Source organism: Homarus americanus, unplaced genomic scaffold, assembly GCF_018991925.1.
Source record: "Homarus americanus isolate GMGI-L3 unplaced genomic scaffold, GMGI_Hamer_2.0 scaffold28968, whole genome shotgun sequence".
NCBI classification, from domain to species: Eukaryota; Metazoa; Arthropoda; class Malacostraca; order Decapoda; family Nephropidae; genus Homarus; species Homarus americanus.
This window is the reverse complement of record NW_024713470.1, coordinates 1-70,000: the sequence shown is the minus strand read 5'-3', so window position 1 is coordinate 70,000 and position 70,000 is coordinate 1. Positions and strand designations below refer to the sequence as shown.

General features: G+C 39.3%; 3 protein-coding genes and 1 long non-coding RNA gene across 6 annotated transcripts; 3 read left to right on the top strand and 1 right to left on the bottom strand.

Moving 5' to 3' along the window:
- The first annotated feature begins 31,006 nt into the window (after positions 1-31,006).
- LOC121872142 lies at positions 31,007-44,073 on the top strand. The gene is made up of 8 exons (XM_042374820.1): positions 31,007-31,057; positions 32,671-33,709; positions 34,099-34,231; positions 34,737-34,883; positions 35,291-35,447; positions 36,393-36,558; positions 36,852-37,016; positions 37,770-44,073. The coding sequence occupies exons 2-8, from the start codon at positions 32,683-32,685 to the stop codon at positions 41,042-41,044; spliced, it is 5,070 nt and encodes a 1,689-aa protein (XP_042230754.1). The 5' UTR covers positions 31,007-31,057; positions 32,671-32,682; the 3' UTR covers positions 41,045-44,073.
- Positions 44,074-47,934: 3,861 nt separating this feature from the next.
- LOC121872130 lies at positions 47,935-52,673 on the top strand. Its single transcript, XM_042374801.1, has 5 exons — positions 47,935-47,999; positions 48,458-48,521; positions 48,693-48,764; positions 48,966-49,094; positions 49,243-52,673. The coding sequence occupies exons 2-5, from the start codon at positions 48,462-48,464 to the stop codon at positions 50,119-50,121; spliced, it is 1,140 nt and encodes a 379-aa protein (XP_042230735.1). The 5' UTR covers positions 47,935-47,999; positions 48,458-48,461; the 3' UTR covers positions 50,122-52,673.
- On the top strand, positions 50,145-66,621 carry LOC121872100 (MPN domain-containing protein-like). Of its 3 annotated transcripts, XM_042374788.1 has the most exons (12): positions 50,145-50,268; positions 50,424-50,540; positions 54,511-54,791; positions 56,745-56,891; positions 58,246-58,336; positions 58,850-58,940; positions 59,663-59,832; positions 61,609-61,732; positions 62,166-62,293; positions 62,541-62,698; positions 63,097-63,189; positions 65,287-66,621. In XM_042374788.1, exons 3-12 carry the CDS (start codon positions 54,549-54,551, stop codon positions 66,265-66,267), a joined length of 2,226 nt encoding a protein of 741 aa, XP_042230722.1. In that variant the 5' UTR covers positions 50,145-50,268; positions 50,424-50,540; positions 54,511-54,548; the 3' UTR covers positions 66,268-66,621. The 3 variants fall into 3 exon arrangements, with proteins under 3 accessions (XP_042230722.1, XP_042230728.1, XP_042230721.1); XM_042374794.1 differs by having other exon boundaries at positions 50,145-50,540; positions 61,612-61,732; XM_042374787.1 differs by having other exon boundaries at positions 50,145-50,540.
- Positions 66,622-66,735: 114 nt separating this feature from the next.
- On the bottom strand, positions 66,736-67,548 carry LOC121872140. Its single transcript, XR_006090044.1, has 3 exons — positions 67,445-67,548; positions 67,225-67,262; positions 66,736-67,147 (listed from the first exon to the last, which is right to left on the bottom strand). It is a non-coding gene; the product is annotated as an uncharacterized LOC121872140 (long non-coding RNA).
- Between the last annotated feature and the right edge of the window lie 2,452 nt (positions 67,549-70,000).

Genomic DNA, 70,000 nt, shown 5'->3' with positions numbered 1-70,000 from the left:
TATTGGGGTTTGTGTGTTTGTGTAAGATATTGCTGGGGTTTGTGTGTTTGTGTAAGATATTGCTGGGGTTTGTGTGTTTGTGTAAGATATTGCTGGGGTTTGTGTGTTTGTGTAAGATATTGCCGGGGTTTGTGTGTTTGTGTAAGATATTGCCGGGGTTTGTGTGTTTGTGTAGGAGACATTGTGTGGGAATTTTCTCTTCTATTTTTTATGGGAAAGGAAGGAAGGATTTGGTGTTTGTTTTCCAAGGTCACTCGATGTTCACTACAGTTATACAAAACACATATAAAAAAACATTGACATTTTCTCTGAACATTAAAGGAATCTCCAAAGCTTTCTAAAAAAAAAAAAAAAAAAAACTCCCAAGGCTTTTCGGTTTATTTCACGGCATATTAAATTCCTTATATACTGTTTAAAAATTCTTCACTACCGTCTATTAATCTGTTAAATAACATCGTTTTTAATAAACGTTTGGACAGATATACAGTAGGTCAAGGCAACGTTCTTAATTAGTATTTTTTTTATTTGTCCATTTTTTTCGAATTTCTGTACTAAGGAGCAATTCATTTCAACCTAACCTAACCTAACCTAACCAATTCCTTTTGATGGTATTATCTTTTTTTTTTCCTCTGGGAAGTGGTGTGGCTTCTGGATTATATGTCCTTGTGGTCTGGAAGCTATATGAGTGCTCTGGCATTTATACCCTTCTCATCCCCACGTAATACGGCTCTCGTGACGTATGCCCTTATTGCTTTAAACTCCCCAGTACTTAACCATTGAGAGGGCTATTGTGACGTATGTCTTTAATATGTCTGTCTGTCTATCTGTCTGTCTGTCTGTCTGTCTTTTCAAGCCATAGCTCCAAACAGGAAGTAATTAGAGATGGGGTGGAGGGGCGAGGATGGGTGGAGGGGTGAAAGATGGGGTGGAGGGGTGAAGGATGGGTGGAGGGGTGAAAGATGGGGTGGAGGGGCGAGGATGGGTGGAGGGGTGAAAGATGGGGTGGAGGGGCGAGGATGGGTGGAGGGGCGAGGATGGGTTGAGGGGCGAGGATGGGTGGAGAGGTAAGATGGAGGACAGGTGTACAACAGAGCCGAAAATCAGTCAACATTCCTATATACCTGTTACCTTATACCTGTGACACCAAGTACACCTGAGCGAGAGATATTAATGGGCTTATAGTTTGATTTTGAATTTATATTTTATGAATCTGTGAAGGTAAAGCTAATAAAGGCATCATTATCTCACCTCTACACAGGTAATTATCCAACATGGCATCATTATCTCACCTCTACACAGGTAATTATCCAACATGGCATCATTATCTCACCTCTACACAGGTAATTGAAGAACAGGAGGTGGAGGAAGAAGATGAAGAGGAAGAAGAGGAGGAAGAAGAGGAGGAAGAAGAAGAGGAGGAAAGAACTCATTACTCCTACAGAGGAAACTTCAAATTGTCTCATTAATTATCAAATCCTTTATTGATCATTTTTTTTTTTTTTAGATATTAATAAAATTTGATATTTCCTCACCATCATTGTGGGGAAAAATACAGTAAATTTGATCGTGTACGTACTAGATAACGCACACACGCACATACAATACACATACACACATATATACAGTACACACACACGTGAAAATAATTACACTGATTTAAAGAGCGCCCTATCTTCCTCCTCCTGCTCCTCCTCTTCTTCCTCCTCCTCCTCCTCCTCTTCCTGCTCCTCCTCTCCTTCTTCTCCTCCTCCTCCAAAAAACAAAGAGACTCAGATTCTGTTCATAGTAGGGAGTTGATCGTCAGCCACTTGACCAAGACCTGACAGCCTCTATGTTAAGTCACTCGTCTCTATTTCTGTTACCTGAAATTACCCGCAATACTTTACACTTTCTCAGGTTAGGTTAGGTTACGTTAGATTAGGTTAGGCTTAGGTTAGGTGGAAAGGTTACCCTGCCAAGCTTGAAGAACAACCTTAAGCTGTACCTCGACAAGCTTTCTAACATCAGCTTCAGATAACCCAAGTGTCACCTCCTTTTACCACTGGTTAATGGCGGCCTTTAGTCAGTCCTCCTCCACGTTCTGATGAAAGATTTAAACATGAATGGCTTTTGATAATTTTTTCTTCACTTTTATTTGGATGGAAATGAAAGACTGAATGGTGGAACGGATGATAGGGGTAGTGGAGGGGGTGGTGGGAGGGTATGTGGTGGCATTCCTCTCTCTCTCATCATTAACCTAGAGACTAGACATAATATATACCATCACCAACAGAGTCTCTCACCCTCTCATTCATTATAAACACGTCATCATTATCATCTCTTTTGTCCCGCGTCTCATCATAAACAGTTGACGTCATCATTACAAAACTCCTTTCCCTCCAGCCTCCTTCATTAAAACAGATGACGTCACCAACATAAAACTCTTCATTAGCAACAAGAAGGGAAACTCCTAACAACATCCCTGGTCCAAGAGTTAACATAAGAGGACTGCCAGATACCTCAATACAGCCTTAGGGGAGGTTGTGGCTGGTCCAGTAGTTGCCTCACACACATCCTTGTTTATTTACCTCTGGGCGACGCGACTATACAAAATTTGGTAAAAAAGAACACACAAAAATATCACTACTTCAGGGCTCAGTGTTATACTTTACGGTATTGATTCATATATGTAGGTTATGTAACATATATCGTTTATGTAAGTTGGATTTTGTGTCATATTTAGATTATAATATTACCATGTGGTCATCAGGGGGATCTGTCAGCCTATACGACCTGGATATAATGCCTAAGAATAAAAACGTATATTATTAGTAATAGTGGGATGGGACCAAGTGCAAGATGTTTCTACGCCAGACTCGCAGAGTTGATCTCCGAACAGAAGCAGCAGCCCAGAAGTTATGTTACAGCCTGGATGAGATGTCGACTGTCTTTCTCTCTCCTTCGGTCGGCTTTGCTCTGCCTCAGGGGAACGAGAACTTCTGCCCCAATGCCGACAACTGCTGCAGATATTGACTATGAGGCTACAGTCACTGAATGCCGCATAGATCTGCGGCTCAACTAATTCAACACAGATAGGATAGCTTATTATGTATTAGGATATTTAATATTAAGGTAATAAAATGGCGGCGAAGGTGTGGCTATTGGGGGAGGCTGGAGGCCACGAAAAAAAAAGTAGTAGTAGTAGTAGTAGTAGTAGTGGTGGTGGTAGTAGTAGTAGTAGTAGTAGTAGTAGTAGTAGTAGTAGTAGTAGTAGTAGTAATAATAGTAGTAGCAGCCTTCCTTCAACAAGTGTACAGTTATTTCCAGGTAGATTCGGTTAAATTAGGTTAGATTACGATAGGTTAAGTTGCTTTAGATTTAGATTAGATTAAGATATTTAATCATAACGTAAACTAATCTAGGGGGCCTAATCTTCACTACATCCCAGCCCTCAGGTGCAGTCCACAGTGTTGGTCGATATTAACGTTTACTGGTATAATCTTTGTGGTTTGTTTAACACGTGTTTTATAACCCTATTAATGGTGTTTGGTTCATCAAGAGAAAAAAATTGTTTAATGGCGCCGGAGGAAGAAGAGGATGGAGTTGGTGGTGGTGGTGGTGATGGTGGTGATGGTGTGTTGGAGTTGGAGGTGGTGGTGGTGCTGTGTTGGAGGTGGTGATTGAGTGTTGGAGGTGGTATAGAGTGAAGACATATCCAATGAAATTACAATCTCTTTAACACTGTAATCACCAAACAGACAGACAGACAGACAGACAGACAGACAGACAGACAGACAGACTCAACTCTCAACCTTAAGTCAACAGAACACAAGACCCCCCCCCCACACCCACTCCCCCACCAGGCATAATAAACACACAATAATAATATCCTGAAGACTTTTAACAACTTGACGAAGCTCCTGACGCGGTAAAGTAAATAAAATAAGTAAATAATTTATTGCCCTCCTTTTCTTTCCTCCTTCTCGACTTTGGTCCTCCTACGAACGCTGTCTGAAGACTTGTTTGTCCTGAATGGTGTTTGTTGACAGTGTACATTCATTGCCTTCTCTCGGTGTGGACTCAGTTAAATTAAAACCAGGAATGTTATTATTTTTATCTTTTTACATTGAACCTAACCTAACCTAACCTAACCTAACCTAACCTAACCTAACCTAACCTAACCTAACCCAAACCAACCCAACCTAACTCCAACTCCAACCTAACTCCAACCTAACCCCCAACCTAACCCAACCTAACCTAACGTTCTTCATCTCCCTGACCTGTTCTCTACTACTTCCTATTGTTCTAAGTGGATCACAAAGGAGTTATCATCTACATTCTGCCTGCCCTGTTCTCACACCTACAGCTACACCTACAGCTGCCACCTACACCTACACCTACACCTACACCTACACCTACACCTACACCTACACCTACACCTACACCTACACCTACACCTACACCTACACCTACACCTACAGCTACACCTACACCTACACCTACACCCAGAAGTGGATGGTGATGAACACTGTAATTTTAAGAGGACTTCACTATACTGTTTATATATCTTTGATGGATTTAGACTTTAATAATATATAAATTTGAATATGCCTTTAAGTCAGCCCCCCCCCTCCCCCGTGTTATCTGTGTGTGTTTCCTGCCAGGTATCAGTTGCTGCCACCGTTCTGTCAACACTAAGACCAGGTGCAGTCAGGTGGTATCCGGTGTTGATATTTATAACTAAACAAACATATAATGACTCTTGATAGGATGGGGCTTGATATATAAGGAGCCAGGGAGCCAGGCGAGGGTAATACTCAACCTCGCCTGGAGCCAGTAACTATGGCTGATGTCTTGGAAAGAAGACTGGAGGTGGAGTGAGAGAAACCCAAGTCTCGTTCTCCACTGTTCATTATATCACCTACACCTGTTCTGTCTCGTTCTCTTCACCTACACCTGTTCTGTCTCGTTCTCTTCACCTCCACACCTGCTCCCATTCCTGCCTTCACCCCACACCTGTTCTATTCCTGTCTCTACCCCAACATCTCTCTGCTGCTCCTCTTACTGTTCTCCACTGTTCATTATATCACCTACACCTGTTCTGGTCTCTGCCTCTTCATCTACACCTTGTTCTATTCCTAATTTCTACCTACTAATTTGTCTTGTCTTGCCTTTCTACTCTACACTTGTCTTTGTCTTGCCTTTCTAATGGCACCTGTTCTGTCTCGTTCTCTTCACCTACATCTCTTCTCTGCCGTTCTTTACTGTTCTCCACTGTTCTTCGTTTGTTAAATATTAGAAAACAGATAAAACAATGTATATATTCTCATGTAATTTATAAATATTAATTAACTCATATAATTACCACTTATGTTATGAGTATTAAAGGTCTTAGCTTCTGTAAGGCAAGTAATTACATTATAAAGTCGAGTGGATTAATGAATAGAGATGGATAAGGGCTGAGTGTTATACCTTGTGGATGTAGGTTCCATACAGTACACCTGGTAGGTTAATTAAGGTAGTACAGGTGAAGGTTACAGGGCAGATGGTATTAATGGATTCGGTACTGCACTTGATTGCTTTTATATCGTCATCTGTATAGTTAAGTACCTATACTTAACCTAACCTAATCTAACCTAACCAAACCACTAAAAGTATGCAAGGAAACCTACCTTGATGAGAGGGTCCCAACCACTGGGATGTTCAAGAGTACCATCAGCTCCCAACAAAGGCTCACAAGTACTCCAGCTGAGATAATCCCATCATGGAAAAATATTTCCAGGGTGTTGCCTGAGGAAGCTTCCCAGGAGTAAAGCCCCCACCAGGAATCCCGTTTGACCATCCCTCGTTCCCTACTGTGTGACTGCCTCCACGCTCAAGCCTTCATTCACTCTTCCCTTCACCACTACAGAACCAAACTGAAATATAAGTCCAGTTGACGAATAATAACCAACCAATGTTCCTCCATTATTTGACTTACTAAAATATTAACGGGGTAGATGGTATAACTAAGAGGATTGTGTCTCGTGTTTCCACCTGGCGGAGTAACTACTTGTGCTCGTAAAAAAAATAGATGTGTTTCTAACTAGATGTCGTCTCTTACTACTGACAGCCCCCTCTCCCCCCCCCCCTCTCCCCTCCGTGTAACCTCCCGCTGTGAAATGGTTAAGTGTATTTAGATCACCTGCTCACAATATCACTTGTTAACTCTGGGAAATTACCTGAGGAACCACTAATTACAAACCCTTCACTCCTAGAGGTCAATTACCCTTAACAGGAACCCCCAAAAAACAACACATACTTAGCTCACCATGCTCTCACACACCTGCTCCCACACACCTGCTCTCACACACCTGCCTATACATGTGTTGGAAAGTTTTTTTTTTAATATATTTTATCACTTGGGGATTTTTTGTCCTCCCCCTGATGGCTCTCGTCGCTACATAACACTGATGAAATAAACAGTTGAGGGGTATACTAGACCAGGTGGAAGATGTGGTAATGGAAGCGTCTCCTTAGAGGTGAATATTATATACTTATTGTGAATCCTCTTTCCTGAGTAACAGATGCGGATTAAAATTTCGTTACTAATGGTTGGTGTAGTGTGTGTGTGTGTGTGTGTGTGTGTGTGTGTGTGTGTGTGTGTGTGTGTGTGTGTGTGTGTGTGTGTGTGTGTGTGTGTGTAGTGTGTGTGTGTGTGTGTGTGTGTGTGTGTGTGTGTGTGTGTGTGTGTGTGCGCAGGTCACCATTAACCTTGCCTCACCAAACACACCCCCATGTTTGTTAACACCAGCAGGGGGTATAGGAGGAGGTACTCAAGCCAGGTGTGAATAACAATAACACCGGCTCACAAACTCCCCCTTGTTCTCTCTGCTGTTGATTATCTGTGTAATTTGTTATCAGTTTTTACCCTTATGTCTCAAATCGTCTTTCTCCTTGCCCTAGGTGGCGTGGCAGTGTTACCAGCTCACCAAGAGAACAGGTGAGACAGGTAAGAGTCAGTAGATCTTTTTTGATATAAATGAATTTTTCTCACTATGGGAAAGTCTCGTATAATATTGACGCTTCTACTAAATCAAGATAAATTTAGTTTGATTTAATTTAGATAAACCAAGTTATCAATGATTCCCTGAAGGAGGTAAACTTTATCAACGTGGGAATATTAAACACACACACACACACACACACACATAAACTTTATCAACGTGGGAATATTAAACACACACACACACACACACACACACACACACACACACACACACACACCACCGAGTTATGCACACAGGCCGAACTAGTGTTCCTTTCTCTAATACGTATAGGTGTGATATATGCCCGTGTGTGTGTGTGTGTGTGTGTGTGTGTGTGTGCGTATGTCTGTGTGAACACCGTGCTCGAGGGATGGAAATGACCATGACTTACATTGCAAAAATTTTATAATCCTGAAGAAGGAAATGAGAGAGAGAGAGAGAGAGAGAGAGAGAGAGAGAGAGAGAGAGAGAGAGAGAGAGAATCGTCAACAAAATGGAATATCGATACCTAGATAACCCCTACCCCCCAATACTTCTTCACGATGCTCATCTCTCACATCTTATCTTCTCTCACTCTCCTTTATCTTCTTCTTCCATTCCATTTCTTATATTGAGTCTCCATTTATCACCTTTTTTATCTTGAGTGTCTTCTCATTTGTCTTTAATCTTTCATTTTTCTCTTCTCTTTCCTTATCGTATCTTATCTCTTATCTCCTCTTCTTCTTGTCTCTCCTTTATGCCTATTTTGCTTTTCTTTTATTCGTTCTCTGTCTTATTACCTTTCATTTTTCTTCTCTCCCTCCTCTCTTCTTCTCTCTCTCTATTATTTTTGTTTATTTAGCATCTCTCTCTCTCTCTCTCTCTCTCTCTCTCTCTCTCTCTCTCTCTCTCTCTCTCTCTCTCTCTCTCTCTCTCTCTCTCTCTCTCTCTCTCTCTCTCTCTACAGCAAGTGTTGATCACGTCAAAATAAATCGTTTACTCAAATCATAACGCCTTGTCCCTTCGAATGATTAATCGTTTGTATCTGTTAACACCTGTAAACACCTGTAAACACCTGTAATCACCTGTAATCACCTGAATTCTCGTAAACAGGTAAATCCCCCCCCTTTTCTTACCTCTATTATTCATTATCTTTATTTTCTTCTCTGTTTTCCCTTTCATGTTTTTTTTTCCTTTCATCCAAATTTCAGTCTTTCATCAAAATTCTTATTGAAATTCAGATTAAGATTTGGTATTCAGTTTGTATTTCTGATTCGGTTTCAGAATTGTCTAGTGATTCGGAAATTCATACGTGGTCATATTCTTATTGAGACACACACACACACACACACACACACACACACACACACACACACACACACACACACACACACACACACACAGGCGAGCTCTGCAAACAAGAGAATAGAGACGAGTTGAAATATCCTACACCGTGTTGGGAGGGCGGAAAGTATAGCAGCCAGAGAGAGAGTGTGTGTATCGCACTTCACAGTATAAAGGTATATTGTCTCAACTCTGGCAGTCTATTTCGTGTGATATATATATACTGCTTGTATAACGAGGACACTGTGGTGGTGGAGATAGAGTCAGGGAAGGGACTGTGGTGGTGGAGATAGAGTCAGGGAAGAGACGGTGTGTGTGAGAGAGAGAGAGAGAGAGAGAGAGACCCTAATCTAACACAACCTAACCTAAGAATACAAGTGCGAATAATAATAATAAAAAAAATAATGAAAGAAGAAAGAAAAAGAAACTAATGAAATAAAGGAAAAAATAAAAGACGAATGAAAGAAATATAAAAATGAATGGAAGGAAACCAGAAAGAAATACAGCTGTTCACTTTCGTTCTTTGTGTGACTCAGGTGTTCAGGTATAATGACTTGTCTGGAAAAATTATATTACGATTTTTTAGGGGGTAATATAATGATACTTATAATGATACTAATAATTATGTTAATAATGATACTAAGCCATACCTGTTAAAAATGTTTATTGAACGTTACGAGTAAGATATATTAATAACTTTAGCTCTTCAAATGGATGAGAATCGGTAGAGGATAAGCATAAAATTCTGTATTGATTTTTATATAGGAAGATAAAGCACACAAAAAATAGTATAGTTTATAAGTGTTTTCATCATATAATTTAGCCGTAACTGACAAAAATAAGCCAATTCTTAACTACAACAGCCCAAACGAGTCGCTTTTAGGTTCTTGAAGTGTGTAAGGACAAAAAAATCCCTGGTTTTCCTTGAGTCTAATGTATTGGTCGGTTATCTCACGAACACATCCACTCAAACTGTCACACCCAACTGTTGTCTTGGCAATAATCAATGTTGAACTGTCATAAGAATCCGTTATCAGACGACCAAGCAGCTGTAACTGTCTCAAGAAACCCATTCACCTCATAACAAATTACCTTTAACTCTCAATATAATCTTTTACCTGGTCACTATCACAGCCCTCCCACTTTCCCACGAGTATTTTTTTTTATTTTTTTTTTATTTATCTCTTCGTGTTCAAAGACATAAGATGGCTGCTCCTCTGTGGTGTTTGATATTAAATTATTTCTACTTCCTATACGGCTATATATCTCATGTTCCGATATACAGGTTAGGTTAGGTTAGGTTAGGTTAGGTTAGGATGTGTCATAATTTTCGGGGTGTATTCCTGAGATAGGGGTAAGGATAACTGTTCTGATGATGATAGTGTGAGTACCCCATAGTTACGGTGTTATATCACATGAGATTTGGGTTAGAATGTTATATAATCTATGGAGTATAACTCAAATATCGAGTGTTGCTTGTATGATCTATTTACACTATATACCTTAACATATAGTGGATACGGTATATAATTTGCAGTATATTTCGTTATACTTGGCGTCTATATGTCATTTCACAAAGGCCACAGTCCGACTATGATCGTCTATGTTCCGGTAAACATAGACTTAATTCTCTATCTATACTACAATAATTCCCTTTTAGAATCTCACGAAGAAAACAGGAAGAATGACTCTATATTTTTACTCGTGTTGCAGGACGTCATCAACATAAGACGCCTCGTTAGCAGACTACATTTCCCGGGTAATGTTTCCATGATACCAGTCAACAAGTTTCCTGTTTTTACCAGAATAAGAAGTAAAATAAATTGTGTTTATCATGTGCCTCCTTCAATGATCATCAAACAACAGTAAGATTAAAAAAAAAAACACTAAACTATCGTTCTCATGTTTCCTCTCAAGTTGATTAAATTTTCTTTGTCGTATTTATTGAAAGTCATGTAAGAAAAATTGTTTTAAGGAATTCAGTCTTGAGATTTTGGTCGTAAAGTCGTTTTGAATATGTAGCGGAAGATGTGTAGAGACTCGGAACACTAGATTGTGTTTACTCTCTCTGCTTCATTTGGGAGACTAAAGAATTTATATATTTTTCTTCCTCGTGTTGGGTTGGAACTCTGGCGGGAAAATATTAAAAAGAAATGTTAAGCCTTTTTTTTTTTTTTTTACTCTGGTCCTCAAGAAGATTACTCGACAAATAGATGTTACTTCAGATAAACTCACATTAATAGTTATTACTAAATTGAATATATTAATTTGGTTATATCTTTAAAGTTGCGTCAGTCGTTTATATGGATACTACTCTTGACTGACTAACTGACTTACTGATTGACTGCCTCACTCCTTCCCTTGATCTAATGAGATAATGCTGGCCTCTGTCAGCCCCTCACTGTCGCAGTTCATAACAAATTCTTAGGTTAACATTGTCCGGTTCTGTCTGACTGGGGGACACAAGTAACACATCACCTCAGTGGCTGGAGTGGAGGGATGTGTTGACTTATTCTGTTGCTGGATAAGGGATGTGAATCGTCGTGTCACTGGTGATAGATGTTGTCTGAGATTAAAACTTCACAGAAACACCGCCTACATACGGTCGGGTGGTGTAGGTGGGTGGGGATGGGTGTAAGTGGGTAGGGGTGGGTGTAGGTGGGTGTAGGTAGGTGTAGGTAGGTAAGGAGAGGGACCGAGTGTGTTTCAGTGTGTAAATAAGTAAGTGAGGGGAAAACTGGGTGTGTGGGAAGATGAAGTTCAATAAGAGGGAGGTACTGTGTGTGTGTGTGTGTGTGTGTGTGTGTGTGTGTGTGTGTGTGTGTGTGAAAGATTGAGAAATATATTGTGTGTTTGAAAGGCTGTGTATATGTTAGATAGATAGATATATAGATAGAGCAACAAGCTGAACAATAGCTAACGCAATATAAGGCAAACCGGACGGACACAACCTATGACATTAGATGACATTTTACACTCAACTGTTTCTTCTCTGCTTGTGAAAACTTAATCCGGGGTCAGGCTGGGTCAATAAGAGGTTATAAAAGGTCACTGTGATGGTCGAGGTCAAAGTAAGGTCATAAGGTTAATTAGTGTGTGGAGGGATAGAGGATTATTGTTGTGATTAGAGTTATTCATTGGTCACGAGAGGTCATGAGAGGTCACGAGAGAGGGGGAGGAGGAGAGAGAGAAAGGGTGGAGGAGGGGAGAGAGAGTGAACGCGGAGAGAGGATAGAGAGACAGGGGGAGGAGGGAATGAGAAGGGAAGGTAAAGAGACAGAGAGGGAGAGAGAGAAAAGAGAGATTGAGTGAGAGAAGGAGAAAGAAAGAAAGAGGAGGGAATAAGACAGAGAGAGAAGAAAAGAGACAGTGACAGAACGAAAGAGAAAAGGGGAGGGAAAGAGAGAGATAATAGAGAAGAAGAGAGGAAAAATAAAGAGAGAAGGAGTGGGGAGGGAGAGAAAAAGAAAGAGAGAAAGTAAAAATAAAAGAAAAAAGGCGAGAAAATAAGAAAAATAAGATATGCCACAACACACAGCCGGAGCTTCTTGTTGACCCTTTGACCTGAAGCCTGACAAATCATAGCAGATGGAACTCATAGGTTAGGTTAGGTTAGGTTAGGTTTTTTTACTGTATTATTTTGTTTGGGGGTAGGTTAGGTTATGTCAGGTCAGGTTAGGGTAGGTCAGGTCAGGTCAGGTCAGGTTAGGTTAGGTCAGGTCAGGTTAGGTTAGGTTAAGTTACGTTAGGTTAAGTATTTTACTGTAATATTTTGTTTGAAGTGTGAAGTAACATCAATATATCCGGGTTATATATTTGGCTCTGCTTTAAGATGTTATCGAGAAATATTTCTCACTGGTAAAAGAAGTGTCTCAAGAAGGTGAAATAAGGTGTGGAAATGGACCAACTCTCAATACTCGGAGGTCGGAGGAATATTTTCACAATTTTACTTTCTGTAGTTTTTTTACGGCTATTTTTGTTAGTTTTTTCCTTTGTTTTGGTGTTTTCTTTCGTTGATGAGGGAGATATTTATTGTTTTTTCTTTCTTTCTTTAATTTGAAAGTCGAGGCTCTCTCTCTCTCTCTCTCTCTCTCTCTCTCTCTCTCTCTCTCTCTCTCTCTCTCTCTCTCTCTCTCTCTCTCTCCTATACCTCTTCCCGACCTAGGGGTGTACAGTGTTACCAGCACCCGGTGTTGACGTGTCTTATGGTGTGTAGTAGCTGGTAACACTTTTTTTTTAAGCCAGGAGTAGCGGGAGGGGAGGAGGGAGGAAGAGGTTAGATAAAGAGGGTAGGAGGGAAGGAGTGAGCGAGGGAGGGAGAGATTAGAGAGAAGAGAGAGAGATTAGAGAAAGAAAGTAGAAGGGAAAGATGAATAAAAGACAGAAAGAAGATGCGAAATAAAGATAAAAATATAGAGACAAATAAACAAACATAAGTGAATTAAATCCCTAAACTATAAAAAAAAATTAATAATTAAACCCCATCTACCTACAATCGACCCAAGATACACCTACAACACTTCTACCTCGCCGAGTCAGCCTTGCAACCGTCTGTCACGCCACGGCACACCCAGATATATATTCTCAAAGCTTCACTCTAAATAAATCCCAACTTTCAATAACAGATTAAATATATAAATCACGCTTTCACAACTGACGTCCATACCTTTAACTTTAACCTAACCTAACCAAGCCTAACCTAACCTACCCCTCCCCCCTTCAAAAAACAAAAACATTCTTACGTGAAGCTGAATTTAGTTCCAGTTTATTCCTCTTTGATATATATTTTTTTTACTATTTTTTAAATCCGGTAAATGTGTTTAGAATTGTTTAGTGTCTCTATAATACTGACATGTTTAAGAGATTAATGTTTGTAGTAATGTTTTACGTCAGTGTGGAGAAATTTCTGTTTATCTGTCTGTCTGGTTATTATTCTTTCTTTGTCTCTCTGTCTCTTACCATTATTATCGTATTGTCTGTCCTTCTTTATTTGGGCTAATTTCTTATTCTTATTCTTATTATTCTGATTATTTTTTGTTATTATTATTTTATTTATTTATTTATTTTGTTTCTATTTTCAATATTTCTTGTATAATTGGATCAAAACATCTCCTCCTATCGTTACAGAGGAAAGAATCCAATTTCATAAACCTCAAAGAAAAAATATTCCATCAGAAGCTTTAAAGGATTTCAAGAGAATTTCCGAGTTTTCAAGAATTGCAAGATGAAAACCCCAACTGAATTTTTCTTGGATTTTCGGGGGGCTGATCTTCATGTGATCCAAATTGTACAACACACACACACACACACACACACACCATCTCAAGTAGGAAGGACGCGGTTCTCAAGGAATGGCGAACAGATTGAATCTCAAAGCAGGAAGGTGATGTGTGTATGTATAGAACTGTGTAGGTAGGTGTAAGTGAGGTGGGGGGGGAGGTGGGGGTGAGGGGGGGTGAGGGGTGAGGGGGGTGAGGGGGTGAGGGGGTAGGGATGACGAGGAAAGGGTGAGATAGAGAGAGGAAGCAAGACACTGAAGAGGAGTGATGGGTGAGAAATGAAGAGGGAAGGAGGGAGGGGGAGAGGGCAGGGGAAAGAGGGAAGAACGAGAGAAGCAAAAAATTGGGATGATAAAAGGAAAGAATAGATAGAAAAGGAGGAGTTAAAAGCAACGCGAAAAATCAGATCTTGTGGCAAGGGAGGAAGGGTGAAAATCAGGATTAAAGACGGGAAAAGGGATGGATGAGAAGAAGAGAGAGAAGGAGTTAGTGATAAAGGGAGGAGGAAATGAGAACAAAAATATAGTCGGGAGAGTAGGGAGGGTAAGGAATGGATGGGGGAGAGGGGAGGGAAGGGAAGGAAGGGAAGGGAAGGAAGGGAAGGGAAGGAAGGAAGGAAGGAAGGAAGCATCACAAATGTAGAAATTATGAATCTTCATTTTTATTATTTTACTTTTATACCAAAATAGTGTGGGGGGTGGGGGGTGGGGGGGTGAGATTAAACTGAGGAGAAAATATTTTTGAGAAAGCAAAGTTGTGAAAAAAAGTTACAATTTTGTGATATAAAACGTTTTGTATATTTAATTATAAGGATCACATGAAGATCAGCCCCCCCCCCCAGGCTAGTTTCTCTTAAATTCAAACACCACCAATGATAATATACCACTAAAATTATTAAACTAAACTAAACTAAGATAATAACTGATTGAAAAATGTTTTAAAGTGTCTCGAAAAATATTGCAGCTTTTTTTTTTTCTTTGTGTGTGTGTGTGTGTGTGTGTGTGTGTGTGTGTGTGTGTGTGTGTGTGTGTGTGTGTGTGTGTGTGTGTGTATGTAACGCTATCAAATCGTTTAGAAAGTAAATTAAACTAAAACTACTGAAATCATAGAAACATCGTTTGGGTGATGGCAGCCCAGGTGGGACAGGCCAGTGTTCCTGCCTCCACCTGCCTCAGTGTAAACACCAGATCTGACGTCACTTTTAAGCCAACACAGACGACACCTCCTCCTACACCCATGGCTACCCTTAACCTACGTGAACAAGAATATTTATTTTAAAGTTTTCTCCTAAAAATGCGGGATAGTGTGTGTGTGTGTGTGTGTGTGTGTGTGTGTCCCCGCTGGTAAGCCTCTAAACGTGTAGGAGTTATGAAGGATCTTTTAACGTTTATGATGATTATATCCTTTAATGTCCACCTTGAAGGATCTTATAGGGACATTAAGGAACCCTGATGCCGTTACGTAACACAGTAACTCCTCAAGTAGTCGACTAATAAACCTATAAACAACGCAATAAAACACACAGGTCAAAATTTTCGTCTTTAAAACCCGGGGAGAATAATTATTTAACATGTTCGGGGATATTTCGTGTGTTCGACTTGTGGTAACTAAGGCGCATCATCTCTTTATTTGTTTGTTTATCTTCCTCACACTACAAACAACAACAAGGGCCATCATCACTATCTCCCTTAGTCTTCCTCTTCACCAGCTGGGGGAGGGGAAGTTGCCAGTTGCCTTGTAAAATATTGCTCTCGTAAATCTGTGAAAATGACGACAAGTTAATGCTTATACCGACATACCTCCCCCTACCCCCTACCCCCCAACACCCCCCTCTACCCCCAACACCCCTACCCACCCCCCTACCCCCTGGGCCTCTAACATACCTCTACTCCCCCCTACCCCCCCAACACTATCTTCCTCCCGTAGTACAATTAGTCCCAGTGGGGGGGGGGGCGAGAAGGGGCTACATACTCAACAAATCTAACCTTTTCTTACTAAAAATAAACAAATAACAACAAAGAGGACTGACGTGTTGTTGTTGTTGTTGTTGTTGTTGTTGTTGTTGTTGTTTGTTATTGTTATTATTGTCATTGTTGTTATTGTTGTTGTTGTTATTGTTGTTGTTGTAAGAATGACCACAACAACATGATAGAGATGATGGTTTTTCTGTCTCTGAGGAAACCAAATCCCACTGAGTCATAAGTAAACAAACACATGATATAATGAGATTTACCTATTACGACGATCACCTGTTCACACCTGTACACCTTAGTAAATATAACCATATGACAAGAACAACTAATTTTAAATACCTGTGTTAAATTTATCTCAAAACTCAAAGAATTATAAGAGTAATCAGTTATTTATATTTACTCTAAGTGTACGAGCGCTTTTTATTTTCCAGCTAAGTTAACATTATAAAAAGCATAGATAAACAGTTCTATATTATATAAAACACCAAACATATATTATTCGAGTAGTTGTAAATGTTGATAAGTCTTATTATACTTTGTTTTATTTTTTTAACGAAAACTTTCAACATAGAAACATTGATAAGGGAATAAAAAATTATATTCTCTGATATGGGTACAGAAAACATATCGGGAATTCAACACATACTTTTCAGTGGTCCCTCGTGCGTCATCACATCTCCACGTTAATTACTGGAGACACGCGTTATTTGAGAAGGTAATGGCACTTCTACACACATATACACACACACACACACACACACACACACGCGCGAGGAAGAACTGCATAATACATTTGCAGTGAATGTATCTAAATCTCTCCCATAGGATGCTGTGGCGTCTCCTGGTGAATGGAACCTGTCTGAGTTGTTGTGATGTGACGCACCTGTACACACCTGACCCACACTCCTCACGCACCTGAACACACCTGACCCACACTCCTCACGCACCTTAACACACCTGACCCACACTCCTCACGCACCTGAACACACCTGACCCACACTCCTCACGCACCTGAACACACACACACACACACACACACACACACACACCATTGAAGTATATAAGCAGACTGAAAAGTTATGAAACAACTTTATAACTAAATTCAAATAAAAGAAATAATTAAACAAACAAAGAAACAAAACAAAAGTAAGAGGGAGAAGAGATGACAACAGACATTAAAGGAAAACGAAATATAAAGATAAAAAGAGAATTGGGAAAATATTCAGGGATATAAAACTGTGTTGGGCTGAGAATAGAGATATGGTATTCATGCTACGTGTTGAAAAATGAATAAAAAAAAAGAAAAAGAAACGGATTGATAGAGTCAGCCAGAGAGGATTGTTGTGTGTTACCCTGTGTTTTTTTATTTATATTTTAGGCCCGTAGTCCACCGTGGGAAAAAATAAAAATAAAAATAATATAATAAAATACTACAGTTGTTAGTATTTAAGTAAAGCGAAAGACAGAAATGAAGAGAAGAGATAAATAATTTTAAACTTTCTAAATGAATAAATGGAAGATGAAATGAAGATAATAAAATATGTAAATAAGAGTTTTATTGACTTATTACTCGTTGGATAAATCACAAAGGCGAAAGTGAATGAATAAGTAAGTAGGTGAGTGAGTCTAATAAGGCTATTGTATAAGACTTTAGAACCTTGTATAAGACTCGGTAGGAAGAGGAAGAGAGGGAGGAGGAAGAGAGGGTGGAGGAAGAGAGGGAGGAGGAAGAGAGGGTGAGAGGTTAGGTCAAATCAGATCCAAAAATCGACCTGAAGGAGATAAAAAGAGGTTATGAATCCCCCCCCCCCCAAAAAAAAAACTATCTCTATAATTTTATATAAAACAATATGACCCAACGAACGAAAGATTATGACAACCTTACCGAGACAACAGGAGTCACAGTGTTCATTCTGGCATTCATCGACCCCAAGTAGATATTTTTATTGGGGGTCATGTTACCTGATGCTAGTAGAGTACCCTTAGGGGATGACTTAACACTATGATGGTCTTTTCTTTAATGACACGTACAAAAGGTCTTCTGGTGCTACCCTCGAGAACCTACCTGACGAAGGGAGAGGGGTCGATATATGTATGGGTTCTTGCCTTCTTTGTGTCGACTGTAATTACAGATTTTAAGAAAGTAGGGGGGGAGAATTGATGTAATTTACTGTTTCTTTATTATGAGAGAATGAATTTACTCTCTCTCTCTCTCTCTCTCTCTCTCTCTCTCTCTCTCTCTCTCTCTCTCTCTCTTAATGTAAGTTTATAGCTGTGTTTATTGCCTAATTTGTTTCAATTGTCTAAATTCTCCTCTGTTTTTATTTTCTTCCTCTCTCTCTCTCTCTCTCGTTTATTCACCCCACCATCTTACCACCCTATTTCTTTTTCTCTCCTGCGTTTTCACTTCCTCCTTCTTCCCCTCTTCTATAATAACTTAATAATGATAATATGAAGAAGGTAAATTAGGTGGAAGAGTCCGGAGATTCCACACATAGTCTTATTAAGTAAAGTGAGTTGGAACCTTTTTTATAATCAGTATTTAAAGGAGGAGAATTAAACACCCAATCCCTTGATAATCCTGAGTCATTGGGAAGCATCATCTCATCTTCTTGAGTGTGTGTGTGTGTGTGTGTGTGTGTGTGTGTGTGTGTGTGTCAGTCAGATTATCCATGGATTTTCGTTTTAATTTCACGTCACAGTGTTTTCTGAGTGGCTTTACCTCCCCAAAGTTGATGTCATATGTGAAGTGAAGATAATAATTGTAATTTTATGGATTTAACCCTTTGATGATGACGATGATGATAATGACGATGATGATGATGATGATTTAACCCTTTAATTGTGGTTTAATCTTATGGTGATAATGATTTAACCCTTTGGCAGACAGATAGAGACAGACAGACAGACAGACAGACAGACAGAGGCTAGAACGCCAATAACAGGTGACCGTGGACTGGTTGAACAATTCACTCCATGTTACTCGAGCTTACTCCCGCAGCATCCAATCTTACTGCTAATTCTATTGATGCTGGGCTGAATCTGTCCCAAGGTGGGGAGAGGGAGAGGAGAGGGTGAGAGGGAGATGGAGAGGAGAGGGATATGGAGAGGAGAGGGGAAGGGAGAGGAGGGAGGAAGAGGGAAAGGAGGAGATGATGCTGGGGAAAGGAGACGAAAATGAGGTGATGTTTATGGTGAGGAGAGAATATGAATAAAAGCGAAAAATTAATAAATACAATATTAATCAAAGGATAAATTGATAAACTGAGGAAGAATAAAAGAACAAAACTAAGTAATGAATAATAATCCTTTATATTTTAACCAATAATTTGTGTTTTAAGAATACCGTACCATCATCACACAGCCATGTTTGTCGAGTGAGAATCTGATTGGAATCGTTTATGTTGCGGAAAACCTTTAACAAATGAAAGGGGATTAGCCACAAAGCACACTGTGTAAGGGGTAGAGAGGGTGTGTGTGTGTGTGTGTGTGTGTGTGTGTGTGTGTGTGTGTGTGTGTGTGTAAATTGAAAAGCAGAACTAGAGGGACTTTCTGCAATATCTTACAATAAACAAACAAAATACTCAACTTAGCCTTCAATATCACCATTGGCAGACATGTATATATCAATGAATAAAAAAATATACAATAAAATGAAGGAAAGATGAAAAAAAATCTTCCATTGCAATGTTGAAAAGGAGTTGCATGGAGAGAGAGAGATGGGTGTAGATACTCTCTCTCTCTCTCTCTCTAATTACATGGGTTAATTATTCTCTCAGTAGTGTTGAATTATTCCACTTTAAGACGCAGTTGACAATTTGGGTGAGGCAAAGAGGAGATAAAAGAACGAGGCAATTGAATAAGAATAAGGAGAGGGGGAAGAGAGAAAGAGAGAGAGAGAGAGATAGGGGAAACGATGGAAAGAGGTGGAAGGGAGAGAGTGAGAAAAAATGGAGACAAGAGAAAGGGAGCGGAATTAGAAAGCGCAAGGGTGAGTTTGGTGAAAGTGAAAGTGAGAGAGGTAGAGAGAAAGGGGGGAAAGAATGATAGAGGGAAGAGAAAGACACAGGGAAGAGACGGAAGAGAATGAGATAGATAGAGAGAAAGAAAGACAGAAAGTTAGTGAATTTCAAATGAACGAAAGCAATGATAAGAAAAACCAACAATAATAACTATGGAAAAATATAAACTGTAATATATTATTGACTGGTGACATTGACTGGTGACATAACAGAAGGTAACAACAGACTGGTGACATTGACTGGTGACATAACAGAAGGTAACAACAGACTGGTGACATTGACTGGTGACATAACAGAAGGTAACAACAGACTGGTGACATTGACTGGTGACATAACAGAAGGTAACAACAGACTGGTGACATTGACTGGTGACATAACAGAAGGTAACAACAGACTGGTGACATTGACTGGTGACATAACAGAGAAGGTAACAACAGACTGGTGACATTGACACTGGTGACATAACAGAGGCCAACAACAGACTGGTGACATTGACTGGTGACATAACAGAAGGTAACAACAGACTGGTGACATTGACTGGTGACATAACAGAAGGTAACAACAGACTGGTGACATTGACTGGTGACATAACAGAAGGTAACAACAGACTGGTGACATTGACTGGTGACATAACAGAAGGTAACAACAGACTGGTGACATTGACTGGTGACATATATAAGGAAATGGAACTGGAATTCACAGGGACACATTTACTCAGTTCTATTCCTGACCAAAGGCTGTTAATCAATTATGTAAGAGGGTCATTTTCTACACTTTTCTCTGACTTACTGACCTCACGCATGACCTAGTTTGTCGAGGGTATGTAATCTAAGGTCGTAACCCTCACTTTTTCGATTGTCAAAGCCCCGCAAAACTAGAGAGAGAGAGGGGGGAAGGGAGAGAGTGAGAGAGGGGGGAGAGAGGGAGGGAGAGAGAGAGATAGAAAGAGGGAGGAGGGAGAGAGGAGAATAATTCATGACGTTCAATTGCTTCCTACAGTATGTATAATCGTAAAGAAACGGATTTCAATTCACCTCATTCATGACCTTCGTATCATCCCAGGTCACGTGATGCTAGGTCAGGTCACGTCAGGTTCAGGTCATCATGTTCTATATTTATTGGAATTTTTTTTTGTGATGTGGGTGTTAGGAAACTTAACCAAAGGTGGAATTGTGAGCACGATTTACTCTCTCTCTCTCTCTCTCTCTCTCTCTCTCTCTCTCTCTCTCTCTCTCTCTCTCTCTCTCTCTCTCTCTCTCTCTCTCTCTCTCTCACACCAGCAACCTTCTAGAAAACACGCCACACAGTTGGGACAGTATCGACAACGCGTCTGACAATACTCTCACCAAAATATCGAGGAGCCGTCAGGGAGGTGTGTGTGATCAAGCCATCCACCCACTACCCTCGCCGGGCTCATACAAGTGAACAAAAGCAGCCGGGAACAAAAGCTTTTTCCCGGTAATACTCAACACCCATAAGTTTTCCCCGGTAATATAGCAAAGAACCGAGACTCAACACCCATAAGTTTTACCGGTAATATAGCAAAGTACCGAGACTCAACACCCATAAGTTTTACCGGTAATATAGCAAAGTACCGAGACTCAACACCCATAAGTTTTCCCCGGTAATATAGCAAAGAACCGAGACTCAACACCCATAAGTTTTACCGGTAATATAGCAAAGTACCGAGACTCAACACCCATAAGTTTTCCCCGGTAATATAGCAAAGGACCGAGATTCAACACCCATAAGTTTTCCCGGTAATATAGCAAAGAACCGAGACTCAACACCCATAAGTTTTCCCGGTAATATAGCAAAGAACCGAGACTCAACACATACAGGGGAAAACAATCCACTGAATTCTTGGTGTAGCCCGATAAAGGCGTCCTGACTGTGTACCATCGACACTCACACAGAGGTACACACTACACTTACACAGATGTACACCCCCTTACCTCACCACACACACACACACACACACACACCTACACTCACTACTGGAAACTCAAAGTAGAATGTAAATATTATAATGAATTATCTGAAATCCACAATCGATGTTTATTCAATAATTGTTACGATTTAAATATTCTGTAAAAACATAAGTGTAAATATGAAGAAATGTAAGTTTTATATTATAACAAAACACTTAACCAGTCGTAAGGTAAAATTGCCCTTTAATATAGAACTACAGGGTGTCCATAAATGATTACCCTAAAAACAGTATGCTCTCATGTTTTAATCAGGGTAATCATTTATGGACGCCCTGTAGTTCGGTATATAAGCAGTGGGCAGTATTCCACCGAGAGTCAGTGACGTGTAGAGGCAGCACCTACCACCGCGTCATGGTCTTGGTGTGCATATAAGGGGTGTATCCTAGCCTGGGGGTAAAACCTAACCTAACCTAACCTAGAAGGGTTTACTCTGTCCTAGGGGGTTTAAAACCTAACCTAACCTGTATAAGTAGATTAGTATTTTCAAGGACGGTGTTTAAGAGTGAAGGTAAGCTGACTATGGCTACTGTTTATCCTCTTCCTAAAGTAAACAAGAGTGATTGTAAACACACTCTGGCCTGTGATAGTACCGATGGAATATGACAAGTTAATTTGGAACAGTAAATGCGTTCAGCCATCCCCTGACAAGTGCAGTAGAAGAGAATTTGATTGATCTCTCCCACCTCCTACCCCCCCCTCCCCACCTCCTAATCCCCTCCTACCTCCCACCTCCTCTAACCTCCTAACCTCCTACCCCCGAAGACTAATTAATTATGAACAGGATAACTACCATGAATATTTTAACTTGACTGAAATAGAACGAGTGGATTAAAATTATCCTCTACAGGTTAAACTAAAAACCTTGTTAACATCGTAGGTTAAATAAACAAACCCACAAAACAGATTAATTCTCCTCTATTGTGTTAACTTTAACCATCACTAATCCTCTACGGTAACAGCAGCTCAATTAACATGTTATATTATTTGTTACTTTAAATTAACCACAAAGTTTCTTCCATCACAATAGGAAACACAATCATCACACGGGGTCAAGACAGAAACAGTCACTACCCCACTGACTCTATACCACACACCTACACTGACAGCTGGTGAGCAACGTGATGTGTCAAAGGTGGATGGGTCTCTCTCTCTCTCTCTCTCTCTCTCGTTTTCGTCACCATTCTCACCAAAACACTTACATTATTATATGAATGAAAACAAACTGACACATTCAAGCACACTTTCTTAATAACTTAACTTTAAATCATTGGAAACATTTAAAGCTATAATCTTTTGTGGATAATAATCAAATGTCTGAATTCTACATAACTTCTACGTGATTTAATTTTCCAAGTGATCACTACACGATAGGAATTTAATTAGTACATTACGTCAGCATGGGAGGTATAGTCAGTGAACCAGGAGTGTATCGTCGGTACGGTATAGGAGTTGAGGTATATGGTAATCATGCCCGTTACCGCCCGCACTGTGAGAGTAGTAGTTGTGGAATTGATGATAACATATGTGGGTGTTATGATAACGGTAGTTCGTAAAGATAGTGAAGGGAGGCGAGCAGTGTTGATGGTAGCAGTTCTGTTGAAACTTCACGATGATGCTTGTCATCTGTGCTCCATCTCTCGGATCCTGTCCTGGGCGGGGCAGTTCAGGACACACTGTACAGCTCTGTGAGCACTGTCACCTACAGACTAGTTAGAGGACCCGTCGATGCTCTATGAGGCTTTATTGTTCTAAACTGTTATGTATCGGGAGGTACTGTGTTTACGTCTTTGTAATATCCCCGTAAGTGTGTAGTAAATGCTGTTACCATTGTATACAACACGAAGCTGTTATTTGTCAGCTAACTTGTAATCCACAGATCATGAGTACTGTGTTAACATAAACACTATTGACAGGTTTTGACCATTGAACACCATTGACTCCACGTGCACGGGTCTTATCCAGACGTCGCGTACTTACTGCACCACTGGCGATGACAATGCCATTCTTATAAGCTTTTTCCTCCATATACTGTATTTTAACCTAATGGTGTTCAGCACGAAGATATATCTGTCTATTGATAAGTAAAATAAATGAAGTTAAGCTTTAAAGGTATGAAAAATTAGTTAAATTTAATATATATGAAAAGGTCGAGAATCTGTGTAGTTACTGATCCCTGAAGCGACTACTGTATAACCTTTGTGAGAGTAATATTCGCGTCTCTGACACTCCCAGATTATTACGTTTAATTTTCTCCTCAACTACAGAGGTGGAAGCGTGTCTAACTGGCCGAGTTAAGCTGCAACACAGATACCTACAGCGTGTACAGAACAGTATATTGGATAGGAAATGGTGTTGGAATTGCACTGGACACTCTTCACTAGTTATATCCTCCCTTCCATTTGTTTCCTGTTGTTTTATGGTATAGTGAACGATTACAGGGAGACTCAGGGACCAAAATATATAGAGTAGGTTTATGTTCTTTGAGAAGTGGTGGTGCAGTGGGTTGACGAGGGAGTAAATAATTTCATCTATTCTTTGGGTAAAAAAAAATCATCCCCCTTGCGACCAGTGTTCCAACTATAGACTCCAGTGCCTCCACCTAAACTTGCTTAGCTCTTGCCAGTCGTCTCACCGCCTTACAGCTCCTCACTACTCTCGTGTATGGCAAAGAAACAGGACAAAAGATATGGTTTTAATGAGGCAAGGAGAGGAGGGGTCATATTTGGCAATGTAGAGGCTTATCAATGGACCTAACCTACCCTAACCTGAGTCGAAACAAATTCTATAGGCCTAATAATGATGGCGTAATTAAATTCTCTCATGCATATAGGTTGAATTTACTTAACTTTTTATTAGTATTTTTTGTAAAGGTTAAAGGTGTATAATTATCTCAAAATGTTAACAATGTATAATGTCAATATTGTCTCTCATGAGGATTTCTCAGTGTTAAAGTGGCATTAAAATTTCCCATATATGTCTTAGCATTATATTACCTGTTTATATGACCTGTTTATATTATCTGTTTATATTATCTGTTTATATAACCTGTTTATATTACTTATTATATTACGTTTTACCTCCTCCTCCTCCTCCTCTCCCCTCCTGTCCCTCCTCTCTCACCCCTCTCCCTTCCACCTTTCGTCCTCTCCTCTCTTCATTTCTCGTCTTCCTCCTCTACTTCCTTCTTTTCCCTCAAACTCGCATCTTATATTTCGTCCTTTTTTCCCTTTCCTCCTTCTCCTCCTCCTCTCTCTCGTTCCTTCTCTCTCGGTCCTTTTTCTTTCTCTCTCTTTTTTTCATCTCTCTCTCTCTCTCTCTCTCTCTCTCTCTCTCTCTCTCTCTCTTTGAAAAAAAATCCACTTTTTTTTTACAATTCAAAATTAATCCCAGGATGAACAGAGTTAGTTGCACCTTTTAGCGTCAAACCTCCTGGGAAAAGAAAATATAATTTTTGTTTTTTAATATTGGGTTAGGTTAAGTTAGGTTAAGTTAGGTTAAGTTAGGTTAAGTTAGGTTAAGTTAGGTTAGGTTAGGTTAGGTTAGGTTAAGTTAGGTTTGTTTTGTTTTGTTACGTCACTGTGGCATAGCTAGGCGGATTTATTCCAATTAACTGTAAAGTGTTTCAAAGTCCATCTTGTTATTACTTGCTGTAAATATTCACAAATGTATTCTGTATTTCTTAAAAGAATTGTATTTTTGTCAATTTATTAAGACCTTGTGAACGATGTACTGGTTAGTGAGTGTGGTGTATTAACTAAACTAGAGGGGAGGAAAGATGGAAGGAAGAATGAGAATAAAGAAGGAGGAGCAGTAGGAAGGATAGTAGCGAAGAAGAAGAGAAAATCTACAATGATAATAATAACAATAAGAAAGTGAGACAAAATAAAATAAACGTTCCAAATCCGGGAGGAAAATAAGGCAGGGATATAAACACCATCTGGTCAGAGATGCCCAAAACGTGCCACTCGCTCTTCTTTCAGTGTGACCAATTAGGAGAGAGAACTCGCCTGAAATTCACTCCCACTAATTGGCGAAGGAGGAGGAGGGTGGGCGTGTCTTAACGGGGCCCCCCTGTGGACGCCTAGCCAATCAGGCACGTCTAAGATTCTCTAATTAGTCGGGGGGTCCCCATGAGCTGGTTGTTCCGCCCCTCCCCGTCACCCACCCCCATGGCTACCCCCCTCACCCGTCTATAGCTAAACCTCCCATGAAGACAAATTTTGACAACTGGTCGAGGGAAAATAAGTAAGAAGATCGGTTATAACACGAAATAAATACTAACCAATGAGAATATGAAACAGATACTGGCACGGTGACGCCATGAGAAGTTTGATGGTGTTAACAAACGATTTAAACAAAGAGCAAAAAATTTATCTATTTAACAGACTTATTAAACGTATTTATCTTCCTGTTTGGGTTTAATCCGTTATATATTATCATTAATCTCATGTTAAATAGAAACTCTTAATCTTGATGGCGTTTATAAGTCGTTCATTACATCGGGAGGATTTTCGTCTTTTTTCAACCCTTAGAGGACGAGTGGGTAAAGCTAAGCGTCTTCAAAGCCTTAAATCATCGTCCTCAAAAGGTTAAATCATCGTCCTTAAAAGGTTAAATCATCGTCCTGAAAGGGTTAACAATTATAATTATATGGAAATGTTCTCAGTCTCCCTCATTAAGTAATTCTAATCTGCCATTGTGTGTGTTTTAATGATTAGAAGGTCAAGTCCTGTAGATATTCCGAGAAACACCACTACCACCACTACCACCGTCACCCCCAAATAAATCCCATCCATCATAATCACAATCTACAACATGTTATTTATGCTACAACCACCAACTACAGCTCGAATTCCCCCCTGAGTAATAAGGGACGTGAAAGTTTTGATAATTTTTGTGCGTCTAGAAAGTCTTCCTCCCCCGCCGTGAGTGTCGTATCTCCTCCGCCATATATTGTAATTATGTTGAGGCTCTTACCATGGCAGGATATATATGGCGCCTTTTTTAAATGAGTGAAATTTTGCGTCTTGATACTGGAGGTCATATTTTCGACTAGAGTTTAGTAATGTGTGATATCTGATGCCTGAGGAAGACATAAAACGGAAGAGAAGGGGTGTGAGAGACAAAAAGGAATAGAGAACATTAAAAAAGATGGGAGATAGGGAGGGAAAGAAAGAGAAATGTTCAGAGAAAGACATTGCATATACTTATATAAAGGTTGTGTTCTAGACTGTAATTGTAACCCTTTATTGAATGAATCACTACCATCACCACTATTATCATCACCAGCCACTACTATAACCACCACCATCATCACCACTCACTACTACCACCAACGTCACCATTACCATCATCACCACCATCACCTCTCCCGCGCTTCACAGAGACGATCAGAAAACATAACTTGTAAATAATTTCTCTCAATCATATTCCTGACACTCGAGCCACACATAATAAACAAATCACCTTCACAATAACTAAAAATCACCATCAACAATGACTCAAAAAAACAACAAATCACATTCACAACGACTCAAAAATAAATAAAATAAAAAAATAAAAAAAAATGGTAACATTATCAGAGTTGGGGGTGGGTGGCAGAGGACGTGACTTGGGGGGGGAGGGGGGCGTGACTGGGGAGGGGGGGGCGTGACTGGGGAGGAGGGGTGGGGACTGGTGTGGGGGGGTGCAGAAAGGACGTGACACCCAGCTTTAATGTCAGCGTTGATTGGCCGTTCCTCTTCTCTGGAATCTGAGGATGTAAAAGCTCAAATTCCTGACAGATTCCAGAGAGCGAGGAAGAGGTGTTCTGGGGGCGTTACGATGACGCTACCTAGAGTGGGAGTAACACTTGTTGTATACGACCCCGTAGGACACTCACTGGGGAGGGGGCTGGAGGGTGGGGGATAGGGGTTCAGGGGCTCGGTGGGGTCAGGGTGGGTCAGGGTGTGATATTATTATTTATTTATTTTTAGTATATTTCAAACACTTCATTCATCCATCTTTAATGTTATATTCACTGTAGGATCTTTATAATGCTCGTAGTCTTATATTCGGGGCCCGTTGGTGGACTCAGAGCTGGTACGATGCATTATACTGTAACCTGTATAAGAGAGAGAGAGAGAGAGAGAGATAATAAACACATGGATGAGAAGAATGGAAGATTACTGTACGTATGTAATAGTTCCTGGGTTGAGAGTTGTCATGGTATAGTTTGTTGGAACACGGGAATATATTTTAAATCTAATATCGATTTTAAGGTTCGTAGCTGGTATAATACTGATTTTTAGGGTTTTTTTTATTGACACACACACACACACACACACACACACACACATATGTACACGCTAACGCCAAGGACCCATCGTGAATATTTACGCATCCAGCACATAATCCAAAATCGGCGCAACTTCAGGAGAGTTTGCCGTCCACTCCATCGCTCACACTCCACCGCCACGAAGGGGGGGGACACCACCAGCCGGAAAATGCTGCTCCATTATCCGAAAATGTGTAGAATCCGGAAGGCTTTCAACCGGCTTATCCAGGAGGAGGTGTGTAGGTAAGGAGAGAAAGAGAGAGAGAGAGAGGAAGACGGTAGAAAGAGAGAGAGGGAGGGGTAGATGGTTGGTGAGAGGGAGAGGAAACACTAGACAAATTAGAGACAAATGGGGAGGAAGTGAGAGGGATAGTTGCAGGGAGGGAGGGAAAGAAGGAGGGAGATGAGGAGAGAGAGAGAGAGAGAGAGAGAGAGTTAATATATAAATTTTACGGCCGGAAATATCAGTGTGTGGGAACCCTGCAATTATCTAGACTGAAATTTATTGAATTCAAGATAAATTTAAATAAACCAAATCCCTTATAACATTCAAGTGGATTAACTCTACCTTGGATAAATTGTCTTAATACCTAGATAATCCTAAAGTACAAATAGCTTAATAACTTGTGAACTATGAACTTTGAATAACTCTATAAACTTACTGTAGGTTAATCGTCTCCAGTTGGACTTTAAATCAATTGATGGATCCTAACGTCCCATAAATCGTCCATAATCATCCTCCTGCCTGCCGTGTAAGGTTCTCCCCCTAGAGTTATGAGAACTGGAGAACTTCCAAATTGTTCTCCCGTAACGAAAATGTCTTGAGCCAGAACTGTCCCCTCAAAGGACCAGCCAAGAAGGGATGGAGATAATTGAAAAGTTATGACTTGAAGGAATTATTATCCTAAATGTGTAGAGAGAAAGAGAATGCTGGTGAATTATGGGTTAATATATGAGTTAATATATCTGTACTTTATGTGTTTTAATGGATGGAGGTAGTGAGAGAGGAAGAGAGAAGAGAGAAAAGATACTGGAGGAAACTAGGAAACGAGAGAGAGAGAGAGAGAGAGAGAGAGAGAGAGAGAGAAAGAGAGAGATAGAGAGAGAGTGAGTGGCGATGGTGGTGGGGAAGAGGATGCCACCTTATCATATGTTGCCCTGAAGTACCGTACATTCACCACCTCTATCCTTCCTTCCTTCCTTCTTTCCGTCCTTCTTGAGTCTCTGCACCTCTTCTTCACTATGCCTCACTCCCTCATCATCTCTATATTTCTTTCCATTACTCTATACTTCTTATTTATTCATCTGTCCATTCCAATCATCATCCGTTAAGTTAATATCTCTTTCATCCTACTTTCATTATTTCTATTCTTCTAACCTTCTCCTATTCCATCTCCCCCCCTTCCTCTCTCTCTCTCTCTCTCTCCTCTCCATCCTGTGCATCCTTCCTTAATCCTTCCTACATATCCTACCTTCCCTCACTCTCACTTCCTCCTTGTGTCAATGTGTGTTGACTAAATGCTCACTCGCTATGTCCTGACACCTTTAACCTAGTCAAGGGGCCAGAATTTGCTCATTTTATCCTCTCTCTCTCTCTCTCTCTCTCTCTCTCTCTCTCTCTCTCTCTCCCCGTAACAAAAATAACAGTGGCCAGAAAGGAACCACATGTAATAAATACTGATAATACAATCCTCAAGTTGAACTGTCATACTAAATGTGTGTGTGTGTGTAAGAGCTGCCTGATCTTTGTCACTATAGAACAAGCTACAGAGAGACGTGCCACCCCCACCCAACTGGCAGGACGATATATCTAAACTAAACCGGAGCTTGAAATATTCTTAGTTGTGTGGAGTCTGCAGGGATTCTTTTTTTTTATGGGATTAGCCCACCCGGGCACACGTCATTGACCCACATCTGGGCCTGGGGGGCGAAAATGTAATAATAATAATAATAACAATAATATTAATAGTAATAATAATAATAATAATAATAATAGTAATTGTTACCGCCACAGTAGGATAAACTAGAAGGGAGAGAGAGAGAGAGAGAGAGAGAGAGAAGGGGGGTGGACAGGAGAGAGACAGAGGCAGTGTTGACAACGAGCTTTTCTGAGGTGTTAAGTGTGAAACCGATGGCCCTCGCCTGGGGCTGACTAGCTTGACTAGTCTCTAGCCGTCCAGTGGTCACGGCGGGGTGAGGTCTTATATAGATGGGGTAGGCGTGGGTTGATAGTTGACCTCCGCGCTGGTTGCCGACCTAGACCACTAGACCACGAGGCATACGCTGGGGAATTCGAAGAGGGTCGGCTAGTTCAGCGACAAACAGTAATAATAATAATAATAATAATAATAATAATAATAATAATAATAATAATAATAAAGAACCATAAAGAAATACAAAAATTAAAAAAAAAGATCAAGTGTGAGAAACAATATACTGTATGTAGTGTTGTCAGTGGTAAGAGACACAATTGAGACCCTGTGTTAATGAGGCAGAGAGTCAGATCACCAACCTGTTTGGTAGTCACTAAATTATCTAACTTTAATATATTTATCTCTAATTTCTCTTCCCTTTACTTCCTGTGAGGCACATAATTACGTACAACTGAAATAAAGTTAATAAGCTCGACAAATCAATAAGAAATATCGTTGCAGTTAATACACACAAGGCTTTTAAAATCTTTTATTATAAGTTTATAACGAGTATTTAAATAAATAATAATAAAAATAACAGATACTATAAACTAAACCCAGCGTATCAAAAGTATCATAATATATAAAGAATTTTTTTAGAGCTCTTCATTTAAAATATATCATAAAATTCATTAAATTAGAAAAAAAGGAATGAAAATTATGGTCATAGGTGAATGATCCTCTATTATGAAAACAAGTGGTGGGAGACACTAGTTCCTCACACAGCTAGTAACATCCTTAATAATAAATGTTCTATATAATATTTTAACTTTGATTTACTAGAATTAAAAAGTTATATATGTATAAAAATATAAATATATATCTAAATATTTATATACTGTATAGGTTAGGTTTAGTTAAGGTTAAGATGAGCCTCAGCGTGACCAGCCTCATGGGGAAGTAAGTCAACACAGTGTACATGGCAGTGTGGCTTGACTACTGTGGTTTATCCTTGTGAGTATTGTATTCCTCATTACCTCACACATTAGATATATTACATTTCTTTAGGAGTTTAATGTGTCAGAAAAGATTACTGTTTAATGATGTTGTTATTGGTGTAGCTGGCAGATAGTGATTACGTGGTAAGGGAAGTTTGTCCACCCTAACTCGATAACATATATTTTACAGAGTATTATTATCTTTTCTATGTCTAGTGTTTTATTTTGGTACTTGTAGAGTTTAGGGGGCCTTTTTCATGTTATATATTGAAGCAAACATTCTCACATCAAAATATTTTCAATCTGTCAAAGCCTCAACCTTCATGGTGGGGACATAGTAAATGGTAATACTTTAAACAACTGACTCGTGAGGAGAAGTAATTTTAGGGAACCATCTGGTGGTTATAGTCTAGATGAAGTGCATACCATACTTAACTTTTTATGTCCTTCCACAGACATTTTATATTTTGCATTTGAATGATACAGACAAACGGAATAACATCTTGGACATTTTACTGAACCAAGGATAACAATTGAGATTTAAAGATGTCAACAGCTACGGCTTCATTCTCAAATACTCATTGAATACCATGTTACTTTTCCAACGTGCAACCTTCACAGATCAGAGCCATCTTCCCACTAATTCAAATTCATGTGACATTGATACATAAACTTATTATTGTTTTTTTTTTACATTGTATTAGATGCTTTTATTACTGTTTATATGAGGTGTTGTCAGGAAAAAGGGCTAGTACTGTATGTGAAACCAAAGTCTTGAGAGAAACGCACGAAAATCTTTATAAATTTTCATCATTTGTTTCTTATTTTGTGGTTTTTGGTAATATTTTATGAACATGTATGAGGAAAGGTATAATACAGTTTATTTGATTGATAATAACTCCCTGTACTTAAAAATAAATGAAATATTTAGAGATAAATATAATTAATAATAATGATAAGACACAAAAGTATAACAAACATCACTATCACTGCAGGAACAACTCATGGTGTACACTAATTAAGGTGTAGGAAGGGTTCATCCTGGTGTAAACTTCACAACACAAGGGAGAAGCGGAGCTGTGTGTGTGAACGTGTCATCAATTGGTCTTATATGTGGAGTGACTGATATCACTATAACATATAGTGAAGACCGCTGTACAATGCTCACAATTTTAATAACGTGATTTTGTATTTCAAGAATTATCACGATTCCTCTGTAATGTAGCAGTTCAGTATCTTTTAAGTCGCTCCTCTGAAGGGTAATACTAGATGTGACTGGTCCAGCCTTAGCACCAACTTGAGGAAATTTTTCTATAGAAGATAAAAACTTTCATACCTCAAGAGAATAACAGAAGTGCACGAGGGATGCATTTTACATAATTTCAATTTCAATTTGTTTTTATTTTTCATCTCCAGAGGAGTTGCCTATGTCTGCAACATTTTCTTTTCACAATCAAACATTGGTTTGTTTAATAGATTTATTTAGATACAGCTACTTTCTATATAATTTATCATTCATAAAATGAAGAGACCTTATGGAAAAATACCCATCATTCAATACTAAGATTTTTCTCCTTTGTAATCATAAAGTAGACCTCTTATATTATATTCTCTTATTTTCTTTTCCAGGTTTCATAAATCATGATAAATGAAGACACAATGAGTGAAGAAAGCTGTTCAAGTAAAACGCTCCCAGTCGGTGAAGAGAAAGAAAATGAGGAATGGACGGAAGACAAGAGTGGCCCAGATGGACACAGTAGTTTTGGCTCAACCGTACCGTCAAAACAAACACCGTCTGTCCTGAGATGCAATGAAGAGACCAACACAGATAAATTAGAAGAAGAAGCAGCTGATTTTATCAAGACAAACAAAGGGAGAAAAAAACAACTGATCCCAAAGAAATCACCAATAAAACAGAACCCAAAAAGTACACTGACAACCGAAAATGGGAGCGAGGGAGACAGCAAAATGAACAAGAAGACTCGCGGACTGAGAAAGAAGAAGGCGGTAAAGCATTTTGATTTCTTTTACGGGGAAGAAGATGATATTGACATTGATTATGATTCACCGACTGATGAATACCACCCCCCAAAATACGCTAGTGAGTACAATGATGATGATGATTTTGAGGATTCAGAATGGGAGACTAAGAAGAAAAGAGGAAGAAAGGCAAAGGCAGGCAACACTGAGAAACTTCCCAAGAAGAAAGGGATAACAAAACCAAAAGCAAGTGATACAAACAAGAGAAAAGGAAAAACAGATAACAGTGAAAAGTCTCCTAAGAAGAGAGGAAGAAAGAAAATGAAACCACCTGATAATGAGTTACAAGATAAGGAAGAAGGTGCCGATAAAAAGACAAAGAAGAGAAGGGGGAGGAAAAGGAAGAATAACACAGAATCGGAGGAAGTGCAGTGTTTAAGCATGCCTGATATTAAGGGAGACGATAACTCTCCTTCGGGAAATGTTAAACAAAGGAGGAAGAGGAGGAGACGAGGCAAAATACAAACTAACTCTTCAAAAATTAGATCCAGGGCAAATCAGTCTGCAAGATTGGACGAGGAAGACGACGAAGATGAACAAGGAGAAACAAATGAAGGCAGTCTTACTGAAGACAATCTCACAGGTGTTATGAAACAAGGCAGTCACGGTCCACCCTTCTCCGTCACAGGTTCGCTTGTCCTATTTTCTCAAGTTGCTTTGTGTGTGTGTCCATCAAGGAGACTAAACAAGGAAACCCCATCATCAGTTCAGACTTCATTAATCATTTTTATAGAGAATTGTGTATCTTTTTATTGCTCTTTGGCAGTGCAGATACACTACTGCACCTGTAGTTTATGTTTTACCAGTACAGTAGATTCCTGTACATATGTTGAGTCACCAGAATGTTTGGCCCCAGCTTATTTTACCTTGTGATTAACCATGCTATCCCAACTCAACAGACTGACTTCACAAATTCATGTTCCTTGTGTGTTACATTTTTGCACATATGGGTAGGGGTAGAGAGTAGGTAATCCTTAACTACTGTAATATAAAATTACTGTGTTTTATTGTTTGCAGGGAGTTGGTATATTGCTTCTGGTTATCTACAAGACTTGACATCGCTACTGCAGCTGTTTTGTGATGAAGAAGGATGGAGGTTTAAGGACTTTTCCTCTTCCTGGCAGAAATTTAAATTTTCCCTTATATACAGGTAGCTGTGTTGTTTTCCAAGTTTACATAAACAATGTAAACTTACTCTAGATGCTAAGTTTATTTATCATTTAGTGAGTATAGACTGTGAGTACTAAGGGTTGATACAGTAGTATTCTTTATATTTATGTTAATCAGTTACAACATCTTGGGTCATCACTGTTCACTATTACCGGTAACAACTACCCCACTGTATTGCTGTAAATGATTGGTAACAGTTTGTGTTTCTTCTTTTTTGTAAAGTGAACAGAAAGGGAATTACTGTGACTGTAGAAGGATCATTAGATATCAAAATATAATTAAAACTCAAGTACAAATAAAATGACTCAGTTAAGGGAAAATATGGGCTAGATTGTGGTACAGTTTAATAAAAAGGCAAAGATGTTCTTTTTGTACAGGTGATGTAAATCGTAGCATCAAACATGGAAGCTCTTGTAATTTAGGTCTCGCCTGGTGTATATTGTGGTGGGAGTAATGACTATTATGACACTCCTCCTCGGTGACAGAGGGCGCCAGAACTTCAAGGAACTGTTAGAGTTTTCGGAGGAGGCGGCACTGTTGACGACCCGCTTCATGGCACCACCTCACAAAATCAAGTGGAGGATTGGTGCTCTTTACACCATATATGGCCTCTTCTATAAACATCCATTTAGGTACATTACTTTTGGGTTATTTTTACTTAGTGTCTCATTCTTATATACCAGTAACTCCATTGTAACCAGTTAGCATTTCCTATGAAGATTTCCCATTGGTTAGAATCTCCACTGATAAAGGAATTAACTATTGGAGATTTTCTGTGTCCTTCAGTTCAAAATTCTTAACAGTATTACAGTTGTTAAAATTATATACCTGTAATCTTATTCATTTGCATCAATTTGGATACAGAATATCTTTTGAGACATTTCTAGATGGTGTTACTGCAGATTCGGTCCCACAGGATATGAGTTGTACGGTAGTTAGTCAGTCAGTCCACTTCATCTTGTTTTCTTCACCTCTGTCTTCCACACTATCCTTGGTATTTATTTTACTTCCATGTTTTAATTTATTTTGGTGTTTTCAGGCACTTCTTTAAGATTCGTCTCACAAAGGAGGATTACAAGAACCTTATAGACCTGGTGAAGAAATACTCAAGAGATGTAGAAAACCCAGACCCAGCGTATATATTCTACAAGATGGAGGTTGAGGGCGCCTTCCATCACGTGGCTTCTTCCACTGAGGTTGGTTGAGGTCTTCTTTCGGTACCTGTGCCGTGGTATTACAGACACTAATCAGATTACTGTACTAGCCATGATAGAGGCAACATGTTATCTTATAGGCTACCTCATCCCCGGCTTCTCCACTCGTCTTACCGAGTCGAACATCGCTAAACTGAATTTTTGACTTAACATTAAACAAGAAAAGTTGTTAAAAAATTTATATCGGTAAAATGAATTATCGTTTTGTGATTTAACGCTAAATGGGGGATATTGTACCAGTAGTTGACACTTCTTAGTAATGATGATACTTTACAAGATTAATATAAAACAAAAACTGTTACAATGCTAAAAGAAAGGTGACAGATAACACTTAAAGTTAATATATACCGTAACACTAAATTACCAAGAACAATGTCAGTGGTAGAAAACAGCAGTAGGAGGTGGACACGGCAGGAGGTAAGAGTAGGACTGGTAGCAGCATTAAAATACTTGGGAATTAATTTTTTTGTCTAGGTACATGACTTCAAGATGTGGTGTTATGAGGTTAACCATTAATACTCTGAAGTAGGTTGTATATACTTGGTCATGGCTTCAATTTAAAATTTAATAGTGACTCCTTTTAGTATCAATGGTGATAAAAATCTACTGTAAATCATTAAAACCATTTGTAAATAATAAAAAATTATTAAAACCAATGAAAAGGACATAGATTTTGTTTAAACCATTGGTATAAATTGGCTAAAGCTGTTACAAATCAATCGAAGAGAGTGACGATTTCCTCCCCACTCAGATGCTTCTTTGCAAACCTCAATAAGCTGAGATTTATCAGAGTGATCTTCCTATATCCATTTATTCTTCCACATATATGTACTGTAGTCTAGTTTAGTCCTCCCCTTCACCTTCATGTATCACTCAGACACACCACCAAGCTGATATTTACCTCTTCACTCTCCAAATGTCTTGTAGATGTGCCTGGACCTACACTCATCGGAGCGTGAAACAATTGACTTAATGTACGAATCGCATCGTCTTGCTCACGCGTCCCACGTAGATGCCGCTCTTATTCCCGACAGCCTGATCAGTGACGAGCGCCTCTTGACACAGTACCATAAGGTCAAATCGATTACTATGGGTAGGTACTTGAGGATACTATTTTATTGTTTTTCTTCATAGTATGTAATATGGGTCAGTGACTTATTCCGAGTGAGCTAATCCCTGTAATAAAAATGAGGTCTAATTTTGATGGAGCTTTGAATGATGTAATAGGTGGTGGTGGTGGTGAATAATTGTACTATTTTGTAAGAAAGTACCTCAAAGATTAAGGCCACACTTCAAGGTCATATAAATACTCTTTAGCTCCCCTTTTCACTGAACTAAATCTTTATAGGTTTTGCAGTAAATTCTGATATTCATTTCTATTCATAGGTGATGGGAATGAGCCAGAGAAGGCTGTACGTTTTGTGGAGCCAGTGTTCTCATCAGAAATTGACAATACTCTGAAAAAACTTAAAGAAGAAACCCTCATTGAGCTGGGGCTTAAGGAGCCCCCTGATAAGACCAGAGCAAGCACAATTGATCTGTCCGTCATAGGTAAGATAATTGGCTTTAAGCTTTATCCATATTTCAGCAACATCAGCACTTAAATTTCAGCTTCTGATATCATTTACTGTACTTGTTTTCAGAACAAGTCTGTGATTATTGTTTATAAAGGTACAGTAAGTTTGCAGAAATGTTAGTGTACGTTAGTTCATTACTGAAGGTTCTGCTTCGCCCTGAAAATTATTGTAAAGCACAAAAAGTTTTGCCTTTTTAAAGTTTGGCTTGGTCATACACTTTGATTATTATAATATTTTGTTCAAAAGCTAGTAATCTTAGTTGTTCACTTATATGTGCCAGTCTTATATATGACACCACACTTACAGATGTAATATAGTGACACAGCACCATACAGTTCTTCAGTGTCTTGTTTATCAGTTTCATAATGTTGTAACATCCTCATACTGTACTGTATTCTGGTACAGTAGATACTGTTGAATTTCTTTTCAGTTCTTTTCCTGTAAGGCTCCACACAGATTATTAAACCCACCACCAATAATTAAACTTCTCAACAATAAATTGTGATTATTAAAGCTTCTGTTACCCTGACAATATTTAGCATGAGTGCAGATTGTAATGCGTGAACTTTTCCTGAAAGTTACATTGAATAATGTAGATCGAGACAATATTGCTTTTAGCTTTTGACAGTGGAATCTTCAGTGGTAGATATTTTAAATGTGCAGTACAGTACAGTATATAGACATCAGCCTTTTAGTAAAGTATTTAAGGTTCCCTCTTTATCCTCAGGTACAAGAAGAGCTAATATTCGAAATAAAGCAGTGACTGCAGATACAAGTAAAGATTACATAAAGAAAAGGACAATGGTGAGCAAGTTTATTTATCCAGGAGGACATGTTCTGTCAAGAAAAAGAAACAAACTTCTCAAGAAAAATGAAGAGGAAATTGCTATAATAAGTGGTTTGTTAAACAGTGAGGCAAATGATACAGAAATTCAATCTGAGAAGTTGAAGGGTAGCGCTAGTAAAGGTGTTCACCAAAAACAGAAAGATTTTAGGGTGCCTGAATTTTATGCCGACAAGGGCGTGAGAACCTTCATGTGCCCACCCACAGCTAGTATACTTAGCATCCCATTAAAGTCCAGGAAAGGGGCTGAGAATTCATCTGATGAAGAAAACGACGCTACAGAGAACCTAGATGATGAAATTTCTTTCGGTATCAGCGATGTAGACGAGGAACATTGTGTTGATGACCCTGAAGAACAAGGGGAAGCAAAGGTATCCCCAAGTGTATGTACGAGTACTGTTTCAGATGTCAGTCAGAATGATGATATGGAAGATCTTAATATGGTACCCAAAGTGACTCCACCCACCAAGCGACAGAAAGAACCCCCAAGAAAAACTGCTCTCTTTAAGGCATTAAAAGAATCCATCGGAAACTCCCCCTCAAAGAAAAAACCGCCATTCTTATCTATGAAAAAGAAAAGGAAATCCAAGAAAAATGTTAGTGATGTGTTAAAAAGACATAAACAAAAATGCAAGTTAGTTGTTGATAATGTTGTTGATGTAGTACAGATAAAGTCACCCATCATAGATTTGCCACCTATTGAGACTACACTCATACCACCAGTGAAACTTCAAAATAGTGATGATGAAAGTTCCAGAAGAAACAATGTGTGCAAAGTACAAACAATGAATGATAGTGTACCTGATAGTGTACCTAATGATGCAAATTCCCAGCATACTGAAGAGCCTGTTACCATGGACAATCACTTAATAACAGTGGACGTGCACTGTACCATACCGGGAACTCAGTTCATTGAAAGGTTGAAGTTTGGAATAACGAGAAAGCATTGGCTAGCTATTAAAAACAACAGTAGGAAGATGGAAATTTTGAGAAAGAAATTATTGACATTACTGCCTCCTGAAGATGAAATTCTCAGAAACCATAACAATTCAGTCATCCAAATGTCTCTCTCTGTCATTGACGACAAGAAGAGCCTAATAAATGTCTCTCAAGAGTCTGATTCCCAAGGTATAGAATCAGAGCCTGAATCTCTTCATTTTCAAAAAGGAGAGAAAGTAGGTCACAAACAAGAGACTACTGTTCCATCAGAAACGAGTGGAAGAGGTAGTGGCATAAGGAAAAATGGAGGCAAGATGCTCGTGGTTCCTTTAAAGGTAGGTGGTATAACACGCTACTTTCCTGCCCCAACTGCTACAGAAATGAATTATACAGATACACAGCAACAACAACCACCACCACCTTCTCATGCTCAGGAAACTCCTTTGGTGGATAATTATCAGATTCCGCACTCGGCAGATGATTCAGAGACTCCAGAAAATTCGACAGTTAATGACAGAGCTGAGTCTCCAGATTTCGTATCTTCAGACTTGGGGTGGATGTCCCCACTATATGAAAATGAATTCAAGGATGATCTTACAGTTACGCCTTCTAAGGGAAATATTCAACATAAGAAAAGAGTGCTTGACACTAACTATTCCATAACAAGCTTGAACCAGAGTTTTATCTTGGAAAACCAGGCTGATGAAGGGCTCAGTGATAGCACATCTGTCACAATGATAGGTATAAGAAAAAGAGATAGAAAAGGGAATCTGGTAGAGTTTCCTGAGAAGATTGAAACTCAAGATGAGGAAGAGCTGAGTGATAGTATGAATGAGATGAGTAACTCTTCAGATAACCTTGATGTACCATTATCAGTCCAAAGTTCAGATGAGGTGAGTCAAGTCTCTGAATTTGTCTCACAAGGTAATTTGTTCATAAAAGCAAATCAAAGTACTAATTTTTCTGACTCGGTGGCATCAGTAACTCCGTCACCTGCACAAAGTCATCCTGTTTATCCACTACAAACATCTGTTCATGCAAGTTATCCTTACAATGGTAGAGTGAGTGGAATGACACCACATGTGCCATGTACACCTTTAATGACAGAAGGAACGACTCTGCCATTGTCTCTCCAGCCTTCACAGGTACAAGTTGAGGTTCCTTTTTCTCACTCTCAAGGTATTGTTTATTCATCCCCTGATCAAGTGGATGTGGCCAGCAATGCCCCCTTGGCTTCTTTATCTCCTGTTTCGTCTGTGTGTACTGTTCAACATGATTCAGCTGAAGGCGGACTTAACTCTAATACAATATCATCCCAAGGTAGGACACACATCTCTCCAACATGGGTACGTCAGTCCCAGGAACGTTACAGTAGGCATCTTAATAATGTTCGTATGACAAGCCTCTTTCCTAGTGACTCTGTCCGTATGGTTACACACCAAAAGGTTCCTGTATATCCCATTGATAAGCAGCCAACTAGGCTCATAGAGGACAAGCCAACTTTCCAGTCCAGTTTAGAGCCTATATCTTACGAACTCCCTGGAGCTGCAATAAATACACCCACGACACCAGCAAGTTTTACAAGTGTCCAACAGGCATCTCCCACTACCACTTCCAATCCAGGTTTTATCTCTGATGGTGAGTTAAAACACCTTCCAATTAGTAAGGGAATGAAGTATGTGAAAGTCAAAGTAAATGGTGAGTCTGTATTGGTGCCATTTGACAAAGTTCTACCAGTGACCAACACATCGCAAATACCTAATGAACCTGAAATTTTGGAGGTAATACAGGCAGAGGTACATCAAGCAGAACTCCACTCATCAGAAGGTGGATTCAGGAGAGACAGTTGTGATGATGATATGAAATTTGAGAAAGTCAGAGTTGAAGATTTGTCAACAGCAAATGTATTACCCGACCAGCAGTGTGTTGCTGCGTCGTCAGCAGCAGTACCTGGCAGTAGCAAGTATGGTAACATAGAGACAGATGTTAAATTCTCTGGTTCAGGTAAGGTGAGAGACAAGAAAGAAACTGGAATTAATTATTCCATGTTAAAACCCTCCAAGAAACAAGTTTGTTCATTCCTTTTCTCACCTAAGTACAAAGCTTTATCCTGTTTGAAAGAATCAGTAGGACTAGCAACAGGCACACCCATCAAAAAAGAAAAACCCCGCGTACCTTTCTTATTGAAACATTCGTTGGTTAGAAAAAAGAAAACTTAAGATAAATTTTGGTGCAGTGTGTCTAAAACTTAAAAAAAAAAATCCTCTTTGTTCTTATTTTAAAATGCTCGAAATAAAGTGTCACCCATTTATTATTGTTCTAAGATTTCAACAAGTGAGAGCCATTGTATACTTAGTTTAACATTTAGAGTTGAGAGAGACTAGTGATGATTAGATTTAGTAAAAAATTATGTAGACTATTTTTTTTAGCAATAGGGTGAGTTATGTCCATCATGTGTGTAATTAAATGAATTTTTCAGTGTTACACCAGCCAGCAGGTGTAAATAAAACTAGTGTAAGTTGGGACAGAACACACACACACTTCTTTACCACCCAATTATATTTTCAGTAACTGTGCCAAGTTTGTACTTATACGAAGCAATGATAATTATATATTGTGCAATAATCCTCTCCAGTTGGCATTCCTAAATTTGGAGGACTAATTCATAATTTTCTCAATGGGTAATGAAATTTCTAGTACATTTTTGGGTGTGGGGGGGGGGTAATATTCTGTGATAGTCGATATACAGTATTTTGAAAAGTAACTGGCAAATTCCACTCAATTTGTAACCCTTTGGAATGTTTACTACTGGTCATATTTTATAGCTTCATTAAGTTTTATTAAAATAAAGGTGTCATATGATAGAAATGCTGTACAGGGGGCCCCTGACTTACGAATGCCTGCCGATACGAACGGTGTTAAACTTGAGATTGACAGTATTTTATTTACCTGTTGACTTATTTTTTACTTTCATTTACTGTATTTTGTCATTCTATTTCTTCTTTTCTCTTAAAATAAGTTGTTTTAGATGTATACTGTACAGTATAAGTACTTAGGCTATGATATAGTGGGACTTTAAACATTGTTTTGTAAGTGCTGTACAGTATGCACATAGCATGTGTTCCATTTTTACATACAAATCTGACTTAAGAACGTCCTCTGGAACGGAACCCGTTTGTAACCTGGGGGACCCCCTGTACATGTGTCTCAAAAGTCACACATTTTTTTTTTTTTTTTTTTTAAGGTGAGAATTATAAGAGAAATTACACGAGAGGGAAGTTACGGTACAGTTTAATCAACAGCAACACCTGTAGGCCTGAGTGTTTTCAATTCAATTCTTTTGCAGCTGATGGGACTGTACAGTACTCGTGTGAACCACAAACTTAATTTTTTGCTAAAAAAAATTCTCCCAAACACACAGCATATACAGAGACTGTAAATAAATGCAGATCACATGAAGATTACCCCCCCCCCTACCATTACCTGGTGGGGCTAATCTTCAGTTGATCTCAGATGGCTGGTCTGTCTTGGATTTAGTGGTCTCGACTACAGTACATCACTGCTGTTTATATCTGAAATATGAATGTGTCTGTTAATTCTTGCTTACCCTGTATTTGCAAGCACTGTACCAGAATATTATGTAATGAAGGTGGATGAGGTAAAGTTGTATTTCATTTAGGTTGAGTTTTAATTGGTGTATAATTCAGCCTGAGGTGTTATGCCCCCATTTACACCAGCCAGTGTTATAGCCATTTGGTGGGACTCAACTAGAAAGCCATCAGTTCTATGTTATTCTGTATATAATTGACTTCTTCTACGTTGAGGCATTATTACAGCACCTTTTAGTCTCATGTTTTTCTTGTTATTCAGTACATTGTAAAGTACAGTATGAGAATTATGTGAAGAATTCTAAATACAAATTGAAACATGTAAACTTAATTTTCTGTTTAGCAAGGTGTTATTATGTTAATTGTTGAATTAAATATTATGTCTTGTATAGTACAGGTATCATGTTAGCATAATTAAAGTTTTTTTTACAATGGACTCGCATCTTGACACACTACTGATGTGCTTTCCACTATACCATAGAATACAGTCATCATTCTGATTAACCCCTTTGCTGCTCTTTAATTTAAAACTAGGGTATTTTGTGAGCAAATGAGGGAATGTCTATGTTGCTTATGATTAATCATCCAGTGTCTCGAATTGAAGTGAAAGTGAGTCCCCATAAGTCTAATTACCCAGCAGCACACTCTAAACTAAGCCTTCAGCACACAGCATCCTAGCACCACTCAACCACTTTATCCCCCCCCCCCTTCTTCATAAATGAAGTATTTCTCTTTTCTTTCTTTTATTTTCAATAGACAAAATATTGTCTTATATATATGTTGAGAAATGAGTTTTTATTTTTGTATTTTTGTATTTTTTTTTTTTAGTTAAGAGCTGAAAATCCCATAGGTTGTGTTGTGTATTATGTTGCAAAAGGAAAATCGTGTCAGGTAAAACAAGTGAAAATTGCCATATTATGCTTTCTCCCCATACAGTGTATGTGTTTACTGTACCAGAGATCACGTGAATATTAGCTTCCCTAACTTATTTCATATGATGATTAAACACTCATGCTATTCGATGGGGTTAGGCAAAGTGATAGTTAATTAAATTAGATTAAGTTTGGTAAGGTTAGCTTGGTGTTAGAAAAGTTAGTGTTAAACTAGCCTTAGGTTAGGCTAGCAGTAGGGTGGTTAATCTTGAGGCTAAATAAGCTGGGGCTAATCTTCAGGTGATTCAGAATATGTAGGATTGAGTGAGGGCACAAAATATTATGCTATATGTACTGTTCTTGAAAAAATTATTACTGAATAGTTTTTACACCTTTTCTTGTTCATGTATTATTATCAAAGTACATTTAAGATATAGGATGTTATTAATATTTGTGCTGTATGCTTTTAAATACAGTACAGTAATGTAAATATTGTACAGCAATTACATGTGACTACTGTATGTCTTGATTTTGGTAGTGTTGTATATGGTAGAGTGCCAGCTGAAACTGACCACCACTCCAGATAACTCTCTGTGATCTGAAACATAAGTGGAAAACATACAAAATATGGTACAATATTTTTATATGTAGGTTAATACCGGGGCCGTAACCAGCCTTGATGGCGCCCAGGGCAATGGCTGAATTTGGCGCCCAGGGCGGCTGCCACCCACTAGGTACACCCCTGGTTAATACATGTACAACAATTAATTGTATTTTCTTTTTACCTTCGACATTTAAGAGAGGCTTTAGGTACTGTATTTAGCTGTATTTTGTGGCCATGAAATTTTTTTCTCGGAAGTTATACACAGCTCCCACGTTAGGTACTGTACTGTATGAAGGTAATTTAGAAATACTGTACAGTACGCACACATTCCAAAAAGTACCTTTCCGGAGATGGTCGGATGAATTTCAAAATGAATACTGTGAATACGGTATATAACATGCTTTAAATACGTACAATACTTACCTTAATTTTTTTTTTTTTTTTTTACAGTATCCAGACATCTTGAGGAATAGCTATGCTGTATATAAATAAGTTAGCTTTAAATTAGAATACAATATCAGAATTCTTTTATTTATTAATTGTTCATAATTACCCAGTATAGTACAGGCTATAATATTTTTATTTTTTTAAGTACGTGATAAAATATAAATTTATTCTTTCAAGTTGGTAAAATATTTGATAATTTTCTTTTATAAATTAAACGAGAAACTCATCAAAATTTTACTCTTTCCTTCATCATAAAAGCTTAACCCCTTGCGTACAAGCTCCACTCTTGGCTGAATAAAAATGTCTGGCATTAGAAAAGTAAAAGTGTTAAATGTGGCGTCCACATAATCAAGGGGTTAACCATTATATAAAACTGTGATTAGTTAATTTTTAAGTAACTAGCAAACAGCAGAGTTCGATGCAGTGGCTGTTAGCTTCCATAATATGCTTACCGGTACTGTACTTTAGTCAGGTACACTTTTTTCGCCAGTATTCTAAGGTGTGGCCTGCCATCTGTCCATGAATTCTCCGACTCCATTTTAAAAACCTCAAAAATGTTATTAGAACACAGTAAACATGTGATAGTTTACTAAGACAAAAAATAAAACATGAGTTGTTTGTCAAGTATAATAAAACCAACATTAGCAGTTGAGTATACATGATATCTTGACCTATAAACCACAGGTCTCCAAAAGATACAAGTTTGGTCACTATTCATTCATCCAGTCTGCAGCCACACTCGAGGTTTGTCTTGAAGAGAGTTTTGGGGGTGGCATTGGGCCTGTTCTGGGGAGGCAAAGGTCAATGAATATAAAGCTGCCAAGTAGTGATGTTCCTATATGTCTTCTACTATAGGTTTGGTTAAAGAAACTCCACCTCAGCTTATTTCATATAAAGATTAACCACATTTATGTTAACTAACCTAGTCTACCCCTCATCCCCCCAAATAGTGTTAAGGTGGTTAATCTTGAGTGAAATGTTGTGATGGCATCGAGTGTGAGCTATTTTAAGACCAGATTTGACAAGCACTGGAGCAGGTTCAGATACATTTAGGCAGCAATGCATGCCCAGTACTTGCCAACAGTGCATAACAGACATGACCGATCGCCAAATGGCTAACGAGCCGATCAGTGGTGAAGAGTATGAAAGGAAAAGAAATAAGCTGGGATGGAGATTCTTTTGGTGATCCCCATTTTCCCTTACAAACAAGCAATACATCGACAAATCAGTACCTTATCATTATTGCATACAGTATTTATGAATTGTTGGTTAATGCCTTAAATAAAAAACCGGCAAGCAGCTAGTACATTGTGCACATTATGTCCTGTAACGACCTTGGGCTGAAATACTTGTCAGTCTTCCATACCAAAAGTGAATAAATGATATTTCCGTAAAAAGACGAATTAATGCAAACTACAGTACAGTGATTTTTACCTCGATAACTATACTGTACTGTAATGTAGCTTCTGAAATCATTTTATGCATTCCACACAAATACCTATAGTCTTTATTCGGCTTTTGTTGTCAGTAACGGAATAGTCTTTACACGTGTACTGTAATAAAGATAAAAATATATAATAAATAATAAAAGAGTGAGACTCAACTCTAGTAGTGGATACACTTACGCTGTATTATCAAGGTATTACCGGATGTGTTATCTGACTTCCAAGATACTGAAGTAGAGCTGTCTGCCACAGTGGTGGCTTGACAGTTAGCACCCTCCCTGGTACAGTTGTAGTGGAATTCTCCCCTACAAACGCTGTTTGTCGCTGCCTAGCCGACCCCACCAATTCCCCAGTGTATGCCTCGTGGTCTAGGTCAACCAGCGCCGCCATACACCACGGAGCGGGGGTCAACTGCTAAGCCACGCCTACCCCCGCTATTTAAGACCTGACCTCGTGGTGATCTGTCTCTCCTTCTACCTACACCAACCAGCCAGCAACACCTCCTCCGCCGCTGCCTGGCGGCCTTCGCTCCTCCGCCTGCCTGGCGGTACTCTCTCCCGCTGGCGAGCGGTACTCTCTCCCGCTGGCGAGCCACAAGCTGTCCTTCTCTGAGCGTCCTCACCAACCAGCTCTCTCTACATCACGCTTGTAACCATGCTGCCTTCCCAGCACCAAGCTGCATTGTACATCCAATACAACATGTATATAGAGAGCACATTGTGAGTTTCCTTTCTCCATCCTCCTGAGTGTGAACCAAACATCTCATACCCCACAAATGGTGACTCCCGGAGATTCGCACTCACACAGGATGGAGGAGAAACTGATCACGCTCCCAGTCTTCAAGCAACATGGAAGACTGGCTTATCCACCCAGAAGCAGCTCTCATCGGCTCTACAGCTACTGTCTCTACACCGCAGGTCAGACACCCTAGAGCAGCTCTGCTACTCTAAGCAGACAGTCGCTCCTCTTACGACCCCAGCACACCCGTCCTGCCTCAGACGCCGACCCCGGCCCAGCAGTAACCCCTGCCGCCACTGATGCGGCCTCTGTTCCTGAGTGCGGACCCACACACCCCTCTTTCTCCCTCAGGTACTCCCTGCTAATGTCCTGCACCCTGCTGCTGTCGTGGACCCAGCTGCTGTCACGAGCCCTCATCCGCTTCTGCTGACGCAGCCCCTGCTCCTGACCCAGGCCCACACACCCCAGCAGGCGCATCTGACGACTCTGTTCCTGCCGTGAGGGAAGCACAACATTCATCGCCTCCACACACCCTTATTCTCCCTCAGGTACTCCTTGCTAATGTCCTGCACCCTGCTGCTGTCGTGGACCCAGCTGCTGTCACGAGCCCTCATCCGCTGCTGCTGACACAGCCCCTGCTCCTGACCCAGGTCCACACACCCCAGCAGGCGCATCTGTCGACTCTGTACCTGCCGTGAGGGAAGCACAACATTCATCGTCTCCACACACCCTTATTCTCCCTCTCTACTCCCACAGATATTGTGTATCTAGACAGTTGTATCCAGCGACCGGCTCATCACGCCATCGCCGTTGTCTCACATGAGGCACGCACCGCCCGTTCTGCCTCACATGTGCTATGCAACCCTGCAGACAACAAGTCTCCTACACAGCCTGGAGGGAAGGGGGAGTATTGTAGTGGAATTCTCCCCTACAAACGCTGTTTGTCGCTGCCTAGCCGACCCCACCAATTCCCCAGTGTATGCCTCGTGGTCTAGGTCAACCAGCGCCGCCATACACCACGGAGCGGGGGTCAACTGCTAAGCCACGCCTACCCCCGCTATTTAAGACCTGACCTCGTGGTGATCTGTCTCTCCTTCTACCTACACCAACCAGCCAGCAACACCTCCTCCGCCGCTGCCTGGCGGCCTTCGCTCCTCCGCCTGCCTGGCGGTACTCTCTCCCGCTGGCGAGCGGTACTCTCTCCCGCTGGCGAGCCACAAGCTGTCCTTCTCTGAGCGTCCTCACCAACCAGCTCTCTCTACATCACGCTTGTAACCATGCTGCCTTCCCAGCACCAAGCTGCATTGTACATCCAATACAACATGTATATAGAGAGCACATTGTGAGTTTCCTTTCTCCATCCCATCCTGAGTACGAACCAAACATCTCATACCCCTCATCACATTCATCACATTACCACCTCTCTATCATTACTGGTAGAGAGATACTGCCTGGGCTGTGTAAGTATGTCTGTGCAGTATTACCAAAATTTAACATTTAAGAAGCAATAATTTTCTTGTACAGTGCCGCAATATTGTTTGTCTGGTGGAGAAACATCGTACAAATCTGATGAAAAAATAAGTATTCAAAGTGGAAACTCAGTGACATGCATGTTATTACTGATCTCCCGATAATCTTGTTGGCAAAAATGTCATTTATAAATCTTTTCATATGCATGTATGTGTATGTGTTGTACTCAATAAATAAGAAGGAATATCCAATATTGGAATCCATAAGTATGACATTCCTTGTACAACAAACTCAACTGTATAAGGTGTAGCGTAACAGTATTAAGCTGTAAGTAAAGACAACAGCATCGTCAGCGTTACTCCCTGATAACAGACGAGAGTGGTAATAAGTTTAATTTTTTAATTATGTATGATGGTCAAGTGCTTCTATACAGATAATTTTTCCGCAGCAACATGAAGTCACCTGTACCACAAGACGCCAAGACCTTCGTCACATGGTGGACTATGGTGAAGGTAAGTGTACAGAGTTGATGTTATAAAGCATTACTGCGCCTCAACAGCTTCGGTCTTTAACAACGTTTTCACAATTAAAAATTTCATATACATTATTTTTTTATTTTAAGAATGTTGTTATCATGAGTAGAGATGACAATTATAACGTCAACAACCCCCCTCCCCCTCCAGGAGAAGCCTAGCCTGATGACGAAGGCGAAGCAGAAGCTGGGCTCATGGGAACTTGTGGAGGAGCACTTCCAGGTACAGTTACTATGTAGTACCTGACACGGGCCTTATTTTGGTCACTTACATTGAACCAATAAATATATTCACAATAGAAAATTTTTAAATTCTGCAGCAAAAAGTTATGGGAGATGACATTAATGTCAAAACACGGTAAAAGAATAGATGGGTAGGCAGTAACCAGCACAGTATTAAACTATTAAATTTTATACGTGGTAGGCGGGGGCGTGGGAGGCGGTGGTAGGACTGGCGCTACACACCTCACCAGAGACAACACATATCACTCTGACGGAGGACCGCCCCTGGGACCTACCCGGACTTCTGCCCGTCCTCACCGCTCTCTTTAAGGTAACTCATCCTCACCTGGGTGTTAGAAATATTACAGTGTAATGTTTTATGTTCGTGGTGCTTGAGATATTATAAAAACGGGTTCAATAGCCAGTGCGGACCTGACATGCTTTGTAATTTTCTATATATTTTTGTGTTGTTGCTGTAGGTCGATTGCGATTGCGTGGTTGATTGGCGGCGGGATTGGAGGCTGGAATCGGCAAAGGGAAGCATAACGCCAGTCATGGCCGCCCTCCTGCAGTGTTCCAAGCCCTCTACAGTAGAGGTGATCCTCCCTGACGATCAGTTCTCCTCTAACCTCTCCGCGCTGCCAGCTATCTTGGACCGTCTCGCCCACACTTCCTGCTCTCTTAATATTTTACTTGAAGGTGACTTTCTGGCTCAGAATGACTTCTACATATCCGATTACCTTCTCTTGCCTTTACTGGATGGCAAAGCCCGCGTCAGACTAAGGAGGCTGTCTTGCCACATGGATGTGGAGGCCGCCGAGAAGTTCTTCCAGGAGGATGCTCAAAACGATAGTTCTGACGAGGACTTCCCCGGCGTGAGGCACCGCCCAATGTTTCACGCCACACCCTCCATACGCTATTTAGAAGTGCTTAAGATTAGGATATCTTCCTTGGAGACCATCGTAGCCCTCAACCGGAGTCTCCCCTTGCTAGAACTCTTAGATGAATTAGAAATTCACCTCACCCTCCAAGGTTTTGTCTTCTCTGAGGACATCCCCCAACTCTGCTACACCAGAGACAAGCTGACACTGCGTCTTAACAGAATTACAGATGCCCGAGCAGAGTGGGCGGGGCGTGTGACGGCCGCCCTCAGTAACCAGTACGCCCAAGTTTGGTTATGTTGGTGTTATATGACGGCCGCAGGCGGGGAGGTGTTCCTCGACCAGCTGAAAATCAACAGGACACTTGTCGGGGCTGTACACGTGTTCGCCCTATCTGGCCGGCCTTGCGCCAGCGAGTTCTCTTCCCTCTCGACGAAAGCCGCCCTCCTCGCCACCCACACCGCCCTTTACTGGTAGCTGTATGTACGGTATGCATGTATGTACGTATGTATCATCTGATGCAAAATAAACTTTCAGTCCAATTGCGATAAACTACCAAATCAAGATGCAAACACTAGGAACATTAATGCTACTAAGAGGAACCATAATGAGTATAATTATACAGTATAGTACAAATTAATGATTTAGACCACCAACAAGTATAATTTTAATTCCCTCTAGCTTACTATTTACCATTGTTTATATACCCCCATCTCTGTGTACACTGTTTGTATACCTGGATAAATTGTAGAGTTGTATAAATTTATGGCAAGTGAGAGTGAAGGAGGACGCATGTTGTTCTTCTCTCAGCCTACAACAACAACAACAGACGACTTGGCGTTGGCTTGTGTTATTAACCATCCACCTTTATATATGGCGGGGCTACTAAGTTAAAAGTAAGTAAACCTGCACTTTCTGGGGGTGATTGAAGAGTTGATGATGTTCCTATGAGAGTTAAGAAGTAATGAGTGATGTTAGTGAGGTAATAAAACAGGTGAGAGACGCCGCCACCTGACAGACGCCAGCCTCCAGCATCAAGGTGATTTAATAATTATTTGGTGGTAAACGTGGAGGAGACAGCTACCATCTATTTTTCCAATAATATATATAGTTAGGTATTGTAGAGGCTGTTTTTATTTATTTAGTTTCTGATCATAATGTTTACCAGATTGAAGGCAAGGGTGCGACGTACAGTGATTTACTTGCATATAATTTAAAGGGACGACTATTTCACCCGTTGATGATAAAAACTTTAATGCTAACCTAACCCTTCATTTAGGACTGCATTAGAATGCTTAATCATCGGGTGAAATGAAACTAATAAAGTGGAATGTCTAATCATCCTGCGATCCCAGGAAAATTTTGGGATAAGAATTTAATGAGTGTTGTGTTCACTACAGAAGACAGTACCATACACACATAGTCATGAAGAGAAAGAGTTTTTATAAATGTGTGTATAAATACTGTATGGTTGAGGTGTTATTTTGATTTACATTTTTAAGTTTGGGTATTCACTAAACATTTATATTTTGTTTGTCAATAATACTCAATATAGGTCGTGGTAAAGATGTGTATTAAGTTTACCTTCTGTGTTCTCATAAATGAAAACTGACAATCACTTAATGTTAATATAAGCTAGAGTGAACACTAAATATTGCCATCTGAGACTAAACTTGAGGTTGACTTGATTATAATGATACTCGATGGTTAATTCCTACTAAAATTCCTCTTCCAAAACAGTATAGTATGTAGATTCACCCAAGAAAAGTTAGCATTATATTTTGACTCGTAATTTATGAATGGTAATGACTAACTTATGATTAGTGTAGTTGAAATTTTTCCTTTTACCTTAGTTGGGTGGAAGACTGTTGTATTCCTTCCAAATTTATGTCAAGAAAAAGACACCTACACAGTCCCTGGTTTAGTAGGTTTATGCAATCTTTTTTTATTAAAGGTAAAAGGTAATGTGTATACTGTATATGTGGTGATGGTGCATGTTTACAACTCTACTTTGATACCAGTTTGTAACAATCAGTTGTTGTGGAAATATTTTGCTTGAATAATGCCATTTGTTAATGCTATACTGTAGTAGTAGATTTGGCAGTATACTGTTCAGTATTAAATGTTCATTAAGACTGTTATTTTCATTTTGATATCCACATTGCAGTTTGTACTTAGTTGTTTTGTCTCTTGTTTATATTTTTTTGGTGGAGCTTGTGTAGCTGGGTACTGGTAATATACTGGTAAGAGCTTGTAACCTAATTCACTATATAAAGTAAAATCCAAATTTTTTTATTATGGGTACTCTACTTCACATGCTCTTACATTAAATAGCTGGGGTACCCAGCTACACAAGCTCTGCTGTACTGTTGCCCATGTTGCATTATTCAACTTTCAAACATTTGGCTTTGAATGTGTTGTTTTAGGTATGGGAATCTTGTCTGCTGTGGAACAATCTTGTGAATTCCTGAGGATTCAGACTTGTTAAAATTTTAATATTAATTCCTTGTAGACCTGCTATACAGTAATTCTTTTTTAATAATATCTGTACTGTACTTTGTATCGTGTTATGAACTTTAAGGTGCATCAATATAGGGCTCCACAGTTCTAAGGTACTACAGTTCTTAATATTATCTACTGGGTGCTGCTTTGTACTGTAGGTAAGTTTTATACTGTGCTGCATTTACTTATTGGCAGATCATATAAGGAATTAAATTTGCAAGTGTTATATCCATATTTCGACATATTCTTTACCTTCATATTCCCTTGAACAATTTTTATGGGTAATATCAGAGAGTAAGGTTCTGTGTAGGACACTTGTTATGTTGTGTGAGTGTTGAGAGTCCTGTGTCTGACCCAGGTACTGTAGTGTATTAGTCAAACATGTAGGTTTAAGAGTTGATGAAACATTGTATGGTTTTAAAATTACAGTACAAAAGAGTCTATAGTCAGTGATAAGGATATCTTAAAATGAAGTTATTTAGATTACGTTTTCAAATTCATTTGTAATAAAGGATGAATCACTTAAATGTTTGTATTTTTCTTATAGAATAAAAGAGTTTATATCCCAGTACAGTAGAGTGTATATGCTCCATATAAAGTGTTAATTACATGGTAGATCTTTAGTGACACCAAATGGATCACCTGAGGAATGACCCCCTCCCTTCCCCTGGCTTGTTATGACTGTTCTCACCCTGTGGGTTGGTGTTTGGAAAGGCATCCAGCCATATAATTTTGCTTCAGTGTGCTTGATGGAAATCAGATCTCCAGAGCTGTTCCCATACTTGGTGTCTGCTGCATTTTCTTGGCTGGTATACTGCCAGTGGTTTGCAGTGGTGAACAGGAGAGGGGGGACATTCCATTCTGGGTTTACCTAAAAGCTGCCATCAGGTAATCACAGCCAATACATAGAAGCATGGAAAATGGCCTTAAAGCTCACCCTAATTTAACATAACCTAACTCTCCTGGTAGCATTATGGCAGTTAATATTTAGGTTAGGTTAGGTTAAATAAGCTAGAGGGGGGGGATCTTCAGGGGATCCCACCAAACTAGTGAATGTGTATTCTAGTTTGATTATTATTTCCTCTGCATGCTGGATAAAACCACACTAAGTTATTTTTAAAATCCAAGAATATTAACAATTGTCAGATATGTGCTTCATGTTGTTTGATCTCCGTGCATGCTGCCGGGGCATGAGATGTACGGAAAGCGGCTCAAAGTACTACTCATGTGGCAGGACAAGTGATAAGATGAGTGGGGACCAAAGTTGGGGTCAGTCAGCCCAAAAATATGTGTTATCTTCAGAACAGTGTTATAGTCTGTTGTTAATGTTGTAACATTAATCATCAGATCTCTACTTACACTTTATTTCCTTTAGTTGTCAAAATATATACTGGATACCGGTATACCTGATTATATACCTGTACAAACACAGCAGGAAATAAGACTGCTTGAAGATGAAAGAAAAAATTAAACTTCATACTTTTTTATGTGTTGCAATGAATGAGTCCAGAAATGTTTATACATTGACTCGTGCAGTGACTCACCTTCAAGGTTGGTGTTTGTGAAGTTGAATTGCTCTTGTTTATCATTGTTAGACAAGATGATCATTGTTGGATACTGTACAGGGGTGTATGAAAATGGTAAAATTTCATTTTATTGGTACACTACCTGTTTACAGCTTCTCTAAATGTTCATATTTAAGTATTGTACAGTATCACACTGTAAACTTCTCTTCATTGCTATTAAGAGTAAAGCGTCTTACGAAGACAGTCGCTGACCTTGGTCGTGGCTGAACTAATAATTCACGCATCTGTCTCTGGTGTTTCACTTGATAATCTTGCTCTGTGTGTGCCGTAATGCCAGGAATCATTTATGGATGTTAACATTGTCTCTGGGGTATATGGAGTATATGGTATTGCGCTGGATGTTTTTCAGTTATCACTCCGATGGTATAACAATTTGGAGTAATGATTTATCCCATTGTGGATACGTTGAACTACTCTGTTGTATAAAACATTGGTCCCAAAACATTTGAAACTGATCAAATTTTTGTTACACATTATGCCTTGAGGCAGTGTTGCCACAGGTACCCTTTGCTTATTTACAGTGAGTGCTTTTTGTTTTTAATTAGAGCACCCATGATTGTTTTCTGTTTCATTTTGAGTAGTCGTAGATCGCTAAATTTTATTAAGTTGAAATGCAAGTGAGCTTTTGGTGGATTTTGTTTTTATGCCTGTGGCCTTAAAGTCGAAGTGGTTTTATTTGGAGTCCTACTGAAAAGATGCATCATCTTCCTCAATCCTTTTAGTCCTTAAATGCGTCAGAACAAATTTGGCCGGGTTTTAATAGTTTGATAATTTTCAGACTTTGAAAAAATATTAATTCACTTGCACATATAAACGATGTCAGTTGAACCTCCTACCCATGAAGAGATCCAAATAGACGATGAAGTAGAAGAAATTGAGGAGGAGGAAGAGGATGAGGAGGAGGTGGATGAGGAAGAGGATGTAGATGAAGAGGAGGAGGAAGAAGAGATAGAGGAAGTGACACATGGTAGGAGCACTGGCAGAGGCCTCACCTTGAAGACTCTGGTGAAGGAAGGCATCTTACAGCCTGGCGAGGGACTCATGACCATCAATTATCTGGTAAGGTCATCATACGATATCTTGCGACTCAGTCGTGCCGCGTTCTGCTTCACGCGGTGTTACGATGTATGGTAGTCACATAGTGTTACTTATGATGTTTGATATTTTACAGTCGTTTAAAATTTGCTCCTCACAGGCTTACATAATTGTGCAATTCATTACATTGTCACAGTCTGATGATAAACATTTGGTTAACTGTTATATGATAGCTTGTCTATCATGCTGAGGTGCCGTGCATATTACAGTATGTTTTTGTGATATTTTATCACACTCGGATATACCGTACAGTATTTAATTCATGAAGTAGGAACCTGAATTCTGGGTCCAATGCACTATTGTATTTCAACACAAAGTAGGAAGCTTGAAATATTTCAGTGCAAAAGCTGTGTTGTGTGACTTTATAGTACAGTACATCACAAACCATGTGTGCCTCCTGGCTGGAAGGCTTCATGGCAATCCTCAATAGACTTATCAGTGACTCAGTACTGTACCTTGCTTTGTTAAATAGTGATCAACTACTCAAAATGAAACTTTGGTGACAATTGTTGGCAAAAACTGTTGCTGACTTTACAAGCAAAAGGCAGCGTCACATTTGGAGGAAAATTTCATTTGTATCCCCAGGAGCTAAAGCAGACTTCATTAATGACCCTTTGCTGGATTATGGGAATTTATCATTTACGTAAATATTCGTTGATTTACACATGATAGAATTCATTATTATTGGATTTTTATTGTTAATTTGTTATTTGATTACAGAACATAATGAGAAAACTAAATGATACGATTTTGACAATGAAATAGTGACTTGCTGTTTTCTCATTATCATCTTCATCACCATCATCATCATCATCAGTGACTTGCTTCAGCCAGTATTGGAGTTGGTGTTGCTCTCTGGTGTCAAGCACTTACACGTGGGTGCAGCTCTCGGGGTTGAAGGAACTAATTTGGTATTAGAAGCTTTATAAAAACCTTATAATTCTATTTTCAGCTTTGAAAATGCCATGGAATGTATGCTAACAAAGCCTTACTACTGTTAATGGTATGAACACTGCATGATCATAACTACCTATGGAGAAGTACAGTACAGTATTTAAAATGCCAATTGATCTCTGCCTGTAAGTTTTATATCATTATTTGTTTTATCAAGAAAAAAGGTACAGCATAGACTGAATTACTGCACTGTACTCATAAAATGTACAGTATGTACCTGTAACTCCTCATGGAAAGTTTGGCAATGGTTGGGTGAAAACTGAGAGTATAGTTAATGTATACACGGACTGACTGACACACTCTTTGTTTCATTGTAGTACTGTGCTGTGCTGTACTGTGCTGTACTGTACTGTACTGTATATTTTTCAGTTTGTTGGGGAGTACTCATAAATTTATTAGTGCAGTAAATACATACTGTTAGTGATGTTCACTAGTAATAAGTCAGTGTATGAATCAAGTCTTTCTGCAGTAGATTTTCACTTTGATATGTGGGGACAAAAATCAAACCACAAAAACTTGAGAATTTGTTTTACAAATGCAAGATGAAAGTATAATACAGTATATAAATTTACACACAGACTGTTGAGTAAGTGAAAAATATTTTGGCGGGTTTTGCTCCTTTGCTTACATTGCAGTTGATTCTTACAGCTTTGAAGGGGCTGTAGATTAGAAGGTTTCTTGCCATAATATAACAACTTCTAACACACTACAGTACAGTACTGTATCATCATAGTAGGAGTTTTATTAATCTTTTGAGGTTACTAATATAGACTTAATTTATTGTAGAAATTAATGGTAATATTTCTGCCTTGATTACTTTTGTATATTTATGAGATTATGTTACTGGATCCTTGTACTCAGCACCATATGTTTGTGTGGCATATTTAGTGGTGTACAATACTGTATCTGGATGGCACATTAATTAAGTCACTTTAATTAACCATTGTGTATTTGTGTGACTAGGGGAACAAGTTCAAGGGTGACCTGTTACCTGATGGGAGAATTCGTTCACAAGAAACAAACAAGATCTTCGGCACACCCAGCGCATGGGCCATCTACTGTAAGAAGATCGTCAACCCAGACAAGAAGTCTGGCTGTGGATGGGCGTCGGTAAGACTTCTGTCAGTGGGGAGTGTTAATTTTATCACCTTTTCCCCCTAGAAGTATACAATATTTTGCTATGTTATATTTCATTTATATTTAGACTTCATACAGTCTTCTATAGGATGGCTTTATATTATTTTCTTTAAGTATATTAATTTATATGTGTTTTGTATCTTCAGCTATTTTGTTTTATTTTTTTACCAGAATACAGTTTTATTTATCATGTATACAGTGTTTTTGTTATTGATTTATTTATTGTTTTATTATGATGTGATTTATATAAGTATTTCTTTGTTTTATTGATTTATTTATTGTTTTATTATGATGTGATTTATATAAGTATTTCTTTGTTTTATTTATCATTACAGCATCTTGTTTCTTCCTTCACACCAACAACCACGGCAGTCAGTGTACCATAGGTCTGTGATGTGTTGTTGTTCCTCCCTTGTCCCTGCTATTTGAGCCACACATCTTTCTAATCCTACTCCAGCTGTTCTTGTCTCTCTTTATGCTTCACATTTCCCCTGGATCCTCAATAGCCCTTCTTTCTCTATAAGTTGTAACCAAACAGGGTGAGGTTAAGAATTATTTACGATTAGGAAGTAAGAGCATTTTGTTTTTTTCCAAACTCAAACCAACTTCAACTAACCTTAACAAATAAATTATTTATCTTATTTCCTTCTCTTAACTGATCCCTAATCTTAGTCCATTTTGGCTCCACTTACACAGAATACCCTCTGTATGCCATTATTGAGGCATTATTATGAAATACTATACTGTTTTTTTACCACCTCTGGCATTAAATTTGTAATGGTACAGTCGGGGTCAAAATTCTTGAACACTCAGCAATATCTGGCATCTACTTCTGAGTTTATATATATATATATATATATATATATATATATATATATATATATATATATATATATATATATATATATATATATATATATATATATATATATATATATATATATATATATATATATATATATATATATATATATATATATATATATATATATATATATATATATATATATATATATATATATATATATATATATATATATATATATATATATATATATATATATATATATATATATATATATGATTGGGATATACTAATAACACTACTTGTCATCACATATTATGCCTGAACCACATAATGGGATAAAACTCTCCTTAATATCTAAGATCTTCGGGTACTTACATGCCAAATACTGTCAAGTGTTCAAGACTTTTGACCCCAACTGTACATGTTTTAATATAATGATAAACTGGAAAATATGTTTTATGTCTCTTGTCAACACATACACTGATGATATCAATAATAGACAAACTCTATTACCATCAGGTACGTTATCGTGGAAAAAAGTTGGACTCCTACAAGAACAATTGGTTCCGGCAGAAGCAACTCGAATTTGAGAAAGAGGGGGAAGCATTGGGTAAGTCCTGTGCTATACGAAGAGTGCGGGGAGATATGATATAAGTATTTAAATGGGTGAAAGGAATCAATAAAGGAGATATAGATAAAGTTCTTATCATATCCGAGCAGAATAGGACTCATAGCAACGGATTTAATTTGGATAAGTTTAGGTTTAGGAGGGAGATAGGAAGGAACTGGTTCACAAATAGGGTGGTGGACGAGTGGAACAAGCTTAGCAACTTTGTAGTAACTGCTGGAACGCTGGAAAGTTTCAAAAGGAGGCTGGATAGATTCATGGATGATAGAGAGTGGTAGTAACTCTCGACAGGAACTGCCATGCACAGGCCAACCGGCCTATTGCAGACTCCTTATTTTCTTATGTTCTTATACCCGTATAGTTAACCCTTAAATGTTTGCCATCGGGAATAGCAAACTGGAATTTTGTTTTTACATGATACACTGCACTATACCTGCTTAGACAACAATTGTTTGTTTGATATGACTTCTTATCTGATGATTCATGTTGCTGCAGATGAGGAGGAGATGACTGACAGTGACAGTGATGGACCTCATGAGCAAGAGATTGTTGAGTTTGAGCTGATTGGCAATAGACATCCTAACCAGTAAGTACAGGAGTGGATATCCTCACTGCTGGAAAGACATTATACAAATTCTTGGCCAGGGAAGTCATGGAATTCTACTCGTATCATATTAATCATAAAAAAATAAATATTCAGGAAATAGAGAGATAATTAAGTGCAATATGTGATGTTTCTCAAGTCAACAGCATTGGACACCAGGACCTCTTAAGTTGTACCTCCTGTTTATGTAAATTATGCCTTTCTGTTTTTCATCCCAAGTAAAAACTAATTTATTGATCTTGATGCAGTGGGCCTTTTCCCCCTCAATATTTCAATGTGAGTCTTGCAAACTTTCTGCTTGGCTGGAGTCACTTAATAGGTTCCCAGTGTTAACATCTTAATTGACCCTCACTTCATGGGTATCCTTTTACTCTCTTTAGTCTCCTTATTTGCATTTTCATGTTTCTTCTTCCTTGGTCTTTCTATTGTCACTATTATTTAACAAAGAGTAAAGATAATTGTAATTTTTCACTCATCATCAGATTTATTGTATTCTTAGCAATTTACTTGTGAATAAAGATAATTAGTACAACAGTAGTTAAGGAAAGAACTTACCTGTCTTGATAGTAGAGAGATGATCATAGACTGCAGTGCTTTTGGAATACAACCACACTCTGCTCTGCCTTACAGTGCGAGAGAACTTGCATGTCAGATGTTCATGTAGTTTATCTCTTAAGAATGCCATAATTGCTTTATTTTTTCAGCGACATGAACACAATGGTTGAATTAACGTCATTCCAATCCCTGGGACGGATGCAGCCCTTCACGGTGACTATGTCGTCCTCCGCCATGGCCATGATTGATATTCACGCTCACCTCACCACCTCAGAGGTCGTAGGGTATCTGGCCGGGCAGTGGGACGTCACAAACCACAGTAAGTAGTTGCCTGACATACTCCTTAGGCTAAGACAATTGATTTTAAAATTGGGATATAAGAAATAATATGAAAGTAAACCAAATATCGTTTGTGCAACAGCTTGAAGTGTTGTATTGTGTTCATATTATTACAGAGTTATATCAGTAATATATTTCTCTTTCAGCAGGTATGGAATGTAGTAGGATACAGTGGAACTTCTTTCTATATGTATGGAGTGTACCATAGCCTCCATTTATAGCAAGGTGGGACAGCCTTAGTACCCCCAAGTGCTTTGGTCACTGCTAATTTACTCACTGTTAAGTGTTGAAGACTCAACAGCAGTGGTCAAAACATTTCCTAAGTAATTTTGTATGATTGACTATGAAGGAAGTGAAGCTGTCACCATCTGTTTCAGTTAAAAGGTTTTTATTATTAAACAACAAGTATTGCTTTCTTTTGTGAGGTCATCTTTATGCATAAAAGGTACATTTGAAGTAAGATATGACTGAGTTACTTTATGTACAGGATTGCATCTGGGCTGCCAAGTGCCTCTCTACTGTTACATAAAATGACTGCTCACTGACAATGTTTATTTGACTTTCATGAAATATGAATTGAATCAATATTAAATTCATGTGATACTGAATGAATTGTTTGAAATAAATTAAAAGTTAAGGTTTATTATGACCCATAATTTAAATAATAATTGAGGAATTATCCATAAAAAGTTATCTGAATCATATGATAAGTTTAAGATGATGAACTCTGAAGGAGAGGCTTTATTTCATGGATTCACGTTTTCTTTCACATTAAGAACTGCAGTACAAGGTACAGTAATGAATAAAAATATGAGTTACAAATATAAAACTCACGATGATTAATAATAATCTTAATGAGTTTGAAACCTACAGCTCAAATTTTAATATGACACTGTCAGCCAAAAGGGCATTTTATGTAACTCCTTTATCGTTGATTAATATACTTCTTTGGATGGGTAAACTTACCCTGTTTCAATTTGTCTTGTTTCTAAACTTTATAGCTGTCACAACCTGTCACTAACTTTGTCATTTATCTTGCGGCCATCCATACTCTGGTAAGACCATTGATTTTTCATATCCAGAATAGGTTGGGTCTTAAGGCAACTCCTGAACCTCAGAAGGCCAATGCAAATAGCTTCAGTATACCTCACAATTTCAGCCTAATTGTGGGAGGGTCAATCCACAAACAAATACTGTACAATGTCAGTGAAAAAAAAAATATGCATACAGCTTTACAGAGTTTTCTGGAGATTGCATGAATGCTTGTACTGTACAGTACAGTATTACTATTGGAACATTGTTGTTATGCAAGTCTCTCACAAGTGTGGGCATTGTTGTTGTTTTAATAGAAGCATTCACGTGATGTCCACGAAAATCTGTAAAGCAGTGGGTTTAAGTTACTTGGAAACACACTGTGCATTCCTAAATTGGGAGAGTTACTGTGAATCATATTTTTTGATACCTGCAATACAGTAGTAATGTTGGCTAAGATTATTCTTATATATCAATAAACAAAAGTATATATAAATAGCAGAAAATTCATGTTTCATTCCTTCAAATTGTGTTATTCATTCAGATCAGACTGAGGAGGCTCGGCAATGGCTTTCAGACCCGACCAATTATGAATCTGGAAAACCATTGGACTTATCTCTGTTATAAAGTTCTGATAGTTCAGTTTTCATGTAAATCACTTTGTTGAAATGTAAGCAAGTTTGAAATAGTGCAGTTGGTGGTGTTCATATTAGCTCATCTTTTCCAGATCTGATTGTGTCTCATGCCTTACCGGTACGTTGCCGGCTGGGTGATGGGGAGAAAGGGCGTGTTGTCGAGCAAGCACTGTATGCTGAGATGGAGAAACTTAATTTGTCTCTTGTTGGATGGTAAGGATTTATAATTGTACGTTTGTGAGGCTTCCATGTTGGTTGATTCCGGGGTTATCCTCTGTATTCAATGTTTTGGATCACTTGAGGGTTAAGTTTTAATATTTTATTGAGTTTCATTGATTCTTACTGCTATGACGTGTGTTCTAACCGTAATATACAGTGTTTCATAGGTCCATGTGCTGTAGTAATATCTCATGATCTCTTTTTATTTCGTTTTCAGGTGAGGGGAACCAATCAGTGTGTAGCATCTGACTTCCTCTACAGTATATGAATTATTAAACTGACTGTTTCTTCTAGAATTCCTCGGCCATCTTCATTTATATCCTATGATTCTCTCACCTGAAGAAGAAGAAAAAACAAGAACAATATTAATTTTCCTATGGTGCACTGCCTTTGACACACCCTCTACATTTGTCATTATTTTTTTCAGGTATCACTCTCACCCGTTCTCCCCTCCTTTGCCCTCACTAAGAGATATAGACTCCCAGCTGGAGTACGAGTTAAAGATGAAAGGCTCAAATGATGCGAGCTACACTCCATGCATTGGTATTATAGTCTGTAAGTTGTATGTTCATATTCTCAGATATACTGTACTGTACTTTTACAATAACTTTGGTATGATAAAGATTAAATCCAACACTTCTTAACATACGGGAAATTGCTCATTTTTGCTTTGATAGATATTCGGTTAAGTGTTCTTGGATCACATGAAGTTTAGGCACCCCTGCTTACACCCCCCCCCTCCCGCCTGTAGCACTAGGATGTTTAATCATCAGGTGACCCGCATCATTTATTCCCCCTCTAGCACCATATGTAAGAGGTGGAGGCCAGGGAACAACAGCAACTGGCTTCTGGGTGATGCCACCACCAGAACATAAGCCCCAGGAATATGGACGACCCATGAGCATCCAGTTCACTATTGTCCAAGATGCTTTTATACCTAAGGATGCTCTTATTCATGTGGTGAGTCAGCATGTTTACTGTTGTCCACCTCATCTGGCACTTAACCCCTTAAATATGTTGAATAAACCCTTGAATAAAATGAATTTCACAGCTCTGGGGATCGAAGATTCCGGCTAACGAAGTGATTACCATGTTCATGGGGTTTTATAACAGTATGGCCAGAAGTACTGCGCAGTGTAAGAAAAGGATCCATATTTCCCTACTACCAAAGCTATTTATTCACCCACATACTTTTGTCTTGGCTGTAGTACAAGTGCAGTAACATGAACGGATAAGCTCAAAGTGTGGCTTATAAGTTTGCCATTGTAATTTTCCCCCCAATGTGTAATCTTAAAACATATATATAACCTGATATAATAGCCTCCCATTTTAATATTAATTTGTTTCCTCTTCTACAGCGTGACACAGTGAAGTTCTTCAAGGACTGTCCCGATAGTGTAGTATTCAGTGACGTATTTCAGGATCGCTTTACCTACTGGGACAAATTAAAGGTAAGATTTGTAACATTTTATTTGCCATAGTGATTATAATGGTACAATGTATGTAAGAATATTATAATTTTTGCTTTTGAGGGCTTACAAAATATTGTGAAATGGCTTTCATGTAACTTTTATGTATACAGTGGTCCCTCGGTTAACGAGCACAATCCATTCCAGCAGGTTGCTCATTAACCGAAAAACTCGTTAGCCGAAACCATTGTTTCAATGGGTTTTGGGGTAATTGGTTCCAGCTCACCGAAAATTGCCTAAATTCAACAAAAAATTTAGAAAAGTACACTTACTTTGAGGTGTGTATGTAGAAGGCTCCTGGATGATGATGATGATGATGATGATGGGAATTAGAATGAGGGTGGAGGAGAAGGGAGAAGAGAAGGCATTGGGGTGGAAGAGAAGTCACCCCATGGCACCATTTCACCCATAAAATTTTAGTTCTCTTGGTGTAATCCAAGATTATTTTCTTTAAATCAATACTGCACTGCATTATATATTGTCAATATGTAAAATAAATTTCAAAATGACCAATAATTTGCTTGGAAACACAGAAAAAAAGCATTTAGTTGAAGAGAGTCTCAAGCAAGATGTTACCTCCACTGAAAACAGAGAGACTAACACCTGTCTGGTGTGTTAACAGACTGGATGGCACGCCAGAAACTAGTTTCTTTACCTTCAATTATGTTCAATAATTGTTAAAATGACTAAAAAAGTTAATATTAAACTTTTAAAATTATTGAATAGTATAAACTTCTTGATATTTACTAAAATAGAAAGGAATTTAAGCCCTAAAACCGATTACTGTAATGGCGGACTAATACTACAGCTGGTGGACCGCCAAATGCAAGCGAAAACATGTTGAAGTCGGCTCGTAAAAAACTCGTTAATCGAGGGATTGCTCGTTAACCGAAGTTAAGAATCTTATGGAAGGTAAATCGTTAACTGAAATCTCATTAACCGAGGCGCTCGTTAACCGAAGGATCACTGTACAGTATATATATTTAATATTTCTTGAGGTTTTAAGATTTGAGTACAGTATTTGTTTGTATGGGCTTCGTATATATATATATATATATATATATATATATATATATATATATATATATATATATATATATATATATATATATATATATATATATATATATATATATATATATATATATATATATATATATATATATATATATATATATATATATATATATATATATATATATATATATATATATATATATATATATATATATATATATATATATATATATATATATATATATATATATATATATATATATATATATATATATATATATATATATATATATATATATATATATATATATATATATATATATATATATATATATATATATATATATATACTTTTATTTTAATGATTGTATAGCTCCTGTAATATGTCATGGAAGCCACACAACCACAACATTGCTAAAGCTGGGACTGCTGTACAGATGCCATAGCTACTTCACTCCTGAGCAGTTGCTTCAAGTCTATAAGGGATTCATTCGTCCTAACTTGGAGTACTGTTCTCATATCTGGGGTGGCTCTTCTTCTGGCCAACTGTTAGATAGGGTAGAATCAAAGGCATTTCATCTTACTTACTCTCCTCCTTTAGTTGATAATCTCTCTTCGCCACAATTTTACTTCACTCTCTCTTTTACAGGTACTTTAACGGGCAATGTTCAGTTGATTTGGCATCTTGTGTACCGCCAGCAAGGCCGTGGGCTCATGACACTCGTCTTGCCCGCGGTGCCCACCGTTTCTCTGTGAATGTTGGTCACACTACAATAACCCATTATAGAACATCCTTCTTTCCTCACACAATCAAACTGTGGATTGCTCTGCCTTCTCCTGTGTTTCCATACTCATACAATCTGTCTCACTTCAAAAAGCTGGTTTTCTGGCATCTTCGTGGTGTAGATTAATATAATCTTTTTCTTTTCTATTTTTAATTTCTTTTTAGTCTTATTTTTTGTTTCCTAGGCCCCGTTGTGGTCAATGACCATTGCCCGAGTGGGCGATTCCCCGTAAAAAAAGAAAAAAAAGAAGCATTCTAATCATGCATTTGTTTTGCAGACTGCCATCCGTATGTGTGTACCCAAGGACCATTATGCTCCGCTGATGGACTATCTTGCCAAGCTCTTAGAACTAAAGAATTATGTACCTGAACCAACAGTAGTTTCAAGTAAGTCAAAATCCTCGACTTCAGGACCAAAGCCACAGACTTCAGCTGAACTTACACCAATTGAATCCTCCTCTACTACTACTGTGCCCAGCTCAGTCATTAAGAACAGAACATCTATAGATACTGGAAGTGGTGTAGTACATATCGATGAAAATATAACAGCTGAAGTACTTAAGAGCTCACAGACTACAGTTAGTGTCTCTCCAGAAAATTTAATGTCCGAATCTGTGTCGATCCTGAAAAGTCAAACTCAAGTTCAGTCCATGGAAGTCTCTATGCCAGAAGCTGTGAGATCACCACACCTTGACACACAGCAAGGTCATTGTGAACCAAAACAGCTACGTGCACAGCAGGAAGAGTACCAACCACCAAGCTACCAGCAGCACAGTCCACCAGCATATAAGCCGCCACAACAGGAACACTTGTACGAAGAGCAGAAGCAGGAGTCAGAAGTTCAGCAAGAATTCCTCCGAGAGCAGGACTACGACAAGCACCAACATAAACAGACCCCACAACAATACCAACAACAGTTACAGTACTCACAGCAGATTGATGACTACCAAGGAGATCAGAAATGTGAGGAGGAACTTCAAAAAGAATATCGTGAACCACCCCCAAGTTACCACCAGCAGCACTTTACAATACCAACTGGCTACATCCACGAAGAACCAAAGACATCACGTCCACTTGAAGACAGAGTACCAGGATCAGATGCACAGCAGGTAGAGGAAGGAACACAAGGCACGTCACATTATCATGAAAAACTTGCATTGGACCCTTGGGGGGGCCACAGACAGAGTGAGCCACCCCATCAGAGTGATAGCAGGGAAGTTGAGGTCATTCAACCTATGGATCTGGATACTCAGTCCTAATATTGTACTCGAGACTTACGGTAACTTTACCATATAAAACAATGCTGTACTTGGTAACTCCAAATGTAATACTGTACCTGTAGTTTTACATATGGAATTATATCATCAGCTCCACCTTCCAAAGTAGAGATGGTTGAAATATAACTACTATATAATTTAGCTAATTATCTCTTTAAATAGGTATTCAAATATGCTTTATATTGTCTAAGGATATAAATATGAACAGACCAACCATCCACAGGAGCTGGTGAGTCCACTATAAACTATGGGTAGTTCTAGTAACACAGACACATGTGGGGGACACAGACACCTACTAGTGATACTGACACATGTGGGGGACACAGGCACCTACTAGTGATACTGACACATGTGGGGGACACAGACACCTACTAGTGATACTGACACATGTGGGGGACACAGGCACCTACTAGTGATACTGACACATGTGGGGGACACAGGCACCTACTAGTAATACTGACACATGTGGGGGACACAGGCACCTACTAGTGATACTGACACATGTGGGGGACACAGGCACCTACTAGTAATACTGACACATGTGGGGGACACAGGCACCTACTAGTAATACTGACACATGTGGGGGACACAGACACCTACTAGTGATACTGACACATGTGGGGGACACAGGCACCTACTAGTGATACTGACACATGTGGGGGACACAGACACCTACTAGTAATACTGACACATGTGGGGGACACAGACACCTACTAGTGATACTGACACATGTGGGGGACACAGACACCTACTAGTAATACTGACACATGTGGGGGACACAGGCACCTACTAGTAATACTGACACATGTGGGGGACACAGACACCTACTAGTGATACTGACACATGTGGGGGACACAGACACCTACTAGTGATACTGACACATGTGGGGACACAGACACTCACAGTGATATTACTGACACATGTGGGGGACACAGACACCTACTAGTAATACTGACACATGTGGGGGACACAGGCACCTACTAGTGATACTGACACATGTGGGGACAGGCACCTTACTAGTGATACTAACACATGGGGGACACAGGCACCTACTAGCAGATACTGACACATGTGGGGACACACAGACACCTACTAGTGATACTGACACATGTGGGGACACAGGCACCCACAGTGATATCACGGTGGGGGACACAGGCACCTACTAGTGATACTGACACATGTGGGGGACACAGACACCTACTAGTGATACTGACACATGTGGGGGGACACAGGCACCTACTAGTAATACTGACACATGTGGGGGACAGACACCTACTAGTGATATTGACACATGTATTATAACCTACTTAAAGATACTGACACACAGGGGACACAGACACCTACTAGTGATACTGACACATGTGGGGGACACAGGCACCTACTAGTAATAATGAGACACATGTGGGGGACACAGGCACCTACTAGTAATACTTCCCACACATGTGGGGGACAACAGGCACCTACTAAAGATACTGACACATGTGGGGGACACAGGCACCTACTAGTAATACTGACACATGGGGGACAGACACCTACTAGTGATACTGACACATGTGGGGGACACAAGCACCTACTAGTGATACTGACACATGGGGACACAGGCACCTACCAGTATTGCCTGACACATGTGGGGACACAGGCACCTACTAGTAATACTGACACATGTGGGGACACAAGCACCTACTAGTAATACTGACACATGGGGGGACATGGTGCACCTACTAGTAATACTGACACATGTGGGGACACAGACACCTACTAGTGATACCGCTGACATGTGGGGACACAGACACCTACTAAAGTGATACTGACACATGTGGGGACACGTGAATCTACTAGTGATACCGACACATGTGGGGGACACAAGCAATCTACTAGTGATACTGACACATGGGGGGACACAGGCACTCCAGCCAGTAATACTCTGACACATGTGGGGGACACAGACACCTACTAGGTGATACCCCATACATGTGGGGGACACAAGCACCTACTAGCTGACACACATGTGGGGACACAGGCACCTACTAGTAATACTGACACACATGGGGACACAGGCACCTACCAGTAATACTGACACATGTGGGGGGGACATGCCACTTACTAGTAATACTTCCTCGACACATGGGGACACAGACACCCACTAGCACACTGACATGGGTAATACACTTACCAGTGAATACTCAGAATACATGTAGGACACAGACACCCACTAGTAATACTGACACATGGGGGACACAGGCACCTACTAGATAATGGACACATGTGGGGGGACACAGACACCTACTAGTGATACTGACACATGTGGGGGACACAGGCACCCAATAGTGATACTGACACATGTGGGGGACACACAGGCACCTACTAGTAATACTGACACATGTGGGGGACACAGGCACCTACTAAGGATACTGACACATGTGGGGGACACAGGCACCTACTAGTGATACTGGACACATGTGGGGGACACAGGCACCTACTAGTGATACTGACACATGTGGGGGACACAGGCACCTACTAGTGTAATACTCTCTCTGGACACATGGGGGACACAGGCACCTACTAGGCAATACTGACACATGTGGGGGACACACAGACACCTACTAGTAATACTGACACATGTGGGGGACACAGACACCTACTAGTGATACTGACACATGTGGGGACACAGACACCTACTAAAGGATACTGACACGCAGACACAGACACCTACTAGTGATACTGACACATGTGGGGGACACAGGCACCCACAGAATACTGACACATGGGGACACAGACACCTACTAGGTGATACTGACACATGTGGGGAATACAGGCACCTACTTAGTGATACTGACACATGTGGGGGACACAAGGACACCTACTAGTATACTGACATGTGACACAGCACCTACTAGTAATACTGACACATGTGGGGGACACAGACACCTTACTAGTGATGCCTGACACATGTGGGGGACACAGGCACTCTAGCCAGGATACTGACACATGTGGGGGGACACAGACACCTACTAAAGGATACTGACACATGGGGGACACAGGCACCTACTAGTAATACTGACACATGTGGGGGACACAGACACCACTAGTGATACTGACACATGTGGGGGGGACACACAGACACCTACTAGTGATACTGACACATGTGGGGTGACACAGGCACCTACTTAGTAATATCACTGACACATGTGGGGGACACAGACACCTACTAGTGATACTGACACATGGGGGGGACACAGACACCTACTAGCAATACTGGACACATGGGGGACACAGGCACCTACTAGTAATACTGACACAGTGGGGACACAGCACCTGCTAGTGACATTGACACATGTGGGGACACAGACACCTACTAAAGTGATACTGGGATACATGTGGGGGACACAGACACCAACTAGTAATACTGACACATGTGGGGGGACACAGACACCTACTAGTGATACTGACACATGTGGGGGACACAGACACCTACTAGTGATACTGACACATGTGGGGACACAGGCACCTACTAGCACACTGACACATGGGGACACAGACACTAGTAATACTGATTACGATGTGGGGGACATAGACACTCCACTAGTGATACACACATGTGGGGGACACAGACACCTACTAGTGATACTGACACATGGGGGACACAGGCACCTACTAGCAATGAACTGACACATGTGGGGGAATACAGGCACCTACTAGTAATACTGACACATGT

Coding starts and splice junctions, on each gene's coding strand:
- LOC121872142 (XM_042374820.1), top strand. CDS start 32,683: ATGATAAATGAAGACACAATGAGTGAAGAAAGCTGTTCAAGTAAAACG. Junction 33,710..34,098: donor TCCACCCTTCTCCGTCACAG/GTTCGCTTGTCC, acceptor TATTGTTTGCAG/GGAGTTGGTATATTGCTTCT. Junction 35,448..36,392: donor ACGTGGCTTCTTCCACTGAG/GTTGGTTGAGGT, acceptor AATGTCTTGTAG/ATGTGCCTGGACCTACACTC.
- LOC121872130 (XM_042374801.1), top strand. CDS start 48,462: ATGAAGTCACCTGTACCACAAGACGCCAAGACCTTCGTCACATGGTGG. Junction 48,765..48,965: donor TTGTGGAGGAGCACTTCCAG/GTACAGTTACTA, acceptor TATACGTGGTAG/GCGGGGGCGTGGGAGGCGGT. Junction 49,095..49,242: donor TCCTCACCGCTCTCTTTAAG/GTAACTCATCCT, acceptor TTGTTGCTGTAG/GTCGATTGCGATTGCGTGGT.
- LOC121872100 (XM_042374788.1), top strand. CDS start 54,549: ATGTCAGTTGAACCTCCTACCCATGAAGAGATCCAAATAGACGATGAA. Junction 54,792..56,744: donor TCATGACCATCAATTATCTG/GTAAGGTCATCA, acceptor TTGTGTGACTAG/GGGAACAAGTTCAAGGGTGA. Junction 56,892..58,245: donor CTGGCTGTGGATGGGCGTCG/GTAAGACTTCTG, acceptor TATTACCATCAG/GTACGTTATCGTGGAAAAAA.